This window comes from Leucoraja erinacea, chromosome 21 (assembly GCF_028641065.1).
Source record: "Leucoraja erinacea ecotype New England chromosome 21, Leri_hhj_1, whole genome shotgun sequence".
Taxonomy (NCBI): domain Eukaryota; kingdom Metazoa; phylum Chordata; class Chondrichthyes; order Rajiformes; family Rajidae; genus Leucoraja; species Leucoraja erinaceus.
The window spans coordinates 38,298,654-38,370,742 of NC_073397.1; the positions used below are offsets into that span (position 1 = coordinate 38,298,654).

Sequence of the window (72,089 nt, forward strand, 5' to 3'; positions counted from 1 at the left end):
AAGCTGACACCACATCTGTGTTTGGTAGGCCTGAGCTTTTGAAGAGAAGATTTCCTCTGTTGAAAAAGCAGTGTTTATATTCGAGGACAAACTAACTAATAAAAGAGAACAAAAGAAACTCCAAGGTTTCAATGGAAATGAGGTCACTCCTTCCCCCCTCCCCCTCCCCCGCACAGATCTGTTCTCCTGGACTCTTTGTAAATAAAGCTTATTGATCAGATGTTGCGTCAGAAGATTTGTTATTTTCCATTTTGATTGATCAAACACTCTCAGGCCAGGTATAGCATTTTTTGAATGGACAAAGAACTTCTTCCCACTCCAACACTTCCATCAACTACGTTCTGACAACATGCATGTTCCTGGGGCTATAGTTAAACATTGATTAGTACAGTTGTCAGAGATTATGGGGAGAAGGCAGGAGAATGGGGGTAGGAGAGAGAGATAGATCAGCCTTGATTGAATAGTGGAATAGACTTGATGGGCCGAATGGCCTAATTCTTCTTCTAACACTTATAATCTCAGTCCTGCGAGAGTAGTTGCTCATAAACTGGCTCACAGCCAAATGAGAGAGACAGGAACTCAGAATCAAACAGGATAGTTGAAAGGTTGGTTTAAGAAGTGTCTGAAAGTGAGGAAGTTGAAATATAAGTTTAAGGAAGAAATTCCAACTCGGGTTCAGGAAGGCTTCCTGCTCTTCTCTCAATGGGATGAATTGACCTTTCATTTCTCGCTTCCTTTGCCTGTACTTTTCAAATGTGATTACCCTGAAGCCACTAAATCAGCGATCTTTGCCTCATAACACACGAGGACACAAGTGAAGATTTCCCCAGCTTGTTCCACACAAGTTCTGCGACCAACTCACTGAACGAGCTTCATTCCATGTTAGCACTGAAACCAATCTTGAAAAATATGACCCATCAAACCAATTATTCCAACTTTAATCATACTTAATAATCATCTTTGATGTGGAAAACCTAGATTCTGCTTTTATATTCATACTCATCTGATTCAAACTCATTCTAATGACCAGGTATTAACATTCATTTAAAAATAACTCCCTTGCCCTTCGGCAGAAGTTCGCTTACACCTCCTCCATCCTCATCTACTGTATCCATTGTTCAAGATGTGGACTCTTATACATCCAAGAGACCAAACACAGACTGGTAATTGTTTCACTGAACGCCTTCGCTCAGTCTGCCTGGACCTATCTAATCTCCCGATTGCTAAACTCTTTAATTCTCCATCCCATTCCCACACTGACCTTTCTGTTCGAGGTCTCCTCCATTGTCAGGGGGTATGGAGAGAAGGCAGGTACAGGATACTGAGCTGGATGATCAGCCATGATCATATTGAATGGCGGTGCAGGCTCGAAGGGCCGAATGGCCTACTCCTGCACCTATTTTCTATGTCAGTGAGGCTAAACACAAATTGGAAGAACAGCATCTCATATTTTGCTTGGGCAACTTATAACCCAGGGTTATGAATATTAATTTCTCTAATTTGAAGTAACCCCGGCATTCCCTCTCTCTCCACTCCTCCCCCACCCATCACACCAGCTTTTGTTCTTACTTAGCTCCAGCTGTTCCTTTATCATTGTTTAATTTTTTGCATATCTTTCATTATATATCTCATGTTTCTTCTATATCTCGTTTCCCTTTCCTGTGACTTTTTCAGTCTGAAGAAGGGTCTCGACCCGAAACATCACCCATTCCTTCTCTCCAGAGATGCTGCCTGTCCCACTGAGTTACTCCAGCTTTTTGTGTCTGTCCCCCTTGCTCAACTGTTTGGCTGCAATTTACTAGGAAAGAGAATGCTTCTTCTTCTTGTGTATGGTGTGCTCAGCCTAAAGTTATAGGACGACTTGTTCTATTTGATCTTATTTGATTGTGCACGCCCGGTTGATTGCATTCGTCGAAACAGGGCGGACCACGTGAAGGTTGCAATCTCCCACCCCAAAGAGAATGCTAATAAGGTCTATGTCATGGACGGAAACAGGCCCTTCAGCCCGACTTGCCCATACCCATCAAGACGTCACTTCTACACTAGTCTGCATTTGGCCCTCTAAACCGTTTCTATCCATGTACCTGTTCAAATGTCTTTGAAATGTTTGATAGTCCCTGCCTCAACTACCTCCTCTGGCAGCTCGTGCATATAGCTTTGAAAAAGCTGCACCTCAGAATCCTTTTAAATTTTTCCCATCTCGCCTTAAACTTATGTCCTAGTTTTTGATTCCCCTACTCTGGGTATGACACTGCATTCACCCTATTCCTTCACAATTTTACACACCTCTAAAAACATCACCCCTCAGCTCCAACAAAATAAGTCCTAGCCTGCCCATCCTCTACCTATAGCTCAGCTTCTCAAGTCCTGCCAACATTCTTGTAAATCTTCTGTGTACTCTTTCCTGCTTAAAATGATCCTTCCCACATCAGGGTGACTAAAACTGAACACAATACCATGTGGCCTCACCAAAGTATTGTACAACTGCAACATAACCTCCCAACTTCTATATTCAATACCCTGACTGATGCAGTGTGCTGAATGCCTGCTTGACCACCCTATCTACCTGTTACACCACTTTGGGGGAATTATGTTCCTGCACTCCTAGATCCCTCTGCTCTACAACACTACCCAGAGCCCTGCCATTCATTGTGAAGGTCCTATCCTGGTTTGACATCCCAAAATGCTACACCTCACACTTATCAACATTAAACTCTATTCCTTTGCCCACTTGCCCGACTGATTAGGATCCTGGTGTAATTTTTCTCGAGTGCTGGAACATTACTAAATGTGATGTTTGGATGAGGGTGAAAGACTGTATTTCTGTAACCTTTGTCAGTTTGGCACCTGAAACTTAAAATCTTTGTGTTTGCAACAAAAAATGCTGGATTGTCATTGGTCTAGAAAGGAAACACTTAAACATTCAAAAGGGAATTCGGGAAATGCTTGAGGGGAACAAAATTCCATGGCTGAGAGAAATGGGTTCTGGGGTTAATTACAGTGCTCTCCATAATGTTTGGGACAAAGACAATTAATTTATTTATTTACCTCTGTACTCCACAATTTGAGATTTGTAATAGAAAAAAATCACATGTGGTTAAAGTGCACATTGTCAGATTTTAATAAAGGCCATTTTTATACGTTTTGGTTGACCACATAGAAATTACAGCTGTGTTTATACATAGTCCCCCCCCATTTCAGGGCACCATAATGTTTGGGGCACAGCAATGTCATGTAAATGAAAGTAGTCATGTTTAGTATTTTGTTGCATATCCTTTGCATGCAATGACTGCTTGAAGTCTGCGATTCATGGACATCACCTGTTGCTGGGTGTCTTCTCTGGTGATGCTCTGCCAGGCCTGTATTGCAGCCATCTTTAGCTTATGCTTGTTTTGGGGGTTAGTCCCCTTCAGTTTTCTCTTCAGCATTTAAAAGACATGCACAATTGGGTTCAGATCGGGTGATTGACTTGCCCAGTCAAGAATTGACCATTTTCTAGCTTTGAAAAACTTCTTTGTTGCTTTAGTATGCTTTGGACCATTGTCTTGTTGTAGAATGAACCGCCGGCCAATGAGTTTTGAGGCATTTGTTTGAACTTGAACAGATAGGATGTGTCTATACACTTCAGAATTCATTATGCTACTACCATCAGCAGTTGTATCATCAATGAAAATAAGTGAGCCAGTACCTTCAGCAGCCATACATGCTCAGGCCATAACACCCCCACCACTGTGTTTCGCAGTTGAGGTGGTATGTTTTGGATCTTGGGCAGTTCCTTCTCTCCTCCATACTTTGCTCTTGCCATCACTCTGATACAAGTCGAACTTCGTCTCATCTGTCCACAAGACCTTTATCCAGAACTGTGGTTGCTCTTTTTAGTACTTTTTGGCAAACTGTAAACTGGCCATCTTATTTTTGCGGCTAACCAGTGGTTTGCATCTTGCACTGTAGCCTCTGTATTTCTGTTCATGGAGTCTTCTGCGGACAGTGGTCATTGACAAATCCACGCCTGACTCCTGAAGAGTGTTTCTGATCTGTCGGAAAGGTGTTTGTGGATATTTCTTTGTTATAGATAGAATTCTTCTGTCATCAGTTGTGGAGGTCTTCCTTGGCCTGCCAGTCCCTTTGTGATTAGTGAGCTCACCAGTGCTCTCTTTCTTAATGATGTTCCAAACAGTTGATTTTGGTAAGCCTAAGGTTTGGCTGATGTATCTAAGTTTTATTCTTGTTTCTCAGTCTCATAATGACTTCTTTGACATTCATTGCCACAACTTTGGTCCTCATGTTGATAAACACCAATAAAAGATTTCAAAGGTGGAAAGACTGGAGAAAAGACGAGGTGCTGAGAGCTCTCTTACACCTGCATTGAGGCAGCATTTAAACACACCCGAGCAATTACAAACACCTGTGAAGCCATGTGTCCCAAACATTATGGTGCCCTGAAATGGAGGGGGAGGGAGGGGGAGGGGGAGGGGACACACTATGTATAAACATTGCTGTAATTTCTACATGGTGAAACCAAAATGTATAAAAATAACCTTTAATAAAATCTGACAATGTGCACTTTAACTACATGTAATTTTTTTCCTATTACAAATCTCAAATTGTGGAGTACAGAGGCAAATAAATAAATGATGGGTCTTTGTCCCAAACATTATGGAGGGCACTGTCAATGGCTTCACTGAACAGCCAGCATCAGGGTTGGGTCACTTTGTTATTCTGTTATCCTTATCTCAGCCCAATAACCAGCTCCCACTCCTCCTCTCCAAGATAAGAGTAGTACTAGCTCGTCAATAACTGATTTGCCTCATTTGGAAATGAAGTTTGGTGGACACCACAGAGTCTTCACAGGCCAAAACCTAGAGCTCTGGAACTTCCTCCATAAATACTTTGCTCCATCCATCTTGGTCCATGAGTCAGGTGTTGTCTTGTTATTGCTGCTGTGAAGTGGCTCGGACGTATCGTTTTACTAATGGTGCTCTTTAAATACAAGTTTTGTTGTTCTGGGTAGCATAATACTTGCCAATTAATTGGTTTATGGTCATCTACACAGGGAAATTCCTTGTTCACATAGTAAATAGTAATCATACAGTAATGATAAGTATAATAAATCACTGCAAAACTGTGAAACTATTTCACCATAAAATACCCCAACATTTTACATTTGTGTGGACTCCCATTACAATTACAGCCACATGTCTGGTCTAATTCTGAAAGAATCGGTGTATTTAGAAAGAAAACAGTGCTATAATTCCAAATAATATTTCCAAGGAGAAATATACAGGAACAAAACACAGTGCTTCTAGATCAAGAAGTATGACAATTCACTGACTTTGTGAGCTAAAGTCACACAAACTACTGGTCAAACCTTGCTAAAATTATAGTAATATCTACAATTGCAGTTCATTTTTATTTCTGATATAAATATAAATAACTAAAGTAATAAATTATTTAGAATTAAATGTTTTAAATAACTAAGTGCAACCTGCGTGAAAGCAGCTTACACATTTAATGGACGAGAATCAACCTCAGTTTCAGTAGAAACGGTCTGAAGAAGGGTCTCGACCCGAAACGTCACCCATGAGATGCTACCTGTCCTGCTGAGTTACCTCTGTATTTTGTATCTATCATGGGTTTAAACCAACATCTGCAGTTCCTTCTACACATCAGCTTCAGCAAGAATGTTCCATAGAGTATTTACTATACACAGCCCCCAATGATCAGAAACTCAGAACAGAAATCATCAGTGCCTGCGAAGCGAGGGCCTGTTCTGCTCACCATACTTTGCCTTTCAGAGGCAGGTATTGAACGTACATTTAATATTATCTATTATCTGTTGCGTAGTATATTGATCAAGTGCATGCCAACAGAAGTGGGAACAGCAAGTGCAGGGGTAATGTTATTAGCTGTTATCAGGCAACCGAATCATCCTACCACAACCAGAAAGCAATGCTGAACTACTATCTACTTCTTTGATGTTTCTTTGGACTATCCTTTACCGACCGGACTTTGCTGGCTTTACCTTGCACTAAACGTTATTTCCTTATCATGTATTGTTAATTGATTGTTTGTAATCATGTATTGTCGTTCTGCTGACTGGTTAGCACTCAACAAAAAGCTTTTCACTGTACCTTGGTACAAGTGATAATAAACTAAACTGAATGCTTGCATGAATTTTGGAAACTGCAGGATAAACAGGATGTAGCTTCATGTCTGACGCCTCCTTTCCAGCAGCCTAGTCTTTGTCTAAACAATCTGCCACAGGGGCAGATGCACAGCAGAGTGCATGGCAACACACACACTTCAGGAGCACCGACCCATCTGGACAGCACAGGCTTCCTAGACATTCTGCAATCCTGTTCCATTTTATAACTGAGGTTCTTTGAAAAGTGGCTCTGAGTAAGAAGGGTGTAATGTTGCTCAATGATCAGTGAAACAATGTGATGTGTTTGCATGCTGTACAATATAACTAATGTCCACATATGACACTAATTTGCCTGATGTTAAAAACCACAGGTGCTTAAGTCCACAGGCACCTTTGCTGAATAAACACACGACATTATGAACATGAGTCAAGTTTGCAGGGGGGAGCAGGAGCCACCTGTCCAGTCAAACCCCTTTGGCACATCGTGTCCCCTCTGCCACTCAATCATGGCTGATCTATCTTTCCCGCTCAATCTCTTTCTCCTGCCTTATCCCCATAACCCTGACAACCGTACTAATCAAGAATCTGTCAACCTCGTACACCGGAAATTGGAGGAAATGCACCTCGTATTCCGCCTGGGTTGCTTGCGTCCGGATGGCATGAACGTTGAATTTTCCCAGTTTTGCTAGCCCTTGCTGTCTCCTCCCCTTCCTTAACCCTCGAGCTGTCTCCTCCCATCCCCCCGCCCTCGGGCTCCTCCTCCTCCCTTTTTCCTTCCTTCTCCCCCCCCACCCCCCATCAGTCTGAAGAAGGGTTTTGGCCCGAAACGTTGCATATTTCCTTTGCTCCATAGATGCTGCTGCATCCGCTGAGTTTCTCCAGCATTTTTGTGTACCTTCGATCTTCCAGCATCTGCAGTTCCTTCTTGAACATCTGTCAACCTCCGCTTTACGTATTCTGTTGTGCTGCTGCAAGTAATTATTCTGTCTGGGACAAATGACAATAAAATACTCTTGACTCTTGAAAAATATTCAATGACTTGGCCTCCACGTCTGTAGCGATGAATTCCACAGATTCACCACCCTCTGACTAATGAAATGACGTCATCCCCTTTCTAAAGCAACTTATTTTATTCTAAGGTTGTGCCCTCTGGTCTGAGACTCTCCCACTAGTGGAAACAACCTCTCCACATCCACTCTATCCAGGCCTTTCAGTATTCGATATGTTTAATGAGGTTCCCCCCTCATCCTTCAAATCTCCAGCGAGTACAGGCCCAGTACTGTCAAACATTCATAATATGTTAACCCACTCATCTCCGGGATCATATTCTCTTAAACCTCCTCTGGACCCTCTCCAATTCCAGCACATCCTTCCTCAGATATGGGGCCCAAAGCTGTTCACCTTACGGTAAGCCCTCGCTATAGACCACTGAGGGAGTAGGTGGTCCTGGTGTATGTTATTACAAGTTGTCCACTATAACTGAGTAGGGCGGGGGAGAAATGCAGCAGTACGGAGAAATGCAGCAGTGGGAGAAATGCAGCAGTGGGGAGCGGGGGAGAAATGCAGCAGTGGGGAGAAATGCAGCAGTGGGGGGTGGGGAGAAATGCAGGAGTGGGGGAGAAATGAAATGCAGCAGTGGAGGGTGGGGAGAAATGCAGCAGTGGGGGTCGGGGGAGAAATGCAGCAGTGGAGGCGAAATGCAGCTATGGGGGGTGGGGAGAAATGCAGCAGTGGGTAGAAATGGGGAGAAATGCAGCGATGGGGGGGGGGGTGGGGGAAATGCAGCAGTGGGGGGCGGGGGAGAAATGCAGCAGTGGAGGAGAAATGCAGCTATGGGGGGTGGGGAGAAATGCAGCAGTGGGTAGAAATGGGGAGAAATGCAGCGATGGGGGGTGGGGAGAAATGCAGCAGTGGGGGGGGGGGAGAAATGCAGCAGTGGAGGAGAAATGCAGCGATAGGGGGAATGCAGCAGGGGAGAAATGCAGCGATGGGGGGTGGGGGAGAAATGCAGCGATAGGGGGAATGCAGCAGCGGGGAGAAATGCAGCGATGGGGGTGGGGGAGAAATGCAGCGATGGGGGGGGTGGGGAGAACTGCAGCAGTGGGGGGTGGGGAGAAATGCAGCACTGGGGGGGAATGCAGCAGCGGGGAGAAATGCAGCAGTGGGAAGAATGGGAGAAATGCAGCAGTGGAGGGTGGAGGAGAAATGCAGCAGCGGGGAGAAATGCAGCAGTGGGAAGAATGGGAGAAATGCAGCAGTGGAGGAGAAATGCAGCAGTGGGGGGTGGGGAGAAATGCAGCAGTGGGGGGCAGGGGGGGAGAAACATAGAAATTAGGTGCAGGAGTAGGCCATTCGGCCCTTCGAGCCTGCACCGCCATTCAATATGATCATGGCTGATCATCCAACTCAGTATCCCGTACCTGCCTTCTCTCCATACCCTCTGATCCCCTTAGCCACAAGGGCCACATCTAACTCCCTCTTAAATATAGCCAATGAACTGGCCTCAACTACCCTCTGTGGCAGAGAGTTCCAGAGATTCACCACTCTCTGTGTGAAAAAAGTTCTTCTCATCTCGGTTTTAAAGGATTTCCCCCTTATCCTTAAGCTGTGACCCCTTGTCCTGGACTTCCCCAACATCGGGAACAATCTTCCTGCATCTAGCCTGTCCACCCCTTAAGAATTGTGCAAGATTCTATAAGATCCCCTCTCAATCTTCTAAATTCTAGAGAGTATAAACCAAGTCTATCCAGTCTTTCTTCATAAGACAGTCCTGACATCCCAGGAATCAGTCTGGTGAACCGTCTCTGCACTCCCTCTATGGCAATAATGTCCTTCCTCAGATTTGGTGACCAAAACTGTACGCAATACTCCAGGTGTGGTCTCACCAAGACCCTGTACAACTGCAGTAGAACCTCCCTGCTCCTATACTCAAATCCTTTTGCTATGAAAGCTAACATACCATTCGCTTTCTTCACTGCCTGCTGCACCTGCATGCCTACTTTCAATGACTGGTGTACCATGACACCCAGGTCTCGCTGCATCTCCTCTTTTCCTAATCGGCCACCATTTAGATAATAGTCTGCTTTCCTGTTTTTGCCACCAAAATGGATGCAATGCAGCAATGGAGTGGATAGGGTGTGGGCAGGGGGGAATCGTCAGCATGGTATAGTGTTGCAGCAGCATAGGTACAATGGACAGGAAGTTTCTTTCAGAAAATAAAACCGAACAATACACTTCCAATTTAACATTTTCTGTCTGGGCAACTGTGAAACTGATTTACTTGGAGGAATGTGCCAAAGAGGAACCCTGCATTTATATAGTGCCTTTCACTGCACCAGTCGGACAAACTCCTGCAAGAGGCAATGAAATAAGAGAAGGGCTCCGATGTTGTCTGAATAATAATGAACTCCTTCAACAAAAACAGCCCTGCAGTTCAGGTTCATATCCATGCAGATGGAGCCAGTACAGAATAAAATGGTGCCCTCTGTGACTGTGGCAAACACGACATTCCCATCCTATGACACACGGACCACACCATCCTGTTTCAAAACCCATCCACGGATATTCAGAACCTTTGCTCGATTCCACCCATCTCAGCAAGGGCAGATGGCAGCAACATTCCCTCCAAACCCATCAAGCATCAGCCCTTTGTCCTCTCCCACTAAGCTCCAGCTCTTTCACCCCCATCATCCCCTCCCTCACATTAGGGATGTTTTTGTACACAAATGGGTATTATACAAATGAAATAAATGTATTTTTGTATCTGAGAGAGGGCAGATTTGACTGTGTAACCCTCACTCCACTCAAAACAACAGCCTTATCAAGCCACATCATTATGTCTTGGTAAATCTGTTGGCACTTATGTCACGAATGTTTCTGTATTTCCACATGACACAGAGGCTATTTCACGCCATCCAATCTATATCACAGAACAGTTCGATTGCCCAAGTAATCAACTCCACTCGTTATACCACAGGTGATTTTAGTTAAATAATTACTGTCATATAAAGCATCAGCTGTTGCCTTACCTCAGGCTGATGGTCTGTGTAATCTCCCCTTTGTTTTAAGGCAGTCTTCAAGCGAAGGTCTAAGAAGTAGACACGCTCTCCAGACCTCGTAACTCCCGAACTTTGGACTACTGAGAAACGGCTTCGGTAACAAGGTCAGAAAATGGCTACTATGTTGTTCTTTCTTTCCCTATCTAATTACGATGCTTGAAGTAGCTTAGGACTAAAGTAATTTCCCCATACGTACTATAAATGTTTGCGTGCGTAAGTCACATAAAGAAACGAGTAGACCATCATATCCCTTATGCCTGCTCCAAGATTCAGTAACATTGTGGCTCATTTCTTCTGCCACCTCCCAGATATCTAATGATTAATCTCACTTCAAGAAAAAAATATTTGCATTATTTAGAGATTCAGATGTAATTTCAGTGTAAGACTATGAACAATAAAGCTCTGACACCGCTTACAACTGCACCATCACCAGTGGTAATGTCACCAGAGGCTAACAGACACATTCGCTTAAAGGTCAATCATTTGTTGCTTTGCAACTCTATAAAAGTCAGCAATATACAATTTTAAATCAAATATGTACCTGACATTTACTGTGTGTGTAAAGGAATTATATTTACAGACTTTGGAGAGGTATCCTATGGAAAGTTAGGTTTTCTGTAAATGAATCTCTTTGTAAGCAGGACATGTGGTGAATGTAAGCTAAGCTGAAAGAAGGCTTAGCTCTTTATTAATGACAAGGAAATACTAGCCATGCTAACCCAACATCTGCTGCTCACAACTCATGTTTGTGGAGTCAACCATTCGATTACAGCATGGAAGAATGTATTGGTGATAGTTCCTGGAAGCTGCATGCACTAGAATTACATGCAAGTTGGGAATTACATGCAAGTTGTTTTAATTGCATCCGCTGGAATAGACTGTGTGTAAAGAGACGAACAAGATAGATGCATGCTGCTCCATAAACTCCAACACAAAGGAATATATTTCTGCTAAATTCACCCTTAAATCCCAATACTACAATTTAATGAAACACTTGAGCAATCCCTCACCCAGGAATTCACAAATTAAATTATCAGGCAACAAAATATTACATTATAAAATGATGTTTGAAGGCACCTTTTTTTTAATCTATATCATGAAATTCAATTACTTGTCCATATAACTCAGGCTTGGAGTAAGCAATAATTAATAAGAACTTTTCTTCTGAACTCCAACAAGGCAGACTATTTGTGTAGGAAGGAACTGCAGGTGCTGGTTTAAACTGAAGATATTCACAAAATGCTGGAGTAATTTTGCAGGCAACAACATTAACAGGAAATGACTTTCCCAACGATATTCCTGACTAACTGAGTGACTATTACACAAAGACTATTTGTGTCTATCTTCGGTTTAAACCAGCATCTACAGTTCCTTCCTACACATTACACAATGACTGTCAGAGACAACGAGTGTGAGATTCTTCATTTTATTTCAAACTTGTAGGTTAATTAATTATAAACTAGCTTCCAAAATCAGTTTAAAGATCTATTTTGCTTCCTTTATTTGCAATAAAACACCAATTTAGCCGTAATCACAACTCTCAATAAATTTAAAAGGACACGGAAGAAAAGAAAGCTTAGATTGATGACAAGAAATCACAAAGGCTATGACCATGTGGGGACAGGCTGGTTTCACTTTTACTAACAGTTTCACAAAGCAACTGAACATCCTCTTAGGCACAATATGGATGATGGAATCACAAGAATCCAACTTCGCAGCATAACTGTCGAAAGCCATACTCCCTCACAGCACACACGTGAACACAAAACAAAAGGCAATGCTCGCTCATCCTGCGTTTAAAACTAGACAAACAATAGAAACTTCCCCATTCCTTAAGGCAATCCAACGGGCTCTAACTTGCTTCAGAAATATTTAACTGCCCCTTCCCCCAACTAATATCCCTGGCAATCTGGCAAGTGAAGACCAAGTTACCCAAGTCGATGCATTTTGCTTTAGTTTACACATTTGTCCAGTTTAATGTTCACCACTTTTGTGAAGGAGTGATTTATTTTACTTCGTTGTGTTACCCGTGAATCAATTATTTGCTGCGGAGATTAAAAAACAAATGTAACTTTGCACAACTCGATATTGCTGCTCATCCCAACAGACTGTTGTGTATTTTATCCTTTCATTACATTATGTTACACAACGGCCTTGGCACACACGTGCCCCGTGTCGCCCCGACCACCCACTCCCCAAGTGTGGCCGGACTCCTTCCTACCTGTAATACGCTGAGGTCGGCCTGTCCGGATAAGCTCAGCTTCTCCTGCTCCGATGGGTAGGCGTTCAGGCGATGCTCGTACAACCAGTCCCGCAGAACCTTCACCGACTCCTTGGAGAAGATGACATGGCGCTTCCTCTTGCCGGCCATGCCCTCGTCCACAGAGTCACTGTCCGAGCCCCGGCCGCCCACGGCTGCTGGCAGTAGCAGTGGCAGAGAGGTGTTAGTTATGGGATCAGAAACACAAGTAGCCCGGCCCGGACACATCACTGGAAACAACCGGGCAGCAGCTGCGGACCTCACTCTTTACATTTAAAATGCAATAACGCGCTCAAAGTCAAAACCTCCATCATCCGCAAACACTCGCCGCTTTCCCGCTGCAAACTCGGATCAATAAATAAAGTTAATTGCAAAAATGAACCAGAATAAACTTGGGCATAAAGTTTGCCGCCATTGAGGTGCAGCTTTTGTTTCAGTGAAGCAGGAACTGGCGCTAATCCCGGCTCCATCTGTCAGCGACCCTCCACCGACACACAAACTCTCTCTTAGCGGGGAGGGGGCAACAACTTTGCAAAGTTACACCACCTAAAGCCTGCAGCTAGGAAGCCCCAGGACCAGGCGAGAGGGGAAGAGCTGGGCTCCGGCTGCAACAAAGGGGCGAACACGCCGAGCCCGAGAGACAACAAGGCCACTCGAACCGTCCCTGTAACGGGACCTCAAACACCCCCACAGAAACCCCTGGAACTAAAAATAATCCCTTTCCAAAATCACAGCGCGGGGGAGGAGAGATGAGAAAGAGAGAAAAATAAATAATGCCAAAGCGAGCAACCCGACCTGCCATTGTTTCAGGCAACACTGACTGACTGACTGACTGACAGCGTGTCTACACCAAGGTCACACCTACCTTTCCTCGCAGCTTTCATCTTGATCCACTTTTACTGTTCCTGTCGGCGACAGAGTTTGGATTTTGCAGCTTCATATAAAAGTGCAAAGTCGGAGATGGTGTGAGCACGTTGTGTGTGTTTGTGCAGCTCGCCTCTCTCGCTCCCTCTCCCTCCCTCCCGCCGCTGTGCAGCGAGGACAGCGTGGCGCAGTTAAACAAAGCTGTTCGCTACCTGCTGCCAGACTGCGGTGGTGATGATGGTGATGGTCGCCTCTCGCCAGCGCTCACTGACAGCTCACCCCGGAAACCAGCGCCACCCACCCACCCACCCACTCACCCACCCACTCACTCACTCACTCACTCACTCACTCACTCACTCACTCACTCACTCACTCACCCACTCTCTCTCACTCACTCATCACTCACTCACTCACTCACTCACTCACTCACTCACTCACTCACCCACTCACTCACTCACTCACTCACTCACTCACTCACTCATTCACTCACTCACTCACTCATTCATTCATCACTCACTCACTCACTCACTCACTCACTCACTCACTCACTCACTCACACTCACTCACTCACTCACTCACTCACTCACTCACTCACTCACTCACTCACTCACTCACTCACTCACTCACTCACTCACTCACTCACTCACTCACTCACTCACCCACTCACTCACTCACTCACTCACTCACTCACTCACTCACTCACTCACCCACCCACCCACTCACTCACTCACTCACTCACTCACTCACTCACACTCACCCACCCACACTCACTCACTCACTCACTCACTCACCCACCCACCCACTCACTCACTCACTCACTCACTCACTCACTCACTCACTCACTCACCCACCCACTCACTCACCCACTCACTAACTCACCCACCCACTCACTCACTCACTCACTCACCCACCACCCACTCACCCCACTCACTCACTCACTCACTCACTAACCCACTCACTCACTCAGCTCACACTCACTCACCCCCACCACTCACTCACTCACCCACCCACCCACACACTCACACTCACTCACTCACTAACTCACCCACTCACTCACTCACTCACTCACTCACTCACTCACTCACTCACCCACTCACTCACTCACTCACTCACTCACTCACTCACTCACTCACTCACTCACTCACTCACTCACTCACTAACTCACCCACTCACTCACTCACTCACTCACTCACTCACTCACCCACCCACCCACTCACTCACTCACTCACTCACTCACACTCACTCACTCACTCACTCACTAACTCACCCACTCACCCACTCACTCACTCACTCACCCACTCACTCACCTCACTCACTCACCCACCCACCCACTCACTCACTCACTCACCACTCACTCACTCACTCACTCACTCACTCACTCACTCACTCACTCACTCACTCTCCACCACTCACTCACTCACTCACTCACTCACTCACTCACTCACTCACTCACTCACTCACCACCACTCACTCACTCACTCACTCACTCACTCACTCACTCACTCACTCACTCACTCACCCACTCACTCACTCACTCACTCACACACTCACTCACTCACTCACTCACCCACACTCACTCACTCACCCACTCACACTCACCCACTCACTCACTCACTCACTCACTCACTCACTCACTCACTCACTCACCACTCACTCACTCACTCACTCACTCACTCACTCACTCACCCACTCACTCACTCACTCACTCACTCACTCACTCACTCACTCACCCACTCACCCACTCACTCACTCACTCACTCACTCACTCACTCACTCACTCACTCACTCACTCACTGCTGCTGCTGAAGATTGAGGGGGGATCTTATAATAATAATAAACTTCATTACGGACTCGAGGTCCAGACAAGGGGCAACATTACATTAAAAAAAAATGCATTGCATATTTAAAAGAAATATCATAAAGTACATATAAAATCTTAGTATATCACATAATAGCATCATAAATTATATTTAAAAAAACACAATACATGAGTTAAAAACCCAGATTAAAAGAATGATCTATGTCCTACAATGAAACGTACAAAATTCTTAAAGGGTTGGACAGGCTAGATGCAGGAAGATTGTTCCCGATGTTGGGGAAGTCCAGAACAAAGGGTCACAGTTTAAGGATAAAGGGGAAATCTTTTAGGACTAAGATGAGAAAAACATTTTTCACACAGAAAGTGGTGAAAAGTCACAGAATGTAGTTGAGGCCAGTTCATTGGCTATATTTAAGAGGGAGTTAGATGTGGCCCTTGTAGCTAAAGGGATCAGGGGATATGGAGAGAAGGCAGGTACAGGATACTGAGTTGGATGATCAGCCATGAACATATTGAATGATGGAGCAGGCTCGACGGGCCAAATGGCCTACTCCTGCACCTACATTCTATGTTTCTATGCTGCAATCACAACTTGGGGACCGCAGCAATCCACGCAATCACTCCACCAGCGCAACTATTAGTAAACAACATGACAGGGCTTCTTTATAATTATTATTTTGCTGTACAAAAGCTTTCATTCTCTCATTCAGAGCTGGAGATAATGATGAGGCATTCTGAAATAGTAATTTATCTAACAAATATATCCGTTTTAATGGATTTTTTTTTTAAATGTTTGCCATAAAATGCCATAAAGTACATTTCGAAATCACAGTGTTGGTGATAAACGTTTCATACATTTATGCGATATCTCTAAACCACCAGGTGGCATCACATTTAAATGGCTGGTTAGGGCGATGTTTCTGCCATCGAGCACATTACGGTTCAGTATGTTGTGGATAGATTTGTAATGTAGTCCTTGCACGGGATATCACTGAATAAATGATAGGTGGCCTTGTCCTCACTCGGCATTCATGTTGTTTTCCCCATATTTTTATTTCAACTGTACAGTGAACATAATTGAAGTATATTGTTAGAAATCACATCTTTCTAGTTACCATAAATTATGCACCAAATATCAAGGTCTTCTTCAGTTTAGTTTATTGTCACGTGTACCGAGGTACAGTGAAAAGCTTTTTGTTGCGTGCTAACCAGTCAGCAGAGTAACAATATATGATTACAATGGATCCCTTTACAGCTCACGGAACTGGGTCTCTGCGCATCCCTCTGCAATTGGATCCTCGACTTCCTCATCCACAGACCAGTCTGTTCGAATTGGCAGAAAAATTTGCGGATGACACAAAGCTGGGTGGCAGTGTGAACTGTGAAGAGGATGTTAGGAGGTTGCAGGGTGACCTGGACAGATTGAGTGTGTGGGCAGATGCGTGGCAGATGCAGTATAATATAGATAAATGTGAGGTTTTCCACTTTGGTGGCAAAAACAAGGCGGTTGATTATTATCTCAATGGGGTTAGGTTAGGTAAGGGGGATGTACAGCGAGACCTGGGTGTCCTTGTACACCGGTCACTGAAAGTTGGCTTACAGGTACAGCAGGCAGTGAAGAAACCTAATGGAATGTTGGCCTTCATAACAAGATGATTTCAGTATAGAAGTAGAGAGGTTCTTCTGCAGTTGTATAGGGCTCTGGTAAGACCACATCTGGAGAATTGTGTACAGTTTTGGTCTCCTAATTTGGCGAAGGACATCCTTGTGATTGAGGCAGTGCAGCGTAGGTTCACGAGATTGATCCCTGGGATAGCGGGACTGTCATATGAGGAAAGATTGAAAAGACTAGGCTTGTAATCACTGAAGTTTAGAAGGATGAGGGGACACCTTATAGAAACATATCAAATTATATAAAGACTGGACAAGCTAGATGCAGGAGAAATGTTCCCAATGTTGGGCAAGTCCAGAACCAGGGGCCACAGTCTTAGAATAAAGGGGAGGCCATTTAAGACTGAGGTGAGGGTAATTGATTGGGGACGATCAACCATGATCACAATGAATGGCGGTGCTGGCTCGAAGGGCCGAATGGCCTCCTCCTGCACCTATTTTCTATGTTTCTATGAAATAATTCTTCCTCATTAATAATCAGAGTGGGAGCACTTCAAAGCTGCGTGCTCAGCTCCCTGCTCTATTCACTCTATACTCATGACTGTGTAGCCAGACATAGTGCGAACTCCATCATCAAGTTCGCCGACGACACCACCATTGTTGGACGAATTACAGATGGTGATGAGTCAGAGTATAGAAGTGAGATTGACCGACTGACCAAATGGTGCCAGCACAACAACCTGGCTCTTAATATCAGTAAAATCAGTAAAATTTTGGACTTTGGAAGAGGAAGGATGAGGACCCACAATCCTGTTTATATCAATGGGATGATGGCGGAGAGAGTCAAAAAGTTCAAATTCCTGGGCATGCATATTTCTGAAGATCTTTACTGGACCCAGCCCACTGATGCAATTATAAATAAAACACGCCAGCGCCTCTACTTCCTGCGAAGATTACAGAGATTTGGTATGTCAAAGAGGATTCTCTTGAACTTCTACAGGTATACAGTAGAAAGCATATTAATTGGTTGTATCATGGCCTGGTTCGGCAACTTGAATGCCCAGGAGCGGAAAAGACTGCAACAAGTTGTGAACACTGCCCAGTCCATCACTGGCACTGACCTCCCTACCATCGAAGGGATTTATCAGAGTTGCTGCCTCAAAAAGGCAGCCAGCATCATCAGAGACCCACACCACACTGGCCACACACTCATTTCACCACCGTCATCGGGGAGAAGGTACAGGAGCCTGAAAACTGTAATATCCAAGTTCAGGAACAGTTTCTTCCCTACAGCCATCAGGCTATTAAACACTACAACCTCAAATAAGCTCTGAGCTACAATAGACTATTATTTTAATAATTATTATTGCACTTTTATTGTTTGTTATGTGTGTGTACGTATGTGTGTGTGTACGTGTATATATATGTGCGTGTGTGTGTGTGTGTGTGTACGTATATGTGTGTATATATATATATATATATATATATATATATGTGTGTGTGTGTGTGTGTGTGTGTGTGTGTGTGTGTGTTTACTTGTGAGTATGTGTACACATATACACATTGAACTTTTCTCGCTCGTTTATTATATTGTTTACAGTGTACTATGTTTACATATTGTGTTGTGCTGCAGCAAGTAAGAATGTCATTATTCTATCTGGAACACAAGACAATAAAACACTCTTGACTCTTGAATAGATACCTGACCACAGTCACCAAACCTCATTCCCAGAAAGTATGTGACATGATGACCTGATCAATTTTATATTCCCTTAGTTTTCTCCAGCTTCAAATCTCACCTTTACTACTGCAGAGATGAGAATTTGGCGATCAACATAGAACAGCACAACACAGGAACAGGTCCTAGAGCCCATAATGTTTGTGCTGAACACGATGTTGTTAAACTGATCTCATCTGCCTAAACATGATTCATATCCCTCCATTCCCTGCACTTCCATGTGTCTATTCAAAAGCTTCTTATACGGCACAATCGTATCTGCCTCCACCACCACCCCTGGCAGTGCATTCCAGGTCACCACCACTCACAGTCTGAAAACTTGCCTCGCACATCTTTATCTATCTATATCTTATAACTTGTATATTACTAAAACTCTTATCTTGTTTGTTAGTGAATCTGTCTGCGTGTGCTTCATGCCCTGAATTACGCCAAAACGGTACAGTTTTTGGACCACCTTACTCACCATTGTCCTGCGGTATAGTGTATCAAAGTTTCGTTCAGATTGATGTTATATTTAACAAGTTATTCCCATTTTTAACTTTACAAAATCTCACTTTGAGAAAAATTTCTTCCATCTGCACACCGGCAGTTACAGTTATGACGTCACAATAGGATCCAAATGGTTGCAATCACATGACACTGAGTCCTTCCAGCAAGTTTTTAAAGTTTGAAATCAGGGAGGCTGAAGAGGAGGGGGAGGGAGCGCTGGGGGATAAGCGGAAGTGAGCCGCCCCTGCACAGTTAGCGCCTATGGGTGAGTGGTGGAATATTGCGTTGGGGGAATGGGTTGCGTTGAGGGACCAGACCTCCCATGTGACGGTCAGTTCATTGGCTATATTTAAGAGGGAGTTAGATGTGGCCCATGTGGCTAAAGAGATCAGGGGGTATGGAGAGAAGGCAGGTACAGGATACCGAGTTGGATGATCAGCCATGGTCATATTGAATGGCGGTGCAGGCTCAAAGGGCCGAATGGCCTACTCCTGCACCTATTTTCTATGTTTCTATGTGACAGGGACCCAACGGGTCCCACTTGGTCTAGTATATAACTAAAACTCTTATTTTGTATGTATATATATTTGTTTGTATCTATATATATTTATATTTTCCCGAAATACAGCAAAATCGGTACACGATACTGCAACAATTTTAGGCCCACCTTACTCACCATTCACCTGGGGTGTGTAGTAGCAAGTTTTGTTTGATTTAACAAAGTAATTCCCTTTGACAACTTTCATTTTTCTTTCTACCCCCCGGGCCCGCTGTGCTCTCACTTGCCAACCCTGTCAGCCACGCCTTCTCAGTTGGTGTAGGGTTGCCGTGCCCAGTATCTGTGTATGCATAGTTGGGGGAGTGTTGCCGGGCCCGCCACCATTTTCAGATCTCCATTTTGGTGTCACGACAGGGATCTCTGGCGTCACAACGGGGACCTGTCAGCCGCGCCTGCGCAGTTGATGGAGGGTTGCCGGGCCCGCTATCTGCACATGCACAGTTGGGGGAGGGTTGCCGGTATCCACACTGCGCAGTGTCTACTTGACCGGTGTCAGAACAGGCACCAAACTGGTCCACGGGTCATCACAACGGGACCGCAAATGCGCAGTTCGGGGAGGGATGCTGGGCCTGCCGCCATTTTCAGATCGCCATTTTGACTGGCGTCACAATGCCATGGGCGGAAATCCCGGGGGGGTCATATCCTTTGAGAAGTGGGGGACAACCCCCCCCATGTTTTGTAATCCAGATTTTGAAATTCGGTGTAAGAAAATCTATTAAAATCTCCACTTTCCACGTGACAGTGGGAGTGTCACTGTTAAGCGCTTGTTAAATGTCACTATTAACATTGTATTAACACGATGTGTCACTAATTGTGTTTTGACATTCAAGTATTACTGAAGGTATTCACAGAGAATTTCTTAAAGCTGTCTGATGCGGGTACAATTACCATTTGAACTAATTGGATGTATTGGTGGATGGGAAAGATTTAAACGGGTATTGGATTTAAATGGGTCAGGCCATTAAGGGACCAGGTCAAACGGGTTTCCTGGCTGGCTTGCAGGTAAGCCATAGAAACATAGAAAATAGGTGCAGGAGGAGGCCATTCGGCCCTTCGAGCCAGCACTGATCGTCTCCAATCACTAACTCATGCCTGCCTTCTCCCCATATCCCTTGATTCCACCAGCCCCTATAGCTCTATCTAACTCTCTCTTAAATCCATCCAGTGATTTGGCCTCCACTGCCCTCTGTGGCAGGGAATTCCACAATTTCACAAATCTCTGGCTGAAATTTTTTTCTCTCACCTCAGTCCTTTATGGCCTCCCCTTTATTCTAAAACTGTGGCCCCTGGTTCTGGACTCACCCAGCATTTGGAACATTTTTCCTACATTTAGCCTGTCCAGTCCTTTTATAATTGTATATGTTTCTATAAGATGCCCCCTCATCCTTCTAAACTCCAGTGAATACAAGCCTAGTCTATTCAATCTTTCCTCATCTGACAGTCCCGCCATCCCAGGGATCAATCTCGTGAACCTACGCTGCACAGCCTCAATCACAAGGATGTCCTTCCTCAAATTAGGAGACCAAAACGTACACAATACTCCAGATGTGGTTTTACCAGACTGCCAGGGCATTCCTGTTAGTGTACTTTGGGAAGGAGATAGAAGTGAGCAGTGGCGAGCTGGGGAATGATAAAGTTGGAGACTGGAGGGAAGGTAGACAGAAGTGATGAAATGAATAACGGTCTGGGAGACGATGTTCGATTGTGGGATCATGGTCACTCCATTATTTCTGAATGCATCATCAGAATTGGTCATCCCCTTTGATGCAAGCTGGAACATTGTTAAGACATTTTGCTTTCTCTTCAATCTTTTCCACTTCTTCCTTAAAGCATGGGCAGCAATCTGTCATGTTCTCCTTTTTCCCCTTGCTGCTCCTTCCCCTGCCAGCCCACAAACCCAGTGCAATAATCATTGTGATACCATGGGCAATGCCACTCCATTATTGACATGGGAGAAATTGCAACAAAATGTCAACACCTTGCTCATCATTTGAACATCAAGGTGGGGTCTCTGGTACACTACTGCAGTGTAACCTAACTCTAACCCTAACCCTGACACTACTGCACTGTAACCCAACCTTAATCCTGCTGCACTGTAACTCAGCACAGATTTTCACATGCATTTTGGCAAGTTCAAAAGTAAGATGTTGAAAATCTGAAATAAAAGCAGAAGATGCTGGGAGTACTTGACAGATCAGGGAGCACATTTGTAGCGAGTCAGTCAGTGTTAACACTTGAGGCCATGGGTCTTTCACCAAAACTGGAAGTTCGCAATCAAATATATTTTAAGTTGCAGGTAAGTGTGTGGAGTGTTGACGAGTCTGAGATTGAGTGGAAGCTAAGAGAGATGTCGTAGATGTTGGTGTCACCTGTCAAAGATCAGTGGATTGATATTCACAACTAATTTGTCTAGAGGAGATATAAATGGAATATATCTGTTCCAGTGACAACACCGACCACATAATTGATTCTAAGATGTCTTCCTTTTCCTTAACTGTAGCTTGGCTCCACCATGAAGCAGTCTGCATGTTCAATAGATCATCCTGCATGATCTCAGAATGAGAGGAGAAGAGAGTCTCTACACAGGGGAGAGAAGGAGGAAAGCATCCACCTAACAGGAAAATGTTTGTGGAGTCATTTGGAAATGTGATGTTTTCAATTCTGACTGCCAGCAAGAAAATATATTTGTTAAATCCTGGAGAGTTAGCAGTCAATACATAAAACACAGTGACACGACTGGAAAATAAATGTTGTTTGCAAATTGCACTCGAGCATCACATCAATCCTGTCATGAATTTACAACATATGTTGACCAGATCAGGAAAATTATGCTGAAAATTAGATTTAATCAACACTGAAAACAGTAATCTCATTAGATTTACTTACTGGAAGTATATTAGCACCAAGTGTACTGTTCTCAATTGTAGTCAAAGTGAAGGGAAAGTTTTGATGACTTTACAGCTAGGTCATGCTGCATAGATCATATTATATTTTTTACAAACTGAATTTACTCTGAATTAAAAAAATGAATTACCAATGTAGTATTTCTAAGGTAGAATATGGATCCAACTTACTATTTTCTATGAGGTTCATGAATCTTACTTTAAAATACTTAAAGTCTATTTATGAGAAGACATATTATTCAGTAATTTGATCTTGCTGGAAAAAATAACTTAAATATTTAAGGTCGACAAAAATGCTGGCGAATACAGCGGGTGAGGTAGCATCTATGGAGCGAAGGAATAGGCGGCGTTTTGGGTCGAGACCCTTCTTCAGACTGAGGATATTGATATTTAATATAATTTAATTGATATTTAGTATAATAATATTGTTGATATATAATATAATTCTGCTGCACAAAATAAGCTGTGTAAACATTAAATCAAATAGATTCAAACATTTTATTGAGTTCATTCATGATCAACCATGGTGAAATTTATCATTTGAAAATAGGTAGCCATCTTATGTTTAATGAGGCTTTATTTAGACAAAATATTAAAGAAAAAGTACAAAGTTCCATGTAAAACCTGGGTACCAAATCATAATTATAGATACTGTTATTCATATTCCTGCATTCATTGTTAAGGTTTATTTTTGCCCTTTGTTATTTCATTGATTTTCAGAAGCTTCCATTATTATAGTCATAGTCATATAGCTTGGAAACTTGCCCATGCTGACCAACATACCACATCTACACTAGTCCCACCTGCCTGCGTTTGGCCCATATCCCTCTAAACCTGTCTAAATGTTAAACGTGATAGTACCTGCAGCAACTAACATCTCTTGCAGCTTGTTTCATACACCCACCACCCTTTGTGTAATAAAATTGGCCCACAGGTTCCTATTAAATCTTTCCCTCTTCACCTTAAACCCATGTTCTCTGGTCCTCGATTTTCCTACTCAGGGCAAAATTATGTTTAATGACAGAGTAATTGACCAAGTTCCAATCCAATTTACGGATAAGATGAACAGAATAACAACACCTTTTTGACTATTTTTGTCCTATTTCTATCGCCACATTGTCCAATATTCATAGCCTATTTTGCACAAATGTCTGGGAAACAAATTTGCTCTTTAGAGTAAGTGGATTGCATCTGAGGTGAGCAGTGTGTGCTTAGAAAGAAAATAATTCTGAAATAATAAGCTGAGAAATAACAAGGTGAGATAACAAGCAATAACTAGAGTCCCTAGATATTTAATCATCCTTATCCTTGGCGCCATGTTTAAGAATACGAGTGAATTCCACATAGTTGAAATTGCTTTTCTTGTCAATAGGTGCTTCACGGAAAAGTTCATCAACTTCTTCATCTGTGAACCTGTCACCCATAGTGGTCAGAAGATCCCGCAGGTGGTCTTCATGAATGAAGCCTACAGGAAATTTAGGTATTGTTTACATTCAGTTGTTCAATAATCAGATGTTGTCGTTTCCATCATTGTATTGATTAATGCATTTCTTGTCCCAGTTCTACAACTCCAAGTTCAAAGAATTGTAACAAAGCGCAAACTAGTATTTAATGCAACAACATTTTATATACTTAATTTTTGGACCACAAGCTCAAGTAAACATTGATTTTAAATGATTGCAGGTTCAGAATCCCCATTATCAAATTTTGCTCACATGAACTACATAGAGTCAGAGTGATATAGCATGGAAAAAGGCCCTTCGCCCAACTTGCCCACACTGGCCAACGTCCCAGCTAACTAGTCCCACCTGCCCGCATTTGGTCCAGATCCCTTCAAACCTGTTCTATCCATGTACCTGTCTAACTGTTTCTTAAACATTGGGATAGTCCCCGTCTCAACTACCTCTTCTGGCAGCTCGTTCCATAAACTCACCACCCTTTGTGTGAAAAAGATACCCCTCAGATTCCTCTTTTCCCCTTGACTGTAAACCTATGTCCTCTGGTCCTCGATTCATCTACTCTGGGCAAGAGACTCTGTGCATCTACCCAATCTATTCCTCTCGTGATTTTGTACAACTCTATAAGATCTCCCCTCATCTCTGAATGAGATATGAATCTCCAATTTTAGGCTGTGGGCCGAGGAGCTTTATTCTGCAGTTTCGTGACCCAAGTCACCAAACTACATGAAATTTTCACATATTGTGTAAAAAAATGTATATAAATCACCCCTGAAACTCGATATGAAGAAGACTTGCACTTTTTTTAAATTAAATTAGAGAAAAACCGGGAAAATGTGGGGAATTTTTTAGTCCAATCAAAGCACGTTTGACATTGAGTTGTCTGCCAGTTGGCCAATCACGCGCTTTGTTTCAGGCTAGCACACAAAATGGCTGAGGGGGCTTCACAGATGCCTGTTTTACTGGAGATTCCCATGTGTTGTTCTGTGGAATAAATGTGGTGGAAACTTGCAGCAGGTAATTGTATTTAGTGGGAAAAGCATTAAAAAGGCTGAAGAAAGTGCTGCGAAGTGGATTAAAGTGCAAGAAAGCCTTCAAAGTCCCTGCTGATGTGCTGGAACACAAAGAAGGCCCCCTGAATCAACTCTAACTAAAAGGTAAGACTAAAGTCTGAATTTATGAAAATCTATCTGTATGAACTTTAATTAATTTAATATAATGTGAATAAATTCATTCATTCATTCGTGAATAAATTCATTCATTCATTCATTCATTCATTCATGAAATTGAGGGCCTAAACTATAACACAGTCAATTAAACATTGTCACTAATGCCATCCTGTTGTAGAGTAATAAGTCTTTAACAAATAATCTCGGAGCTGTCTGCGAAGACTTACCGGGAAAAAGTGCTCCGATCGCGAGACCCAGGTACTCGCGGTAAATAGCGATCAATATCCCTACGTTTTTCTCTCGTTATCGGGGTCTGAAAACGACCGCTACAGACATCACTATGTACAGCCTCCTCCCCCGCGGAGATGATCCGCGGCTCCGCGATCGCGAATCGGCCGCTTACTAATTGAGAACGCGGCTTCACTTTACCGCGAGTACCTGGGTCCCGCGGTCGGAGCACTTTTTCCCAGTAAGTTTTCGCAGACAGCGCTGAGATTAGCTGTTAAAGACTTATTGTAAGTAATGCCAGCTTGTTGTAGAGTAATGTTTAATTGACTGTGTTATAGTTTAGGCCCTCAATTTCATGAAATAATGAATGAGTGAGTGAGTGAGTGAATAAGGAATGAATGAATTTATTCACATTATAAATGGGTGCAATTAAATTAATTAAAGTCCATACAGATAGATTTTCATAAATTCAGACTTTAGTCTTACCTTTTAGTTAGAGTTGATTCAGGGGGCCTTCTTTGTGTTCCAGCACATCAGCAGGCACTTTGAAGGCTTTCTTGCACTTTAATCCACTTCACAGCACTTTCTTCAGCCTTTTTAATGCTTTTCCCACTAAATACAATTACCTGCTGCAAGTTTCCACGACATTTATTCCACAGAACAACACATGGGAATCTCCAGTAAAACAGGCATCTGTGAAGCCCCCTCAGCCATTTTGTGTGCTAGCCTGAAACAAAGAGCGTGATTGGCCAACTGGCAGACAACTCAATGTTAAATGTGCTTTGATTGGACTCAAACATTCCCCACATTTTTCCAGTTTTTCTCTAATTTAATAAAAAATGTGCAAGTCTTCTTCATATCGAGTTTCAGGGGTGATTTATATACATTTTTTTACACAATATGTGAAAATTTCATGTAGTTTGGTCACAAAATCCTATTTCTAGACACATTTTTGATGCCCGGCCCACAGCCTATTTGTTGCTTACATATATAAGCACCTCTCCTCAAGTGTGAACCTCCCCCATGGTCACAATATAAGATTACGCTCCATTTTTTCCACCCCTTCCCAACTTCTAACCATAGCATAGATCCTACTGTATTCCCCATCAATCACAGTACAATCCAGGAAAACCTGGTAAGGCTCATAATAATAGTACCGACTTAAAATTTACCCTCAATATGAATCGAATTCTGACCAATCTCCAATCAGCTCATGATCCTTACAAATCCAAATATAGTCAGAGTCACGCAGCATTGAGATCATGCCCTTCAGCCCGCTGATTCTGGCTATCAAACACCCTTGTACATTAACCAAAACGAATCCCATATTTTGGCCTTCCTACATTGTCCCCGAATCTCCTGTTTCTAGTACTCACCCACACACTAGGGTTAATCTATAATGGCCAATTAACTTACTAAATGCATGATGTGGGAGGAAACTGGAATACCCAGAATGAACGTATGTCAGGGAGAAACTCCACACACGGTACTAGAGGTCAGGATTTAACCCAGGTCACAGAAGTTGTAAGACAGCAGCTCTATTCACTGTACCATGGTGCAATTAGAACTGTCGGCTGCACAGGATTTCTTTATGCTTTTACAATAAATTCTCAAGATTACTAACTTTTATTAAAGCCAAGTTACCTGTTCCTTCTTCATCAAAACAAGCAAAAGCATTTCGAATGACATCCTCTGGATCGGTCCCATTTAGTTTCTCACCGAACATAGTCAGGAACATGGTAAAGTTAATGGGCCCTGGAGCCTCACTCATCATCCCTTCGAGATATTCATCTGACGGGTTCTTTCCTGTACACAGAGTTGAAAGTAAGCTGTGTGTGGTATATTAACGAAGACAAAGCAGCAAATGAGGAACTTGTAGCGCAATGTAGCAAACCTACTGGCTTTGTATAAATCGCTATTGGCAAAGGAGAATAAGTTTGTGTAATGTTTTTGATATATTTCAATAAGGATGCTGTGAGTTACAATGGAATAAACACAATTGTCCATCTAATTTAACATCCATCTTAACAGAATAGAATGGATCTTCTATAAAAAAACACCAAACTGTTAGAGGAAAGTACAAAAAGTGCTGCTGGAGTAACTCAGCAGGCCAGACAGAATTTCTACGGAACATGGATAGGTGACATTTCGGGTCGGGCCATCTTTTGTGTGCCTTTGTGTAAACCTGCAGCTGAAATTCCTTGTTTTTACATTTAAACTGCTGGAGGAACTCGCCGAGTCAGGCAGCATCAGTGGAGGGAAATGGACAGATGATATTTTGGGCCAGGACTTCAGAGGATGGATGTTCTTTTGCCTGGAGATCACGTCATCTGATTCATTTTGTGTGTATCCGGGCTGGCTCACAGCTCCTTGGTAGGCAGCTCAGGGCCTCCCCAGGGCAAGTGACAAGTTACATTGACCAGTTTGAGAGATTCTGTGCTCAGACTCGCCAGCTGTTAAAACTCAATCAGATGTTTCTGACTTTCACAAACATTCAAAGTCACTCAAAACTTGTCGGAACCACAAAAATCTTTAATGTTAAAATACTTAAAAAACATCCCAACAGGCAGTCTTATATTCCCACTTGCAGAAACATATTCACACTCATAAATTACTTCAAGTAATGTGACTTAACTCACCATTTAGTCACAAGGAACTGCAGGTGCTGGTCTACACAAAAAAAGCAAAGTAACCTAAAATTGGAAAATTCAATGTTCATATGGTGGGTTATGAGCTAGCCATGCGGAACATGAGGTTTTGTTCATCCAATTTGGCCCCACTCTGGCAATGTAGTAGGCCCATTGGTCAGTGTGGGAATGGGAAGGGGAATTAAAATGGTTAGCAATCGGGAGCTCCAGCGGGCTTGGCAGACCGAGCACAAGTGTGGCCGAGGCTATGCTTAGTCTCGCTGATATACAAGAGGCCACATCGGGAGTAAATGAAGTAGATGAGGTTACAGGAGGTACCGAAGGAGGTGGAATGAGATACAAGGACATGCGGTAGGGCAATTACCTGGGGAGGAGGTGACGTGAGCAGTTCACTAGTCCACTGTGGCTTTGACTCTGCTCAGTCAAGATTCTCATCCCTCTCCTATAGCTGGGTTATGGGCCAATCTGTCAGCAGATCCATGCAAATGTTGGTGGAAGGTTTTTCACCAATGTATTGTATAAATAATCTCAAGCAAAATGTTTTAAATAGTCAAGCAAGAAATAAAGTGCTGGAATAATTAGGCAGGCCCGGCAGCATCTGTGGAGGGAATGGACAGGCAACATTTCGAGCAAGATCCCTTCTCCATAAATAGTTATTGGTGATTGGTTATACTTTATGTAAACTGTTCAAAGAGTGAGTCTAAAGGCCAAATATTAAATGATTGACTAATAAGTGCGAGCCTCAGTTCCTCTGAAAGCGATATTCATTTTAGATGATATTGAACATTTACCAAGAGAAGCCAACATATCATGCAAATCTTCTTTGTCAATGAAGCCATCACGGTTTTGGTCTATCATGTTGAATGCCTCTTTGAACTCCTGGATCTGAGACTGATCAAACATTGCAAACACATTGGAAGTCGCACGCTGAGGGCGCTTCTTGGCAGTCTTTGCCTTTGCTCTTTTGCTGGACATGTTGCTGTCTTAATGATCTGCAGATAAAGAACACACGATAAAAGCTTTATTTTGAACAAAATGACAGACGGGCTGCAAATCACTTTGGATTTATATTTTAGCAAGGAAGGTAATGTTAAGAAGACATGATTTTTTTTGGAGAAAACTATCACATTATTGAACCCATAAAGGAGTTTAACTTGCCCATTTTTTGCAGCGGCATCTCTGGGAAATAAAAACAAGGATCAATCTCTTAATTTGGGAAATGATCCAAAACCCACCACATAGTTGGATAAAGCTTACCATGTTAAATACCATAAATAGCCTTTTATTTCCCACAGAAACTCATTGTATCTGACGATAGTGCAGCTGTTTCATTTTAAGTTAACTGTAAAGCTCTTTAATTACCAGAGGTATGTTCAATTTTAAAAATCAACCTTTTCACGCTAATTGGGGCAATAAACAATTTTGTAATGCTGCATATTTGAAGCTGGACTATATTACTTCATAAAAGGAATATTTTAACTGCTTTCTTCTTACAGAATATACTTTTGTTAGAGTATAGCTAAACTAATTCAATGTAACTTTTATTTTCTGCCATTTTATCACCACCGTTGAAAAGGTTTAAGTTAATGATGTCCGCATGTTAACTATTTTGAGCACTTGGATTGAAATCATTTTGGGTTTTATTTTAAAAGTTTGATTACAATTATAATGAAATGAGTCGAATGATAGGCTGTCCATTTTGTTAAGCATTATATTATATGGCATTCTGTGAAAATACATGTCAGTCCTTCCCGTATTATCAGATTTATCATTTTATCATTCAAAGAGTCACATTTCATTCTGTACTTTTGCTTCTTAGATGACCTTCAACTAAAGCATGTGAACCATTTCCCTGCTTAGGTTCCAAACTTGAATTCTAGATTTGACAATGTCAGCTACCGTCAGCATGGGCAGAGGAGTACAGGCTGTAGTACTGGGGCGGGAGCTCCATGTGAGGGATGGGAAGATTCTCTTGTGTTTTCTGATTGTTACGTTTTGCACTAGGTGAGAACAGGAACATGCTTGACTGTTTTCATGTCCAGTTGCATGACCTGAGCCAGTTTGGTCCCAATTATATTGCCTGGTTGTATAATCTAACAAATTTACAAGTTGGGTTTGGGGTAAGACTCTGTATTTGATCTAGGTGAGGATGATGTGCTTAAATGCCAGTGCATGTGACCTCTGTTCTTAATCAATATTCGGTGTTTCATCTCCAAAACGATTAAGAAGTTATTTGAGATTGTTGTATTTACAGAATTGGAACTAAATTATGAGTCTTAAGCTCAAGTTGGGTTTAGGTGGGTCATGGCTGAATTAGGTTTTCAGTTTGAACTTGAGTAAACCTCTCGACTTGACAGTACCTTCATGCACCATTAATGAGAACAGACACATAACGAGCCATTAAAAAATTACCTCTGCCTATGAAGAAACAATGCATTAGTAAGGTAAAAAGGTCTTTATCGTAAGGATGGAGAGTTTGAAGAGTGACTTCAGACGTTTAATTACTAGATAATTGTTGTCCATTTGGGAAAACTTTGTCTGTTTAATAAATTTCAGTTACTTTTCCATTGGGAGATTTTAAAACGCAGCCTACAGTAATGGAACAGTTCCACACTCTTCATCTCTGTTTCTAATTAGCACTGGAAAAGAGTGGAGTTGAAGTTGTACTAAGTTTCCTTAATTGCCGTTATTATTTAAATGTAGTGTTGGTGTTTTTTAATACTGGTTTTAAATGTGTATATGTGGGGGGCGGATGGGGGAAACTGTTTAAAATCTCTTCCCTGTCCGGGAGACCCGACCTTTTCCCTGTCGGGTCTCCGTTGTCGTTGGGGCCTAGCACCATGGAGCGGCCTCCAACCTGAACGACCCGGGGGCTCGGGAGACTGCGGGGCTGTGGACTACTCACCATCATAGGGCTGGCTGGCCTTGGAGCGTGGGGAGCGGCGGTGACTCGCTGCTGCGACTCGACTCCTGGGGCTCGGAGGCTCCAGCAACGCAGCCACAGGTCCGGTGGACCGGGACATCGGGAGCTCGCGGGTCCGGGTGGAGAGACCGCTTCCCGGAGCTCCCGCAACGCGACTTCTCCAGCCCGTGTCGCAGGGTTGCAACGACCCGGAGCGGGGCCGTACATCGCCCGGCGCGGCTTCATGGCCGTGGGACATTACTGCGCCCGCCGGGGGCTCCAACATTGTGACTTTTAGACCGGGAGCGGGGCCGTAAATCGCCCGGCACGGCCTAAAATGGCCGTGGGACTTATCATCGCCCGCCTGGGGCTTGGACATCGGGAAAGAAATGGAGAACAGGGGAGAGAAAAGACTTTGCCTTCCATCACAGTGGGTTCACTGTGATGGATGTTTGTGTGAATTAAATTGTGTGTATGTCTGTAGGAAATTGTCTTTGTTTGTATGGCTGTGGAAACAGAATTTCGTTTGAACCTCACTGAGGCTCAAATGACAATAAATATTGTATTGTATTGTATTTGTTTCTTTGAACTCCCCTTAGAAACAATTTCAAATTGTTTATGAACGCTGCCATTACATTGTGTAGTGCTATACAATTTAATTGCAATCATTTACATCCTACTACTGAAGAACAATTAATCGTGATATTTCCCCCTTTTGCTTTTCTCCCTGTTTTTTCCCTAAAAATAATGACACATTATATTGAGATAAAATCTGAAATTGCCAGAAATACATAGCAAGCAAGCATCATTTGTGGAGAGAGATAAAGAATTAACATTCAGACCTCAGGAAAATGTTTATCTGAAATGTTAACTCTGCTTCTCCCTTCAGACATGCTGCCTGACGTGCTGAATATTGACTCCATAGATGCTGCCTCACCCGCTGAATATTGACTCCATAGATGCTGCCTCACCTGCTGAATATTGACTCCATAGATGCTTACGTGCTGAATATTGACTCCATAGATGCTGCCTCACCTGCTGAATATTGACTCCATAGACTCCATAGATGCTTACGTGCTGAATATTGACTCCATAGATGCTGCCTCACCTGCTGAATATTGACTCCATAGATGCCGAGTATTTACTCCATAGATGCTGCCTCACCTGCTGAGTATTTACTCCATTGATGCTGCCTCACCTGCTGAGTTTCTCCAGCATTGTCTACATGCTGAATATTTACAACATTTTCTGTTTTCATTTCAGATTTTTGGCAACTGCAGGTTTTTGCTTTTTGACTTGTACTAAGATATAGTTCATTGCTCACTGCAGCTCCATTCTATTGGATTGGTTCTGGTCTGACAACTATCGAGATGTGTCAAAGTAGCCTTTATTGTCAAAGTAACACCTTGTGTGTTGTATACGATGGCTGATAAGCTGAAAGGTAAGGTCTGGAGGGCTTGGTCCCTGTCATGACTAGGGGGAGGGGAAGCTTGAGAATGGGTCAAGTGGGCTTGTATATGTTGGAATTTAATAGGATGAGGGGAGATCTTAAAGAAACATATAAAATTCTTAGAGGTTTAGACAGGGTAGATGCAGGAAAAATTTCCCGATGTTGGGGGAGTCCAGAACCAGGGATCACGGTTTAAGAATAAGGGGTTGGCCATTTAGGACTGAGATGAGGAAAAGAATTTCACCCCGAGAGTTGTGAATCTGTGGAATTCTCTGCCACAGAAGGCAGTGGCGGCCAATTCACTGAATGTTTTCAAGAGAGAATTAGATTTAGCTATTAGGGCTAATGGAATCAAGGGATTTGAGGAAAAAGCAGGAACAAGGTACTGATTTTGGATGATCAGCCATGATCATATTGAATGGCAGTGCTGTCTCGAAGGGCAGAATGCCCTACTCCTCCACCTATTTTCTATGTTTCTCTGTTACTAGCTGATGGAGATAATGCAAATCTGGTCACATCCATATAAGGCAATCATTCTAGATAATCAAGTAGTGTATAACTCTTTATTTGCATCTAATTCAGCATCCAAAGGGGTCCTTTATTGAACATAAATGCCCACACGTTACCATAGTCAACCCTGCTGATAATATCTTGTTACTGATCATCATATTTATCTCGTAATTACTTACATTCCTACTACTAATAGCACTTAATAACTTTTACACTTAATAAATGAGATAACTGTGTATTCTTAAATGCATTATCCAATTGCTTTACTTCTGAAAAATGATAATATTGAATAAATTACAAGCATTCCATATATCAAGATTACGGTGCATAAATAAATATTAAAAAACATACAATTTCATTTATCTTTAATACTATCATTTGTAGACACAGACCTACAGATTCTGAAGTTTGGAGCAAAACATCTAATGCTGGAGGAACCCAGTAGGTCAAGTAGCATTTGTGGAGGTGGGCTGGTGGACATTTTGGGTAGAAACCGTACATCAGATTGTAACATTTTTATTTTGCATCATGCTTAACCTCAGTCCATCGTACAATGATCTAACAAAATGCCTCAGTTCAGGCCTGATTAAAATCCATTGTTAAGGAATTGCTCATTTTTTTCCAATTCGCATTAAATTTCCCCGAAACATTTCTAAGATTCTGGAAGACAGCTCCACCTCTGCTCTTCAAACATGAACCTGGACAGTGTGAATAACACATTTGACCAACATTGCTGATTCTGTCTTCACTGCCAGTATTACTCAGTGAATGGTGATCAGATAATGTGCCCATCTCTCTAAATCAACAATTGCACTTCTCACACCACCAAGCTTCAGATGAAATAACTGGTGACTTTCATAGTTTGTGTTGCCATTGAGACAAAAATAAACTGTATTACTCATTTAAACTTATGGAGCTAGAGAGCACAATTCTATTCTTAAGATTATTTAAGTTCTTAAATTTATTGCATTTGAAATAAATCATCAGTCCTCTATTTTACAAACATCTAACACTTTAGCTGTGTTATTTCCCAAATAATTCATTCCTGCAGAATGTACACATCACCCCTGCACCTACCCATTGACTGAGATTACTTAACACTGCATTCCTAAAGGCTAGAATATTGGTTTCTAATTGCCCCCTTTTAACGTCCACAGCTTGGATTAAAAGTGATTATTTATTGATTGAAACTGATTCAGTATGTATTGTCTTCAAAACAATCAGCCCTGACATGCTTCAATGGGGACCATTTGTATGGTGTTTCTACAAGCATCAATTGTCACGGATAATTATAGAGCTTATCAAAAGCAAGTATTATTATCACGGCTATTTTATTTGAAGTGTCATATGAACAACAATATATTTTATTTTTAACTGTAATTGCTGGAGAGATAGGAATGAATGAGACAATGAATGGAGTGAACACAAAAAATATTTTATTTTGGAGTACTTGGTCTCACTATAGTTCAGGGAACATTGAGAGGTGTGTGAATGGACAGAGAGGGAGGTTGTAACAGACATAACTTAAGTTACCCAATCTTTAGCTAGAAGAAACTCTGGCAAGTTAACAGTGCAGAGGGAGTGCAAGTGAAGCGCTAGAAAATTGTGTCAGTGATAAATGTGTGGAACCTAATATATTGTCTAGCAATTGTGGTATTGATAATTGGCATATGCATGGTGTGCAGTAGTTGATACTTTGGAGACTAAAATGGTATATGGATTTTAAGAGATCAGTAAAGCATGTATAGCAATTACTACTTTTAAAACAAAACTTTGATGGTTTCAAGGCATTTTAGGATGTGCTGAAAGAGATGTGAAAGGAACCATGTAAATATCTCCAGTCTGAAGAAGGATCCCAGACCAAAATGGCTTGTGTCCACCACAGACATTGTTTGCCTCAGAGTTCTCCAACAGATTTTTGCTCCAGATTCCAGCATCTGCAGTCTTTTGTTTCACCTCGTTTTCTGTTTCCCACTTTGATGAAGGGCCTTCAACCTGAAACATTACTTCTGTTTCCACCGATGTTGCCTGATCTGCTGAGCAGTTCAGGAATTTTTATTCCTTTTTTAAATTTCAAATTCCAGCATCTGCTATTGTTATAATTTTTAACTGATTCTCACCCTCGACATCAATGCATTGCTCCCCTATTCTTGTCCAGTGCTAATAAATTATTTGCTATTGCAATCCTGTCCACATGTGCAACCAAGATGAATATCCAGGAAGGCACTGTACCAGGACCACATGGAGTTGAGTACAAACAACTTCACAAATAACCCATTGCACCATCAATTGTGCCCCACTTGTGACAGTGGATCCCACTGAAGACTCATTGATTATCTCAGAAGTAAGTTATATTCAACCAAAAGACTGCTTAAGAAGCAATTATTCCTCCTTGTGCCCTGGGAACTCGTTGTGATTAGGGTTTCTACATCCCATCTACTTTTCAACACTACCTAGTACTGCAAGGTAAAATCCAAATCTTCACCAAACTTTTGGTCATTGCTCCTAAAATATATTTTATTTAGCATTGGCCCACAAATATGCATACTACTTAGATTAACTTCCATATTAGAAATACCATACAAAATATAATTGTTGTAATTTTGTCCAGTCAAGTCAAGTCACATTTATTTATATAGCACATTTAAAAAACAACTCCCGTTGGCCAAAGTGCTTTACATTTGTTATAAGAATAGCACAACAAAACAGACTACATCCATATATACATGTAGCCCTCACTCAGAGGACGTCAGGAAAGGCTTGGGAGAATAGATAAGTCTTTAGTCTTGACTTAAAAGAGTCGATGGAGGGGGCAGTTCTGATGGGAAAGGGGATGCTGTTCCACAGTCTAGGGGCTGCAACCGCAAAGGCGCGGTTGCCCCTGAGCTGATGCCTAGACCGTGGGATATTCAGCAACCCCAAGTCGGCCGATCTGAGGGGCCTGGAGGTGGAGTGGTGGGTGAGAAAACTTTTTTTGTAGGTGGGGGCAAGCCCATTGAGAGCTTAGTAGACATGGAGGAGTATCTTGAAGTTTATACGGAACCGCACAGGGAGCCAGTGGAGAGAGGCCAGGATCGGGTGATGTGGTCCCTTTTTCGGGTGCCCGTCAGGAGTCTCGCTGCGGCGTTTTGAACCAGTTGCAGGCAGGACAGGGAAGATTGGCTGATGCCAGTGTAAAGGGAGTTGCAGTAATCTAGGCGGGAGGAGATGAATGTGTGCATGATCTTTTCCAGATCATCAAACTGGAGGAATTGTTTTATTTTAGCTATCATCCGAAGCTGAAAGAAGCTAGCTTTTACCACGGCATTGACTTGTTTGTCAAATTTCAGTGCCGAGTCAAATATCACGCCAAGGTTTTTTACGTGAGGTTTGAGTAGTGGGGTAAGGCTTCCAAGGCTGCCTGCTATCATTTTGATTGAGTCCGAGGGGCCGAGAAGGACGACCTCAGACTTACTCTTGTTTAATTGGAGGACGTTTTGGGCCATCCAACACGTTATATCCTCGAGGCAGTGGGTAAGGTTAAACAGATTAGATTGGTTTTTGGGCTTCAGGGGGAGATAGAGTTGGGTATCGTCTGCATAGCAATGGAAGGAAATGCCATGACTTGGACTAAGGGGAGCATATACAGGGAGAAGAGAATGGGGCCAAGGATGGAACCTTGTGGAACCTCACAGCAGAGATTATCTGGGGAGGAGAATGAGTTGCCCATGTTAGATGTCCAGGCCTATGTCCAGGCATTCAAAGTCAAATCCCTCCTGCTCCAGCAAAACAAACTGTGGCAGGAACTCGGTGTATCAGGCAGCAGCGACGGAGGTCAAAGGGGCAGATCGACATTTTGGATCAGACCCCTTCTTAGGACTAGAAGGATCCTGACCTGAAATGTTGTCTGCCCATTTCTCTTCATAGATGCTGCCTGCCCTGTTAAATTTCTTCAGAAGTTATGTTTTTTGTGCAAAATTCCAGGTTCTGCAATCTCTTCAGTTTCCCTCCTGCTCTATTTTTTCAATCATTACTATAATCTGAACCTTTATTGCAATACTTCTCTAAGAATAAGTATTTTTTCCACTCTGATCAAGGGAAGGTTTACACATTTTAGGCACCTTGCGTTCTTCATCCTCCCATGTTGCAGTCAGACAGCATGGAAATAAGCCCTCTTGCCCAACTAGACACACCAACCAGCATGCCACATCTACACCTGCCCATATGCCTCTAAACCTGTTCTATCCATGTACCTGTCCAAATGTTTCTTAAACGTTGTGACTGTACCTGCCTCAATTACCATATGCGGTAACTCCTTCCAATTTACCTTAAACCTATGTCCACTGGTTCTCGATTTCCCCCAGTCTGGGTAAAATACTCTGCATTTACCTAATCTATTCCTGCGCTATAAGGAATAAAGTTCCAGCCCTGCCCAACCTCTCCCTATAGCTCAGGCCCTTGAGTCCTGGCAACATCCTCGTTCTGGGGAAGATTTAGCCAAAACATTTTCAGGAACAAGAAATAAACAACTGCATTTTTATGCTGCTGGGAAGCTCAGGAATGCAAACAACAATCCTTGGTTTAAACTGAATACCAGACCAGTGCTAGATAACTCGACTGTTAATCTCTGTTAGATGTACTGACTTCTCTACCGAGAAGAATGCAGTGATTATTGATTCACAGAGCATGCTCATAGGATCATACACAAAAGTTTTCTATTTAAACAATAACAGTTGACATTAAGTTAAAAGCAACTTGTTGTAAGTTGTTCCTCATTATTGAAAAAAAACATCTGCAGCCTTCAACTCGGCAAAAGAGGGCGGAATAATGGTGTCCTCTGGCAATAAATTCCAGCGATTATAAATTGTGCTCATGGAATATGTTAACAGGTTCCTGCTGTGTTTAAGATGTCAGCATATATAAGGAGGGGGAAATTTTCAATATCAACTCTTTACATGCTGGAAAGTAGATGTTAATAATTAAATGCTCTGAACGAAAATACAATTTACAACAGCAAATCATGAAGTTCCTCAACTTTCTCCATCTTTTGTGTTTAGATTTAGGGAAAAAACTACAATAGGCTGTAAAGTTTGCTGGTGTATCTTTTCATAAGTTCTGTAAAAGTTAACTTTGATAAAGCTCCGACTAAAGATGCTACTTTGCTAAATTAACACAGGAAGGGTGTACATTCTCTCCAATTCACACTAAAGTACTAATTGTTGAACAATATATTTGTTCAAACACTTCTTACCTGTGGTCAAAAACGATGAGAATTTTCTTCCAGGCTGCAGTGAGCAGAGCTGTGCCAGTCAGTAATTGCTCTGCCGAGGCTGATGCACCAGTCATGTGCGCTCACTGTCCAATTGCTAGTGACATCTGATTACGTTCCCTCCCCTCCCATTCCAGACATTTGTCCATACAAGGCAATAAAATGCTGACTGGATTGCTGCCAAATAGCTTTTTGTACCACGGATTTTGGCATATTAGTCCAAGGAAATCCACATAAACAGATAAGACGCCTTATATAGTTGAAAACCCTAGTGAAGCCAAACAAACACTTGTAATGCAGAAATACACAAGAGGGGCACTTATATCCACTGACTTTTAGAATACCAGTCTGTTTAATTTGCTTTAAAAGGATATGGTATATGTACATATGCTTTATTAATTCTTGCTTGTATTGTTATGAATGCTATGGTCAAAATTCCTGAAACTATCATACCAATTTGTTAGGTTACACAGAAAAGCTGGAGAAACTCAGCGGGTGCAGCAGCATCTATGGAGCGAAGGAAATAGGCAACGTTTCGGGCCGAAACCCTTCTTCTGAAGAAGGGTTTCGGCCCGAAACGTTGCCTATTTCCTTCGCTCCATAGATGCTGCTGCACCCGCTGAGTTTCTCCAGCTTTTCTGTGTAACCTTCGATTCTCCAACATCTGCAGTTCCCTCTTAAATACCAATTTGTTAACTGTTTTATCAGCAGTTGTTTAGAGTTTTATTTTATCAACAATATTTTGCACATGAAGTATCCAAACAGTTAAAACATTATCAAAGGACATAAATACAAGCAAGAATTAATAAAACATGTACTTATATCATATCAAGGACTTTGGGGTTAACCTAGCCGAATATGCCACTGCTGTCACAGACTTCATCAGCAAGTGTGTAGAAGACTGTGTACCAAAGCAGACAACACGTGTGTTCTCAAACTGGAAACCATGGATAAACTGTGAGGTCCACTTCCAGGAGTAGTCCAAATCATACAGTCAAATAGCATGGAAACCGCCCTTCAGCCTAACTTGCCCATGCCGACCAAGATGCCCCACCTACGTCACCATTCCTTCTCTCACAAGATGCTGCCTATCCCTCTGAGTTACTCCAGCATTTTGTGTCTATCCCCATCTACGTTTGTTCCATTTGCCCATGTTTGGGCCATATCCCTCTAAACCTTTCCTATCCATGTACCTGTCCATTTCTTCCTTACCATACCACCCCAGCATGAGAGTATTGGATTCTTTTCAGGCCGGTCCCACTCAACATGTGTTCAAAACTGAATCTGGTACCAAATTTAAACAAAATCTTGTCAGAGTTTTCAATTTGCATGTCTTTGTTATCTATATTTAATTGGAATGTTACTGGGAATGTTTCATCAGGTGAAAAGTCCTCTTCCTCAAAATATTCTCCCGCCATGTTTTGAGTTGAGTCTTAGAATTTCAAATTAGTTATTGTGATATGGGTATTCCACTGGTCAGTATTGTATTCGGGATAAAGGTTTTTTTTTTTGCTTTTCAGGTCTGCCATTTCTTTTTATTCTTTAACTAGGTTATTCGTGCAAGCTTTAATGCCATAGAGAACAAAGATTCTTTGGATGTAAGTTGTTCCATTTCTTCCAAGCCATCTACATGTTACAATCCTTTAAATGTTTATCTTTGTGAACACTGAAATCTTTCACTATGATTTCCATCATCCAATACAACATAAAACAGTACAGCACATGAACAGGCCCTTCAACTCTCAATGTATGTACCATACATAGAAACATAGACATAGAAACATAGAAAATAGATGCAGGAGTAGGCCATTCGGCCCTTCGAGCCTGCACCGCCATTCAATATGATCATGGCTGATCATCCAACTCAGTATCCTGTACCTGCCTTCTCTCCATACCCCCTGATCCCTTTAGCCACAAGGGTCACATCTAACTCCCTCTTGAATATAGCCAATGAACTGGCCTCAACTACATTATGTGGTAGAGAATTCCAGAGATTCACCACTCTCTGTGTGAAAAATGTTTTCCTCATCTTGGTCCTAAAAGATTTCCCCCTTATCCTTAAACTGTAACCCCTAGTTCTGGACTTCCCCAACATCGGGAACAATCTTCCTGCATCTAGCCTGTCCAACCCCTTAAGAATTTTGTAAGTTTCTATAAGATCCCCCCTCAATCTTCAAATTCTAGCGAGTACAAGCCGAGTCTATCCAGTCTTTCTTCATATGAAAGTCCTGACATCCCAGGAATCGTCTGGTGAACCTTCTCTGTACTCCCTCTATGGCAAGAATGTCTTTCCTCAGATTATGAGACCAAAACTGTACGCAATACTCCAGGTGTGGTCTCACCAAGACCCTGTGTAACTGCAGTAGAACCTCCCTGCTCCTATACTCAAATCCTTTTGCTATGAATGCTAACATACCATTCGCTTTCTTCACTGCCTGCTGTACCTACATGCCTACTTTTAATGACTGGTGTACCATGACACCCAGGTCTCGTTGCATCTCCCCGTTTCCTAATCGGCCACCATGCCAATACATCTCTAATCTACCTGCCATTATCCGTATCCCTCCATTCTGCAGCATTCAAGTGGAATGAACAAAAAAATCTATCTATAACCCATGCAGAGCGATTAAGGACATCAACAGAGAATTCCGGATCGAGCTGGAATCTCGTGACAATGACATAGGTCTCATAGATTGCTGCGAGGCTTTGACACTATAATGGGCGACAAAGTGAAGGTGACAAGTATTGCTGGCAGCCATGGGTCCCTCCCCAATTAACTCAATGCATTCTATGTTCACTTTGAACAGAGGGTCGATGGTGGAATGCCACGGGCCGGGCCAGTTGGATGCACCTGCACCAACGATTACTGTGGCAGATGTAAGATTGGCTTTCCGGAGAATTAATGCACAGAAAAGAACTGGACCCTTTCCCATCCTCAGGACTTGTGGGGATCAGCAGGTAGAGGTATTCACAGACATCTTAAACCTCTCACTACTCCATTCTGACGTCCCCATCATCTTCAAAAAGATCACTATCATCCCGGTGCCAAAGAAAGGTAAGAAAGTAGCCAAGAACTCCCATTTATTATCTATGGCTCTGCTTTCAACAACATATTCCCGTCTAAGCCCATCTGCAAACTCCAGGACCTAGGAATCAACTTCTCTCTCTGCCACTGGATCCTCCAACTTCCTGACCCACGAACCACAATCAGTGACAACACATTCTCCACAATAATTCTCTATGGTGTCCAACAGGGATGCAATTAGTACCCTCATACACTTCCTTTACACTCACGACTGTACGATAAATTCAGCTGTTTCGCCATCTACAAGTTTGCAGATGACACCACTGTGGTGGCTGAATTATGAACAATGAAGAGACAGAGCACAGGAATTTAGTGACATGGTGTCAGGACAATGACATCTCCCTCAATGTCATCAAGATTAAGAAGTTAATTATCAACTTCAGGAGACATGGTGGAGCGCTTCTCCCAATCGGCATCAATGAAGTGGAAATGGTTGAGAACTTGAAGTTTCTTGGTGTTAATATTACCTATGATCTGTCATGGACCAACCATGTTGTTGCACTATCCAAGAAGGCAGACCAACTCTTCTACTTCCTGAGGAGACTGAGGAAATTCAGCATGTCTCCAGTTTTATAAAAGTCTATATAGAAAGCATACTGTTGGGTTGCTTCACAGCTTGGCTTGGGAATGGCTCTGCCCAAAACCTGTAGAAATTGCAGAGTTGTTGATGTAGCCCAGTACACACAGAGCAGACTCCCCACCATCAACTCCATCTACACTTCAAGTTGCCTCAGAAAAGTAGCGAACATAATTGAAGACTTGTACCACGCCAATCATTCCTTCTCTCTGCTCCCTTCGGCAGAAGGTGCAGAAGCTTGAAAGCGCGCACCACCAGACTCAGGAAAGGCTTTCTCCTGTCTGTCATTAGACTTCTGAATGGTCCTCCATAGGCTAGGGTCACCTCCATTCCATTGTAGACTTTGGACTTTGTGTACGGAGATAGTATGCAAAACAAAGATTTTCACTGCACCTTGGTCCACATGACAATAACAAACCCAAGCCTAAATTAGAGTCATAGAGTGATACAGTGTGGAAACAGGCCCTTCAGCCCAACTTGCCCACACCAGCCAACATGTCCCAGCTACACTAGTCCCACCTGCCTGCGTTTGGTTCATATCCCTCCAAATCTGTCCTATCCATGTACCTGTCCAACTGTTTCTTAGCTGTTGTGATAGTCCCAGCCTCAACTACCTCCTCTGGCAGCTCGTTCCATACACCTACCACCCTTTGTGTGAAAAAGATACCCCTCAGATTCCTATTAAATATTTTCCCCTTCGCCATAAACCTATGTCATCTGGTCCTTGATTCACCTCTTCTGGGCAAGAGAGTCTGTGCATCTACCCAATCTATTCCTCTCAAGATTCTATACACCTCTATAAGATCACCCCTCATCCTCCTGCATCAGATTTGTCAGATTTGATTTGTCAACAAAATCTAAATGTCAGTAAGATATTTAAGCTATAGTAAATGATGGCGGATAACTCTGCTGACACTAATATCTAAATAAACTTGAGATGCGCAATTTTTTTCCTATAATCAAATCCATTATTTTTGAAGATGTGACCATAAAAGTTGATAAGGGCATGCGAAAATCTAAGCACCTTGCCATCGCGGCATGCTCTCGATGCTGTAACTATCGAGAAGAATTTGTGCAATATTTTGTTGTTTCGTAACAGATGTCTAAATCAATCTTAATATTTTTTTCTGAGTTAGATTAGCTAAAAGAAAAAAAACATTAAAGCCTTTTTTTTTAACCGATCATAGACCAATCTTGATCAAGTAGCGCTGCCTTCATGCCTGTGGATTGATTATTTCCTACTTGCCAATTGCAGTGCTTGTTAGTAGTTGCTCCGTCCAATATGCGTTTTATATTAACAAGAGTTTGCCTACGCCATTCAGTATAAGTAGCTGCTAGGAACTATTATGTCCGGCAGACTGATTCTGTAAGTAGATTTAATAAACATGTGTTGTATCCTGATATGTGTTTGACTCGACTCATTACATGGTGTCAGAGAGTGTCTTACCTACTCCATTCATGTTTAACGGGTTTTTGTTTTTTTTAATTAGTTTATGTGCCGGTTATCTCTACCATTCGCAAACTCATCTCACCGTCCTAGTCCTCTGATCTTTGACTCTGACATTGCTGAACGCTGGCGTCTTTTCGAGTGTGACTACACTCACTATTTTACCTAGTTCATTGCAACGACCTTCCTGATGTGCGTGCTTCTGTATTGCTCAACTTAGCGGGCCCAGAGGCAATGAATCATGCCGACAATTTCACATTTGGGCCTGCCGTTTTGGATGCTAATGGACAGGTCCTAGTGCCTGCAGAGATGATTGATGACCCTGCCGTCTTACTTGCAAAGTTCAGACAGTCGTGTGACCTGCCCTCGAACTACATTATTGAACATACCAAGTTTTATGCTCGTATGCAACATATTGATGAACCGATTGAAAGTTTTATCCGCGGCTTAAAACACATGGCTGCACGCTGCCAGTTTCATGATCTTTGCAATGAACTCATCCGTGACAGAATTGTTGGAGGTATGCTTGATAGCAAGTTAAGGGATGAACTGCTCCGTAACACTGTCCTGACCCTTAATCAAGCGGAGCACGCCTGTTGGATTGCTGAGAAAACATCTTCTCATACTTAGTCTGTGACCTCCGGTTGACATTCGCAGTATAGTGTCAATCTTACAGACACCTCCTCTCGTAACAGCCGCTCCCAACGCTCCCTGACCTGACAGCAGAGGTCGTTTGCTGCTCGATGTCCTAATTGCAACTATTTTTATGCTATGGGTCGACAGTTCTGTATTGCTTCTGGTAAAACCTGTAATTTCTGCAAGAAATTAAACCACTTTGCGAGATATTGCCGTTCCCGTATGACTCAACCAGCCCCAAGGACAAGCCTGCACCTGGTACAACATGAGCTTGCTGATAACGAATACCAAGAGCCTGACTCGCCATCCCCCGCTCAGCTCTCTGAAAGTACAGATACCAGCTCTGCCATCCACTCTCTCCTCCCTTCGTCTAACGAGCAACTTGACCCTGAGGTAACCATGTTTGTGAATAACAGACCTGTGATTGCCAAGGTTGATACGGGCATGAAATGCAACATCATCTCGTTATCAGAGTTTTAAATAATTCGTAATGCTGAACGTATTGAAAAGGCCTCGGCCACACTTCGGCCTTAAGGGGGAGATGTTCTACACCCCCTTGGCCAGACTAATTTAAAGTGCACCATAGACACACAGCCTCATACCCTAAAGTTTTATAAAGTTTTTTAGGGAGGATTCAGAGACTGGGTATCAATGCATGCCATGGTATACTTTGGCCACACTGTCCATCAACTCTTTCTCGCTGAGGGACCCACTCAGCAAGTACTCTCTCAATACAAAGAACTGTTTAATAACGAGCTTGGCAAGTTGCCCCTCAAATACCACATTGTCGTTGATCTCAACGTCACTCCTGTGGTCCGAGCACCACACAGTACTCCGCATGCCGTGCGTGACAGAGTACACAATGAACTTAAGCGGATGGTCTCCATGGGTGTCATTGCTGAAGTTACCGACCCATCTGACTGGGTTTCCACCATGGTGGAGATCCATATCTGCATAATCCCCATAGATCTCAACACTGCTATCACAAGCCCGCACTACCCTATTTGACCAGTAGAGGAAGTTGCTGCTCAAATCGACAACTCATCAGTATTCTGGATGCCAAAAGCTCGTTTTGGCAGATTCCACTGGACCCAGACTCGTCCAAACTTACTACGTTCGGCACCCCCTTCGGCTGCTACAAATTCCTGAGAATGCCCTTTGGCATCAACTCTGCCAGCGGTTTTCCAGCGCACGATGGAACAATTGTTTGCTGAGTTTATTTATTTAGCGAATGCAAAGTCCTTTAGCCAAGCAGTTGCCTCTTGATTTGCTGTATGAAGGGTGACAAGTCCTCCTTTGAGTCTTTGTTGAGGGCATGCTTCAATTATGTGATGCTGAGTATCCATGCGCCATCATTGTTGATGTCATTCTCGTCTACCGATGCAACAGTCAACATATCCTTCCAGTGAAGGAACAGCCTCCTGCGACTCCATATCCAGATCTCGCGTTTTGTATTCCCTCCCACTGCCGGGCCTGCTGCTCCACTATCGGAGACGGTTTCCACCATGGCCACCCAGCGGCATTCATTGCCAGGCTCGCCTATCTCACCACCTCCCCGCCCCGTCGTGTCCCCGGTCACATCTCCCGTTCCCTCCCCGGTATCTTCTCTGGTGAAAGGAGGTGAAGCAGATCCGTACCGCACACGTGCCGGACAGGTTAGCAGGCCACCCATTAGATTCGGTGATTTTGTGTAAGTATATAAACTTCCCCATATGACTTATTAGCGTCCCGCTACCTATATTGGCCAGCCGCCATGTTGCTATTTACCAATGCTTTCTTTTGTTTCTACAAGGAAAGATGTAGATTGATTATTTCCTACTAGCCAATTGTAGTGCTTGTTAGTAGTTGCTCTGCCCAATATGCGATTCATATTACCAAGAGTTTGCCTACCCCATTCAGTATGAGTAGCTGCTAGGAACTGTTGTCCTGCAGACTGATTCTGTAAGTACATCTAATAAACATGTGTTGTATCCTCAAGATTCAAGAGATTCAAGAGAATTTTTTGTCATGTATCCCAGATAGGACAATGAAATTCTTGCTTTGCTTCAACACAACAGAATAAGGCAGGTATAAATAAATACAGAACAGATCAGTGTGACCATATACCATTGAATATATATATACACACATAAATAAACAGATAAAGTGCAATGGGCTATTAATGTTCAGAGATTTGTTTGAGTTGAGTTTAATAGCCTGATGGCTGTGGGGAAGTAGCTATTCCTGAACCTGGATGTTGCAGATTTCAGGTTCCTGTACCTTCTACCTGAAGGCAGTGGGGAGATGAGTGTGTGGCCAGGATGGTGTGGATCCTTGATGATGCAGTCAGCCTTTTTGAGGCAGCGACTGCAATAGATCCCCTCGATGGTAGGGAGGTCAGAGCCGATGATGGACTGGGCAGTGTTTACAACTTTTTGCAGCCTTTGGTGAAAAACTTGAGCTCCTGTTCACTCAAGTTGCCGAACCAAGCCACGATGCAACCGGTCAGCATTCTCTCTACTGTGCACTTGTAGAAGTTCGAGAGAGTCCTCCTTGACATACCGACTCTCCATAATCTTCTCAGGAAGTAGAGGCACTGATGTACTTTCTTTATAATTGCATCAGTGTTCTCGGACCAGGAGAGGTCTTCAGAGATATGCACGCCCAGGAATTTGAAGCTCTTGACCCTCTCTACCATTGACCTGTTGATATAAACCGGACTGTGGGTCCCCATCCTACCCCTTCCAAAGTCCACAATCTGTACATTGGTTTTGTTGTTGTTAAGAGCCAGATTATAGTGCTGGCACCATTTGGTCAAATGGTCGATCTCACTGCTATACTCTGACTCATCTCCATCTGTGATACATCCCTCAACAGTAGTGTCGTCAGCGAACTTGATGATGGAGTTCGCACTATGACCGGCTACGCAGTCATCAGTATAGAGTGAGTACAGCAGGGGGCTGAGCACGCAGCCTTGAGGTGCTCCCATGTTGATTGTTATCGAGGCTGGCACATTTCCACCAATACGAACAGACTGTGGTCTGTGAATGAGGAAGTCAAGGATCCAATTGCAGAGGGATGCGCAGAGACCCAGTTCTTGGAGGGGATGATTGTATTAAATGCCGAGCTGTAGTCAATGAATAACAGCCTGACATATGAGTTTTGGTTGTCCAAGTGGTCCAGAGTGGAGTGGAGATCCAGCGAGATCAAATCCACCGTTGATCTGTTGTGGCGGTAAGCGAACTGCAGTGGGTCCAGGTTTTTGTCGAGGTAGGAGTTGATTTGTGCCATGATCAACCACTCAAAGCATTTCATCACCACCGACGTTAGTGCCACTGGTCGATAGTCATTGAGGCCATTCACCTTGCTCTTGTATTTAACTCGACTCATTACAATGCCGGTCTTCATATTGTGGTCAGTCGGCTATTTTTGTCACAGGTTCCTTAGGTAACACATGGCAGATGCAAACCTACTATATTTGGCAAAGTTATATTGTAAAAAGAATTGATGGACAAAATTAATTAAAATAATAACTGTTTATATTAGTTATGCAAGGATAACTTCACAATTATAAAACTGTTATCTGTGAGGTTATTTTTTCAATATATTAATCTGCTTCAACACATGAACTGAAAGTTCAAAAAGAAAAGTTAAAGGAAGATTAATTTCCCTGAAGCAATCATAAGTCAGTGGCTCTTTAAAAAAAAAAGCTTGTGGCACTGTCAAAGTATGATTCCATTTATGGCCTGGAAATAATTTGAAAATACGACCCAAACATTGGTAGCAGATTCAGTGTATCTTGTGATTTGCTGCTAAAAACATTCCAGCGCCCATTCTTTGAATAAACTTAGCCTTATATCAAGATCATCTAAATCCTCTTGCAATCTTGTTATCTTCACAAAAGACGTTTCAATTAAAATACATTCCTCTTCATTATATGTATCGCAAATTAAGAAAAATATTGCTTCTGATTTTAAATTCTTATACCCTTAAAATTGTCCCTGATTTAAAAAGAGCCCAAAAAAGATCTGTACACATGCAGTTTGTAAAGAAACACTTTATAATATTGAGATCCTGTTTACTGGACCAATTTAGGATATTTAGGTTGGTGGTGATTGGAAATGTGGTAAGCTCCTAGTCAAAGACTTTACCCTCAAAGAATGATCAATCATTAGCTACAGCAAAATATAGATCATATGGAAAGTTGTGTTGAACCTAGGGAGATGGAAATTAAACTCGATAAGAATGATGTGATGTATTTTTGGAAGTCTAATAGGAGTAAAACAAATGTAGTAAGTAGCAGGGCACTAAGAAATGTTGATGAACAAATAACCTTGTAATATAAGTCCATAGTTCTCTGAAACAGGTGGATAGGTTGAAGAAGAAGATATGTGGCATGCTTACCTTGTGAGAAGAAGGGTCTCGACCCAAAACATCACCCATTCCTCCTCTCCAGAGATGCTGTCTGTCCCGCTGAGGTATTCCAGCATTTTGTGTCTACCTTTGGCATACTTACCTTCACAGGTTAGGAACAAAATAGAGGCTATGTTGCAATTTTTCAAACCGCCAGTTAGCTGCACCTATCACTATCACCCTAAGTCGTTGACACTCTGCGCCGTCACTCCTAGAGTCTTGTTTAGTTTTAGGTACCATGCTAAACGAAAGCTGTTGTCAAGTTGGGCAGGCTAGGACATTATTCCTTGGAGCACAGGAGTATGAGGGGTGATCTTATAGAGGTGTATAAAGTCATGATGGGAAAAGCTAGGGTGAATGCACTGAGTCTTTCACCAGGGGTAGGGGAATCAAGAACCAGAAGACTTAGGTTTAAGGTGATAGAGAAAATATTTAATAGGAATCTGAGGGGCAACTTTTCCACACAGGGTTGTGGATATGTGGAACGAACTGCTGGAGGAGGTACTATAACAGCATTTAAAAGACACTTGGACAGGTACCTGGATAGGAAAGGTTTAGAGTGTTATAGTCCAAACGTGGACAGGTGGGACCAGTGTAGATGGGGCATGTTGGTCGGCATGGGCAAGTTGGGCCGAAGGGCCTGTTTCCACACTCTGTGAATCTATGACACTGGGAGTCTGAGCATTTTTTTGGCGCTAATTTGTTTAAAAAATGTTATTAATTATTTTTGTTACGATCCAAATTGGTCAATTACGTAGGAAATACAAAAAAAAAGCAATAATTAGCGGAGCGGCCCTGTTAGGAGAGGGGCTTTTGTGGTAAACTGTGAGGTTAAGGTGAGGAGAGTGAGGAGATGAGGTGAGGGGAGGAGGACAAGGTGAGGCGGATGCGAGGCGGCTGAGGCGAGGACGGTGAGGCTGAGAGGGAGAGGAGAGGGGGGGGGGGGAGGGTGAGGGGGGGGGGGGGGGGGGAGGGGGGGGGGGGGGGGGGGAGGGGGTGAGGGGGAGGGGTGGAGTGTGAGGGGGAGGGGGGAGGGTGAGAGGAGGAGGTTGGGGGTTGTGTTGGAGGAGGGTGAGACAGGCAGGGAGACAGAGGCAGATCAGAGGATAAATTCAATCTGCACTTTTGTGCGAGTCTCATTATTTTATTATAGTCACACAGCGCGGAAACAGGCCCTTTGGCCCACGCTGACCAACATGTCCTATCTACACTAGTCCCACCTGCCTATGTTTGGCCAATATCACTCTAAACCTTTCCTATCCATGTGCCTGTCTAAATATTTCTTAAATGTTGTGTTAGTCCCAGCCTCAACTACCTCCTCTGGCAGCTTGTTCCATACACCCACCACCCTCTGTGTGAAAAAGTTATGCTTGGTTTAGTTGCAGTGGTGATGGCAGGTAGGTTGGTACAATGCTCCTCCTGCCAGATGTGGGAAGTCAGGGAATTGCTGGTAACCCTGATGACCACACCTGTGGGAAGTGTGTCCAGGTGCAGCTCCTTATAGACCGCATTAGGGAACTGGAGCAGCAGCTGATTGACCTCAAGACCATCCAGGAGACTGAGAGCTTCCTGGACATGATGTCCAGTAAGGTTGTCCCGCCGAAGGTCCAGGAAGAGAGAAGGTGTGTGACCACGAGGAAGGGAATTAAATATGTACTGGTGAGCCCAGTGGATGACACATCTAGGTTGAGCAGCAGTGGCAGGCGGGCAGGGCTGTGACTCCAACCCTGGCACTGAGGCTCAGCAGGGAAAGGGCGACTTCGGGGAGAGCCATAGAGGTAGGTGACTATAGTTGGGGTTGCGGACAGGAGATTCTGCAGCAGCAGTCGAGACTCCAGGGTGGTGCACTGTCTCCCTGGTGCCAGAGCCCAGGACAATAGACCATAGGTGCAGGAGTAGGCCATTCGGCCCTTCGAGCCAGCACCGCCATTCAATGTGATCATGGCTGACCATCCCCAATTAGTACCCCATTCCTGCCTTCTCCCCATATCCCCTGACTCCGCCATCTTTAAGAGCCATATATAGCTCTCCCTTGAAAGTATCCAGAGAACCGGTCTCCACCGCCCTTTGAGGCAGAGAATTCCACACTCACAACTCTGTGTGAAAAAATGTTTCCTCATCTCCTTTGGACTGGTTCTGGACTCCCCCAACATTGAGAACATGTTTCCTGCCTCTAGCATGTCCAAACCCTTAATAGTCTTATATGTTTCAATAAGATTCCCTCTCATCCTAAACTCCAGAGTATACAAGCCCAACTCGACATCTCGGTGCAGCTGCATGACATCCTCAAGGGGAAGGGGGAGCTGTCAGAAGTTGTGCATGTTGGCACAAATGATATATGTCAAAAAAGGCAAAGGTTCTGCAATATGAGTTTAGGGTGCAGGACCTCCATGGTCGTGACCTCGAGATTACTTCCAGTGCCACATGCTAGTGAGGGTAGGAACAGGAAGATTGGGGAGACATATGTGTGGCTGAGGAGTTGGTGCAGGAGGCAAGGGTTCAGTTTTTTTTAGACCATTAGGGTCTTCTGGGACAGGGGTGACCTGTACAAGAGGGATATAGGTGGCACCTGAACTGGAGGCGGACCAATACCCTGTCAGGCAGGTTCGCTAATGCTACACAGGTGGTTTTAAACTAGATCGCCTGAAGGGGGGTGGGATCTTATACAGGACAGAGGCAGGTGAGAGGTTAGAAGTTGGAATGGAGGGTGATGAGGACCGAATAGGCAGGAGAAAGGCAGGGAGCGAGGAAGAAATGTGTAAGGCAGAACTGCAGGTGCTTGTTAAACCGTAGACAAACACAAACAGCTGGGGTAACTCAGTGGGTCAGGCAGCATTTCTGGAGTAACTCAGTGGGTCAGGCAGCATTTCTGGAGAAAAGGAATAGGTGACGTTTTAGGTCAAGACCTAAGAAAGGAAGGTACACAAAAAGCTGGAGAAACTCAGCGGGTGCAGCAGCATCTATGGAGCGAAGGAAATAGGCAACGTTTCGGGCCAAAACCCTTCTTCAGGCTGATCGGGGGGGGGGGGGGGGGGGGGCGGGGACAAGAAAGGAAAAAGGAGGAGGAGCCCGAAGGCTGGGGGATGGGAGGAGACAGCAGGGGGACTGAGGAAGGGGAGGAGACACCAAGGGCTAACAAAATTGGGAGAATTCGATGTTCATGCCCCCAGGATGCAGACTCCCCAAGCGGAATATGAGGTGCTGTTCCTCCAATTTCCGGTGTTGCTCGCTGTGGCCATGGAGGGGACCCAGGACAGAGAGGTCGGAGACGGTGTGAGAGGGGGAGTTGAAGTGCTGAGCCACCGGGAGGTCAGCTTGGTTATTGCGGACCGAGCGGAGGTGTTCGGCGAAACGATCGCCCAACCTCCGCTTGGTCTCACCGATATAGATCTGCTGACATCTAGAGCAGCGGATACAATGATGAGGTTGGAGGGGATGCAGGTGAACCTCTGTCGCACCTGGAACTACTGCTTGGGTCCTTGAACGGAGTCGAGGGGGGAGGTAAAGGGACAAGTGTTGCATCTCTTGCGGTTGTAAGGGAAAGTGCCCGGGGAGGGGGTGGTACGAGAGGGAAGGGAAGAATTGACAAGGGAGTTATGGAGGGAGCGGTCTTTGCAGAAGGCAGATATGGGGGTAGATGGGAAGATGTGGCGAGTGGTGGGGTCACGTTGGAGGTGGCGAAACTGACGGAGGATTACTTGTTGATTACTTCCTCCCATCCCCCAGCCTTCAGGCTCCTCCTCCTTTTTCCTTTCTTGTCCCCGCCCCCCCCACCCCCGATCAGTCTGAAGAAGGGTTTCGGCCCGAAACGTTGCCTATTTCCTTCGCTCCATAGATGCTGCTGCACCCACTGAGTTTCTCCGGCTTTTTGTGTACCTTCGATTTTCCAGCATCTGCAGTTCCTTCTTAAACCCTAAGAAAGGAATGTTGATTTAAATTGCACTTATTTGAATGCAAGAAGCCTGACGAAGAAGGCAGATGAACTTAGGGCATGGATAGGTACAGGAGCCTGCGACGTTGTAGCCATTCCAGAAACCTGGCTAAGAGAGGGGCAGGACTGGCAGCTCAATGTTTCAGGGTTCAGCTGCTTCAGGCGAGACAGGGATGAGGGTAAAAGAAGAGGGGAGTTGTTAAGGTTATTGGTTAAGGAGGATATCAGGGCAGTGGTCAGAGGTGACATTACGAACAGTTCGTCTAGTGAGGCTATATGGGTGGAGCTGAGGAACAAAGAAAGGATGATGTCAGACGTAAAGAACAAATGAAATTAAGGAAACAGGCTATTGTTAGCTGTTTGTTGGGTGTGACTCGGGTGAGGAAGAGATGGTGAGAGAGGGAATGCCGGGGTTACTTTATGTTTGAGAAATCAAGATTCATACCAACTGCTCAAGCGAAATACGAGATGCTGTTCCTCCAATTTGTGCTGGGCCTCACTCTGACAGTAGAGGAAACTGAGGACAGAAAGGTTTGTGTGGGAATGGGAAGGAGAATTAAAGTGTCCAGTAACTGGGAGATCAGGCAGGTTCAGGTGGGCTGAGCGAAGGTGTTCCGTGAAACGATCGGCCTGTCTACGTTTGGTCTCGCCGATGTATAAGAGTCCACATTTTGTTGCTTCATCTTTCGAGGATTTAGACGGCCATAGAATGGAGAGGATGTTTTTGTTGGAGCTTTGGTAGGCTGACTGGTGTTTTATATTTATATACATATATATTAGAAGCTTTAAGCATGGTCAGAGTCACATGCTGCAGGCAGATGTTTTAATGAACAAATATACTTTTGTGTCTCTTTATTGAACGACTCTAAAGGCACTGTTAAAGTTTATGGAGCCAACCAAAGCAAGTACATGATGAATGGTGTGTGAATAATTGGCCTACTCCTGCACCTATTTTTCTATGTTTCACAACAGCAAATGTAAACTTTCTTTATTACAATAAGTGATGCATAGAAAGGGGAGTGTTACTCTTGGAAGTTCAGAATGGTTGTGACCCAGCATGGAAACAGGCCCTTCAGTCCAACTTGCCCCATGCCCACCAACATGTCCCATCTACACTGGTCACAGAGTCACGGAAACAGGTCCTTCAGCCCAACTTGCAAACACCGGCCAACATGCCCCATCTACACTAGTCGTAGAGTTACGGAAACAGGCCCTTCAGCCCAACTTTCCCACACCGGCCAACATGTCCCATTTATAGAAGTCCCACCTGCCCATGTTTGGCCCATATTGCTCCAAATCTGTCCTATCCATGTATCTGTCCAAGTGTTGTGATAGTCCCAGCCTCAACTACCTCCTCTGGCAGCTCGTTCTATACACCCACAGTCCTCTGTGTGGAAATGTTTCCCCTTAGGTTGACATTCTCAATGTGAACAATTTGTGAACCAGCGAGCTGGTGTGGAATAAAAAATGGAATCATTGATAGAAAAATAACAAAAAATGAGTTGGCACAGTGATGCAGCGGTAGAGTTGCTGCCTCACAGCGCCAGAGACCCGGGTTCCATCCTGACTACGGGTGTTGTCTGTACAGAGTTTGCATGTTCTCTCTATGACCTGCGTGGGTTTTCTCCGGGTGCTCCAGTTTCATCCCACACTCCAAAGACGTGCAGGTTTGTAGGTTAATTGCTTTTGGTAATTCGGTAATTGTAAAACTGTCCCTAGTGTACGGGGCAATCGCTGGTCTGTACGGACTATGGCCGAAGGGCCTGTTTCCATGCTGTATCTCTAAACTAAACTAAAAAGATGTTTCCACTAGTGGGAGAGTCTAGGACCAGAGGGCACAGCCTCAGAATTAAAGGGCATTCCTTTTGGGAGGAGATGAGGAGGAATTTGTTTAGCCAGAGGGTGGTGAATCTGTGGGATTCATTCCCACAGACGACGGTGGAGGCCAAGTCAGTGGATATATTTAAGGCAGAGATAGATAGATTGTTGATTAGTATGGGTGTCATGGGTTATGGGCAGGAGAATGGGGTTGGGAGGGAGAGATAGATCAGCTGTGATTGAATGGTGGAATAGACTCGATGGGCCGAATGGCCTAATTCTGATTCCGTGTGCTATGATCTTCTCTGACTTAAGGAAATGCAAGTAACCACTTTATGTAAAGACCATTGAGTCAACAGAGGGCAATTATTGTCCAGCAGGCAACTACTGCCCCAGGTGGATATCATGATGTGTTGCAACAAACATTGATTGGCCACTGGTGGATGTGATTATTGGCTTGATTGAAGCTGATTAGAAAATTGTCAGTTGTATAAAAGGTGGAGTCCTGGGCTGTGGACGGGAGCAGTGGTCCTGGGCTGTGGACGGGAGCAGTGGTCCTGGGCTGTGGACGGGAGCAGTGGTCCTGGGCTGTCGTGAGGAGCAGTGCTCAGCATAGAGACAGGGAGTCTGTCTTTGTGTTCTGGGTAGAGACAGGGCGTCTCCCCTTGTGTCTGATGTGGATCTATATCTCTAGGGCATGAGGTAGGTGAGAACACTATTGCTCTCTAAAGTGATGATACCCTAACCTTATCACAATTAAATCTGGCTGATTTAAATGTAGAAACAAAGACCTGTAGATGCTGGTTTATACTAAATATAGACACATTGCTGGAGTAACTGAGTGGGTCAGGCAACATCTCTGGAGAAACAAGAGCTTTTGGGATGGAATAGAAGAAAGGTTCTTACCCAAAATATCACCCATCCTTTTCCTCCAGAGATGGTGCCTGACCTGCTGAGTTTCTCCAGCACTCTTATCATGGTGTCCTCTATCTCCCACAGCTCTGCTCTTATTCCCCATCCCCCTACTTGTAACAAGGACAGAGTCCCCATGTCCTCACCTTCCACCTTACCAGCTGTCACATACAACAGATAATCCCTTAGACATTTTTGCCACCTCCAATGGGATCCCAACATTGGCCTCATCTTCCCATTCTCCAATGTCAGTGTTTTCTCCTTCCTTCCACTTCCCAGCCGACTGTCTCTGCCTCTTCCTTTCTTTATCCTGATCCCAACATCAGTCTGAAGAAGGGTCTTGACCTGAAACGTCGCCTATTCCTTCTCTCCATAGATGATGCCTGGCCTGGTGAGTTACTCGAGCATTTTTGTCCACCTTTGATTTTTCCAGCATCTGCAGTTCTCTCTTAAACCACACGGTGGGAGTGTTGACCTCAAATTGGACGGACCTGCAGTGCGGCGGATCGCCACATGGTGGGAGTGTTGACCACAAATTGGAGCGATCTGTTATGTAAATTCACTGCACATTGGGAGCGCTGTCTACAAATTAGATATTGTGATCTTTGCTGCAAAATGGTTCTTTGTTGCTCTGTGACTCTTTTTCCTTTCCCTGTAATGCACCCATTGCTCATATGCCAAACTTAGTAAAAGCCCTGAAACCAGGGAAGATTTGGGATGAAAATCGAGGGACTGCAGGTGCTGCTTTGAAAAAAAAAGACACAAAGTGCTGGACTAACTCAGTGGGTCATGCAGCATCTGTGGAGAACATGGTGACGCTTCACATAATTAAATATTAATGATTAAGTAATAACAATGAAATAGTAATAACAACTAACTAGTCCTTTCTTGTACGCTCATCTCCCAAACAGTTTCATATTCCCTTCTATCCCTTCCACCCATCTCATATTTCTCCAGGCATTGTCCACATGTCCAAGTGTTTTTACCTTGAGGACTAGAATCTTCTCACCCTCGACTGCCGACCCACTGAGTTACTCCCGCACTTTATCTAATTGTACAGACGGACGTTGGAACATTTCAAACATTAAGATGTTGTGTTAATTTGATTTTCAGCATCAAGTCTTCCTGGATTTGGTCTTTATGGATGTCATTGGAGATAAGGTACGTATTTCTAACCCTCTTCAGTTTAATGGGATAAATATGTTCAATTATTGATGGCTTTTCCAAATGTGTTTCTTCAACATCGAGGAGCTCGCAGTCTCTGGTACAGGCCGATGTCGGGAAGCTCCAAAGAACGCAAAAGGTTCGACTAGACCCCGAGTGAGCTGGGATTCAACCCCCCGATGCAGGACCCCCGACACGGACGGCCCGACCGCCGGCTACAGGAGTCAAGATTGTGCCGTCAACGGGAGGCCCCAGACCGCAGGAGGCCAAAGAAGGGAAGAGTTTGAACTTTGTGTGCTGTTGCTTTTTATTGGTATGAATGTCTGGTAAATGAAATTCCTCGTGTTGCAAACATACATTTTTTTTGCAACACGAGCCACCCCATGCTTGAATCGTGAGTGTATATATACAGTGCTGGAGGAACTTGGTGGGTTTGACAACCCCCTGAAGGATTGGACAGATGACTAATCGGGTCAGGAGCTCTCAGTCTGAAATACGGGGGAGAGCTGGAAATGAGGTGGGGGTTGGGCACTGCCTGACAAGTGATGGGTGGATTACAGGTGAGTGGGTGATGGGCAAATGGATGGAGTAAGTGCCAAAGGCTGAAGGTGGAAGTGATCAAACATGTTGGATAAGGACAAGAACTGAAATGTAAAACTAGGGTGAGGTGGGGTTGGAAGGTAAAAGGGAAATATGGGACGGTTGAGAGATGAGCATACTTCCCTTCATTAACCAAATAACCATAACCAAATAACCATAACCAAATAACCATAACCAAATAACCATAACCAAACCAAATAACCATAACCAAATAACCATAACCAAATAACCATAACCAAATAACCATAACCAAATAACCATAACCAAATAACCATAACCAAATAACCATAACCAAATAACCATAACCAAATAACCATAACCAAATAACCATAACCAAATAACCATAACCAAATAACCGTAACCATATACCACCAAATAGGAATAACTAAGTAATAACAACTAACTAGTCCTTTCTTGTACGCTCATTTCTCAAACAGTTCCATATTCCCTCTATCCCTTCCACCATCTCTCCTAGTTTCATATTTCCGTTCTCTCCTTATTTGGCATGTTGTCCCTTTCACCTTGAGCCTTTGGCACTCACTCCATCCATATGCTCATCACACCTCACATGTACCACCTATTTCCTTGCTGGCTTTGTCCTGCATGCCTCTGCCTCTTTTCACTCTCTTTCATCAGTCTGAGGAAGGTTGCTGACCTGAGGTGTCATCTGTCCATTCCACTTGCAGTCAGGCAGATTGTACCTGAACTGCTGAATGCCTCCAGCACTTTGTCTTTGAACAGAGCCATGTTCACCGGTTGTAGTTGGCTTCTGTTACAGGGAAAGTAGAGTTTAATATTTTTGACTGAAGCTCTGGGTGGTTGGGTTTTTCCAGGTATTTTTAACCAACTGAATGTTTGTTTATATCTAACGTTTAAATGTCCACGTGAAGAGTGAGGCATTGGGCAACAATGTTGGGAGAACACTTGTGAAATATAATGGGTATTTGATGTAACTGGGGTGTTGCTGTGCTTGTAAATTGTGTCAGTGCTGGAGCAACTCGATGGGTGCAGCAACATCGCTGGAGAACATGGATTGGTAATTCCGGGTTGGGACTCTTCAGACCTTAATCTCTTAAAGTAGTCTAAATATATTGGACTACCTTAATATTGGTCCAACCTGCAGGAGTCCTGACTGCAGAGACACAATGGTCCTGGTTGGAGATACATCTCCAGGCATTGTCCACATGTCCAAGTGTTTTTACCTTGAGGACTAGAATCTTCTCACCCAGGACTGTCCGACCCACTGAGTTACTCCAGCACTTTGTCTAATTGTAGAGAAGGACGTTGGAACATTTCAAACATTAAAATGTTAATTTGATTTTTCAGCATCAAGTCTTCATGGATTTGGTCTTTATGGATGTCATAGGAGATAAGGTACGTATTTCTAACCATCTTCAGTTTAATGGGATAAATGTGTTCAATTATTGATGGCTTTTCCAAATTTGTTTCTTCAACATCGAGAAGCTCGCAGTCTCTGGTAGAGACCGATGTCGGGAAGCTCCAAAGAACGCAAAAGGTTCGACTAGACCCCGAGTGAGCTGGGATTCAACCCCCCCGATGCAGGACCCCCGACACGGATGGCCCGACCGCCTGCTACAGGAGTCAAGATCATCCCACCAACGGAAGGCCCGAGGCCCCAGACCGCAAGAGGCCAAAGAAGGGAAGAGTTTGAACTTTGTGTTCTGTTGCTTTTTATTGGTATGAGTGTCTGGTAAATGAAATTCCTCGTGTTGCAAAGCATACTTTTTTTACACGAGCCACCCCATGTTTGAATCGTGAGTGTATATATACAGTGCTGGAGGAACTTGGTGGGTTTGACAACCCCCTGAAGGATTGGACAGATGACTAATCGGGTCAGGAGCTCTCGGTCTGAAATACGGGGGAGAGCTGGAAATGAGGTGGGGGTTGGGCACTGCCTGACAAGTGATGGGTGGATTACAGGTGAGTGGGTGATGGGCAAATGGATGGAGTAAGTGCCAAAGGCTGAAGGTGAAAGTGATAAAACGTGTTGGATAAGGACAAGAACTGAAATGTAAAACTAGGGTGAGGTGGGGTTGGAAGGTAAAAGGGAAATATGGGACAAGGGTTGAGAGATGAGCATACTCCCCCTTCATTAATAACTAAATAACCATAACTAAATCACCGTAACTAAATAACCGTAACTAAATAACCGTAACTAAATAACCGTAACTAAATAACCGTAACTAAATAACCGTAACTAAATAACCGTAACTAAATAACCGTAACCATATACCACCACCAAATAGGAATAACTAAGTAATAACAACTAACTAGTCCTTGTACGCTCATTTCTCAAACAGGAGTTCCATATTCCCTCTATCCCTTCCACCCATCTCTCCTAGTTTCATATTTCCGTTCTCTCCTTATTTGGCATTTTGTCCCTTTCACCTTGAGCCTTTGGCACTCACTCCATCCATATGCTCATCACGCCTCACATGTACCACCTATTTCCTTGCTGGCTTTGTCCTGCATGCCTCTGCCTCTTTTCACTCTCTTTCATCAGTCTGAGGAAGGTTGCTGACCTGAGGTGTCATCTGTCCATTCCACTTGCAGTCAGGCAGATTGTACCTGAACTGCTGAATGCCTCCAGCACTTTGTCTTTGAACAGAGCCATGTTCCCCGGTTGTAGTTGGCTTCTGTTACAGGGAAAGTAGAGTTTAATATTTTTGACTGAAGCTCTGGGGGGGTTGGGTTATTCCAGGTATTTTTTAAACCATCTGGACACCACTGAATGTTTGTTTATATCTAACGTTTAAATGTCCACGTGGAGAGTAAGACATCGGGCAACAATGTTGGGAGAACACTTGTGAAATATAATGGGTATTTGATGTAACTGGGGTGTTGCTGTGCTTGTAAATTGTGTCAGTGCTGGAACAACTCGATGGGTGCAGCAACATCGCTGGAGAACATGGATTGGTAATTCCGGGTTGGGACTCTTCAGACCTTAAACTCTTAAAGTAGTCTAAATATATAGGACTACCTTAATATTGGTCCAACCTGCAGGAGTCCTGACTGCAGAGACACAATGGTCCTGGTTGGAGATACATCTCCAGGCATTGTCCACATGTCCAAGTGTTTTTACCTTGAGGACTAGAATCTTCTCACCCGGGACTGTCCGACCCACTGAGTTACTCCAGCACTTTGTCTAATTGTAGAGAAGGACGTTGGAACATTTCAAACATTAAAATGTTAATTTGATTTTTCAGCATCAAGTCTTCATGGATTTGGTCTTTATGGATGTCATAGGAGATAAGGTACGTATTTCTAACCCTCTTCAGTTTAATGGGATAAATGTGTTCAATTATTGATGGGCTTTCCAAATTTGTTTCTTCAACATCGAGGAGCTCGCAGTCTCTGGTAGAGACCGATGTCGGGAAGCTCCAAAGAACGCAAAAGGTTCGACTAGACCCCGAGTGAGCTGGGATTCAACCCCCCGATGCAGGACCCCCGACACGGACGGCCCGACCGCCTGCTACGGGAGTCAAGATCATCCCATCAACGGAAGGCCCGAGGCCCCAGACCGCAGGAGGCCAAAGAAGGGAAGAGTTTGAACTTTGTGTTCTGTTGCTTTTTATTGGTATGAGTGTCTGGTAAATGAAATTCCTCGTGTTGCAAACATTTTTTTTGCAACACGAGCCACCCCATGTTTGAATCGTGAGTGTATATATACAGTGCTGGAGGAACTTGGTGGGTTTGACAACCCCCTGAAGGATTGGACAGATGACTAATCGGGTCAGGAGCTCTCAGTCTGAAATACGGGGGAGAGCTGGAAATGAGGTGGGGGTTGGGCACTGCCTGACAAGTGATGGGTGGATTACAGGTGAGTGGGTGATGGGCAAATGGATGGAGTAAGTGCCAAAGGCTGAAGGTGAAAGTGATCAAACATGTTGGATAAGGACAAGAACTGAAATGTAAAACTAGGGTGAGGTGGGGTTGGAAGGTAAAAGGGAAATATGGACAAGGAGTTGAGAGTTGAGCATACTTCCCCTCCTTAACTAAATAACCATAACTAAATAATAACTAAATAACAATAATTAAATAACTAAATAACTAACTAAATAGTAACTAAATACCACCAAATAGGAATAACTAAATAATAATAATAACTAAACAATAATTAACTAAACAGTTATAACTAAATAGTAATAACTAAATACCACGAAATAGGGATAACTAAAATATAGGAATAACTAAATGCCACCAAATAGGAATAACTAACTGCCACCAAATAATAACTAAATACCACCAAATAGGAATAACTAAATAATAATAACTAACTAGTCCTTGTACGCTCATTTCTCAAACAGGAGTTCCATATTCCCTCTATCCCTTCCACCCATCTCTCCTAGTTTCATATTTCCGTTCTCTCCTTATTTGGCATTTTGTCCCTTTCACCTTGAGCCTTTGGCACTCACTCCATCCATATGCTCATCACGCCTCACATGTACCACCTATTTCCTTGCTGGCTTTGTCCTGCATGCCTCTGCCTCTTTTCACTCTCTTTCATCAGTCTGAGGAAGGTTGCTGACCTGAGGTGTCATCTGTCCATTCCACTTGCAGTCAGGCAGATTGTACCTGAACTGCTGAATGCCTCCAGCACTTTGTCTTTGAACAGAGCCATGTTCCCCGGTTGTAGTTGGCTCCTGTTACAGGGAAAGTAGAGTTTAATATTTTTGACTGAAGCTCTGGGGGGTTGGGTTTTTCCAGGTTTTTTTTAACCATCTGGACACCACTGAATGTTTGTTTATATCTAACGTTTAAATGTCCACGTGAAGAGTAAGACATCGGGCAACAAGGTTGGGAGAACACTTGTGAAATATAATGGGTATTTGATGTAACTGGGGTGTTGCTGTGCTTGTAAATTGTGTCAGTGCTGGAGCAACTCGATGGGTGCAGCAACATCGCTGGAGAACATGGATTGGTAATTCTGGGTTGGGACTCTTCAGACCTTAATCTCTTAAAGTAGTCTAAATATATAGGACTACCTTAATATTGGTCCAACCTGCAGGAGTCCTGACTGCAGAGACACAATGGTCCTGGTTGGAGATACATCTCCAGGCATTGTCCACATGTCCAAGTGTTTTTACCTTGAGGACTAGAATCTTCTCACCCAGGACTGTCCGACCCACTGAGTTACTCCAGCACTTTGTCTAATTGTAGAGAAGGACGTTGGAACATTTCAAACATTAAAATGTTAATTTGATTTTTCAGCATCAAGTCTTCATGGATTTGGTCTTTATGGATGTCATAGGAGATAAGGTACGTATTTCTAACCCTCTTCAGTTTAATGGGATAAATGTGTTCAATTATTGATGGCTTTTCCAAATTTGTTTCTTCAACATCGAGGAGCTCGCAGTCTCTGGTAGAGACCGATGTCGGGAAGCTCCAAAGAACGCAAAAGGTTCGACTAGACCCCGAGTGAGCTGGGATTCAACCCCCCGATGCAGGACCCCCGACACGGACGGCCCGACCGCCTGCTACAGGAGTCAAGATCATCCCATCAACGGAAGGCCCGAGGCCCCAGACCGCAGGAGGCCAAAGAAGGGAAGAGTTTGAACTTTGTGTTCTGTTGCTTTTTATTGGTATGAGTGTCTGGTAAATGAAATTCCTCGTGTTGCAAACATACTTTTTTTACACGAGCCACCCCATGTTTGAATCGTGAGTGTATATACACAGTGCTGGAGGAACTTGGTGGGTTTGACAACCCCCTGAAGGATTGGACAGATGACTAATCGGGTCAGGAGCTCTCAGTCTGAAATACGGGGGAGAGCTGGAAATGAGGTGGGGGTTGGGCACTGCCTGACAAGTGATGGGTGGATTACAGGTGAGTGGGTGATGGGCAAATGGATGGAGTAAGTGCCAAAGGCTGAAGGTGAAAGTGATAAAAACATGTTGGATAAGGACAAGAACTGAAATGTAAAACTAGGGTGAGGTGGGGTTGGAAGGTAAAAGGGAAATATGGACAAGGAGTTGAGAGATGAGCATACTTCCCCTCATTAACTAAATAACCATAACTAAATAACCATAACTAAATAACCATAACTAAATAATAACTAAATAACTAAATAACCATAACTAAATACCACCAAATAGGAATAACTAAATAATAACTAAATACCACCAAATAGGAATAAATAAATAATAACTAAATACCACCAAATATAACTAACTAAGTAGTAACTAAATACCACCAAATAGGGATAACTAAATAATAAATAAATACCACCAAATAGGAATAACTAAGTAATAACAACTAACTAGTCCTTGTACGCTCATCTCTCAAACAGGAGTTCCATATTCCCTCTATCCCTTCCACCCATCTCTCTCCTAGTTTCATATTTCCGTTCTCTCCTTATTTGGCATTTTGTCCCTTTCACCTTGAGCCTTTGGCACTCACTCCATCCATATGCTCATCACGCCTCACATGTACCACCTATTTCCTTGCTGGCTTTGTCCTGCATGCCTCTGCCTCTTTTCACTCTCTTTCATCAGTCTGAGGAAGGTTGCTGACCTGAGGTGTCATCTGTCCATTCCACTTGCAGTCAGGCAGATTGTACCTGAACTGCTGAATGCCTCCAGCACTTTGTCTTTGAACAGAGCCATGTTCTCCGGTTGTAGTTGGCTCCTGTTACAGGGAAAGTAGAGTTTAATATTTTTGACTGAAGCTCTGGGGGGTTGGGTTTTTCCAGGTTTTTTTAAACCATCTGGACACCACTGAATGTTTGTTTATATCTAACGTTTAAATGTCCACGTGAAGAGTAAGACATCGGGCAACAAGGTTGGGAGAACACTTGTGAAATATAATGGGTATTTGATGTAACTGGGGTGTTGCTGTGCTTGTAAATTGTGTCAGTGCTGGAGCAACTCGATGGGTGCAGCAACATCGCTGGAGAACATGGATTGGTAATTCTGGGTTGGGACTCTTCAGACCTTAATCTCTTAAAGTAGTCTAAATATATAGGACTACCTTAATATTGGTCCAACCTGCAGGAGTCCTGACTGCAGAGACACAATGGTCCTGGTTGGAGATACATCTCCAGGCATTGTCCACATGTCCAAGTGTTTTTACCTTGAGGACTAGAATCTTCTCACCCGGGACTGTCCGACCCACTGAGTTACTCCAGCACTTTGTCTAATTGTAGAGAAGGACGTTGGAACATTTCAAACATTAAAATGTTAATTTGATTTTTCAGCATCAAGTCTTCATGGATTTGGTCTTTATGGATGTCATAGGAGATAAGGTACGTATTTCTAACCCTCTTCAGTTGAATGGGATAAATGTGTTCAATTATTGATGGCTTTTCCAAATTTGTTTCTTCAACATCGAGGAGCTCGCAGTCTCTGGTAGAGACCGATGTCGGGAAGCTCCAAAGAACGCAAAAGGTTCGACTAGACCCCGAGTGAGCTGGGATTCAACCCCCCGATGCAGGACCCCCGACACGGACGGCCCGACCGCCTGCTACAGGAGTCAAGATCATCCCATCAACGGAAGGCCCGAGGCCCCAGACCGCAGGAGGCCAAAGAAGGGAAGAGTTTGAACTTTGTGTTCTGTTGCTTTTTATTGGTATGAGTGTCTGGTAAATGAAATTCCTCGTGTTGCAAACATACTTTTTTTACACGAGCCACCCCATGTTTGAATCGTGAGTGTATATACACAGTGCTGGAGGAACTTGGTGGGTTTGACAACCCCCTGAAGGATTGGACAGATGACTAATCGGGTCAGGAGCTCTCAGTCTGAAATACGGGGGAGAGCTGGAAATGAGGTGGGGGTTGGGCACTGCCTGACAAGTGATGGGTGGATTACAGGTGAGTGGGTGATGGGCAAATGGATGGAGTAAGTGCCAAAGGCTGAAGGTGAAAGTGATCAAACATGTTGGATAAGGACAAGAACTGAAATGTAAAACTAGGGTGAGGTGGGGTTGGAAGGTAAAAGGGAAATATGGACAAGGAGTTGAGAGATGAGCATACTTCCCCTCATTAACTAAATAACATAATAAATAAAAATAACTAAATAACCACCAAATAGGAATAACTAAAAACCATAACTAAATAATAAAATAAAACTAAATAAAATAATAAATAAAATAAATAACCACCAAATAGGAATAACTAAATAATAAAACCAAATAGGAAAACTAAAAATAAAAAACCAAATAGGAATAAATAACTAATAATAACCAAATAGGAATAATAATAAATACCACCAAATAGGAATAACTAACTAAATAACACCAAATAATAACTAAGTAATAACAACTAACTAGTCCTTGTACGCTCATCTCTCAAACAGGAGTTCCATATTCCCTCTATCCCTTCCACCCATCTCTCCTAGTTTCATATTTCCGTTCTCTCCTTATTTGGCATTTTGTCCCTTTCACCTTGAGCCCTTGGCACTCACTCCATCCATATGCTCATCACGCCTCACATGTACCACCTATTTCCTTGCTGGCTTTGTCCTGCATGCCTCTGCCTCTTTTCACTCTCTTTCATCAGTCTGAGGAAGGTTGCTGACCTGAGGTGTCATCTGTCCATTCCACTTGCAGTCAGGCAGATTGTACCTGAACTGCTGAATGCCTCCAGCACTTTGTCTTTGAACAGAGCCATGTTCCCCGGTTGTAGTTGGCTCCTGTTACAGGGAAAGTAGAGTTTAATATTTTTGACTGAAGCTCTGGGGGGGTTGGGTTATTCCAGGTTTTTTTAAACCATCTGGACACCACTGAATGTTTGTTTATATCTAACGTTTAAATGTCCACGTGGAGAGTAAGACATCGGGCAACAAGGTTGGGAGAACACTTGTGAAATATAATGGGTATTTGATGTAACTGGGGTGTTGCTGTGCTTGTAAATTGTGTCAGTGCTGGAGCAACTCGATGGGTGCAGCAACATCGCTGGAGAACATGGATTGGTAATTCTGGGTTGGGACTCTTCAGACCTTAAACTCTTAAAGTAGTCTAAATATATAGGACTACATTAATATTGGTCCAACCTGCAGGAGTCCTGACTGCAGAGACACAATGGTCCTGGTTGGAGATACATCTCCAGGCATTGTCCACATGTCCAAGTGTTTTTACCTTGAGGACTAGAATCTTCTCACCCGGGACTGTCCGACCCACTGAGTTACTCCAGCACTTTGTCTAATTGTAGAGAAGGACGTTGGAACATTTCAAACATTAAAATGTTAATTTGATTTTTCAGCATCAAGTCTTCATGGATTTGGTCTTTATGGATGTCATAGGAGATAAGGTACGTATTTCTAACCCTCTTCAGTTGAATGGGATAAATGTGTTCAATTATTGATGGCTTTTCCAAATTTGTTTCTTCAACATCGAGGAGCTCGCAGTCTCTGGTAGAGACCGATGTCGGGAAGCTCCAAAGAACGCAAAAGGTTCGACTAGACCCCGAGTGAGCTGGGATTCAACCCCCCGATGCAGGACCCCCGACACGGACGGCCCGACCGCCTGCTACAGGAGTCAAGATCATCCCATCAACGGAAGGCTCGAGGCCCCAGACCGCAGGAGGCCAAAGAAGGGAAGAGTTTGAACTTTGTGTTCTGTTGCTTTTTATTGGTATGAGTGTCTGGTAAATGAAATTCCTCGTGTTGCAAACATTTTTTTTTTACACGAGCCACCCCATGTTTGAATCGTGAGTGTATATACACAGTGCTGGAGGAACTTGGTGGGTTTGACAACCCCCTGAAGGATTGGACAGATGACTAATCGGGTCAGGAGCTCTCAGTCTGAAATACGGGGGAGAGCTGGAAATGAGGTGGGGGTTGGGCACTGCCTGACAAGTGATGGGTGGATTACAGGTGAGTGGGTGATGGGCAAATGGATGGAGTAAGTGCCAAAGGCTGAAGGTGAAAGTGATCAAACATGTTGGATAAGGACAAGAACTGAAATGTAAAACTAGGGTGAGGTGGGGTTGGAAGGTAAAAGGGAAATATGGACAAGGAGTTGAGAGATGAGCATACTTCCCCTCATAAATAACTAAACTAAATAACCATAACTACATATAACAAAATAACTAAATAACTAAATAACTATATCTAAATAGGAATAACTAAATAAAAATAATAATAAATAACTAAAAACTAAATAACTAACTAAATAACCAAATAACTAAATAAACCATAAATAAATAAAATAACTAAATAACCACAAATAGGAATAACTAAAATAACTAACTAAATAGGAATAACTAAACTAATAATACCACCAAATAGGAATAACTAAGTAAAAACTAACTAACTAGTCCTTGTACGCTCATTTCTCAAACAGGAGTTCCATATTCCCTCTATCCCTTCCACCCATCTCTCCTAGTTTCATATTTCCGTTCTCTCCTTATTTGGCATGTTGTCCCTTTCACCTTGAGCCTTTGGCACTCACTCCATCCATATGCTCATCACGCCTCACATGTACCACCTATTTCCTTGCTGGCTTTGTCCTGCATGCCTCTGCCTCTTTTCACTCTCTTTCATCAGTCTGAGGAAGGTTGCTGACCTGAGGTGTCATCTGTCCATTCCACTTGCAGTCAGGCAGATTGTACCTGAACTGCTGAATGCCTCCAGCACTTTGTCTTTGAACAGAGCCATGTTCCCCGGTTGTAGTTGGCTCCTGTTACAGGGAAAGTAGAGTTTAATATTTTTGACTGAAGCTCTGGGGGGTTGGGTTTTTCCAGGTTTTTTTAACCATCTGGACACCACTGAATGTTTGTTTATATCTAACGTTTAAATGTCCACGTGAAGAGTAAGACATCGGGCAACAAGGTTGGGAGAACACTTGTGAAATATAATGGGTATTTGATGTAACTGGGGTGTTGCTGTGCTTGTAAATTGTGTCAGTGCTGGAGCAACTCGATGGGTGCAGCAACATCGCTGGAGAACATGGATTGGTAATTCTGGGTTGGGACTCTTCAGACCTTAATCTCTTAAGGTAGTCTAAAATATATAGGACTACCTTAATATTGGTCCAACCTGCGGGAGTCCTGACTGCAGAGACACAATGGTCCTGGTTGGAGATACATCTCCAGGCATTGTCCACATGTCCAAGTGTTTTTACCTTGAGGACTAGAATCTTCTCACCCGGGACTGTCCGACCCACTGAGTTACTCCAGCACTTTGTCTAATTGTAGAGAAGGACGTTGGAACATTTCAAACATTAAAATGTTAAATTGATTTTTCAGCATCAAGTCTTCATGGATTTGGTCTTTATGGATGTCATAGGAGATAAGGTACGTATTTCTAACCCTCTTCAGTTGAATGGGATAAATGTGTTCAATTATTGATGGCTTTTCCAAATTTGTTTCTTCAACATCGAGGAGCTCGCAGTCTCTGGTAGAGACCGATGTCGGGAAGCTCCAAAGAACGCAAAAGGTTCGACTAGACCCCGAGTGAGCTGGGATTCAACCCCCCGATGCAGGACCCCCGACACGGACGGCCCGACCGCCTGCTACAGGAGTCAAGATCATCCCATCAACGGAAGGCCCGAGGCCCCAGACCGCAGGAGGCCAAAGAAGGGAAGAGTTTGAACTTTGTGTTCTGTTGCTTTTTATTGGTATGAGTGTCTGGTAAATGAAATTCCTCGTGTTGCAAACATACTTTTTTTTACACGAGCCACCCCATGTTTGAATCGTGAGTGTGTATATACACAGTGCTGGAGGAACTTGGTGGGTTTGACAACCCCCTGAAGGATTGGACAGATGACTAATCGGGTCAGGAGCTCTCAGTCTGAAATACGGGGGAGAGCTGGAAATGAGGTGGGGGTTGGGCACTGCCTGACAAGTGATGGGTGGATTACAGGTGAGTGGGTGATGGGCAAATGGATGGAGTAAGTGCCAAAGGCTGAAGGTGAAAGTGATCAAACATGTTGGATAAGGACAAGAACTGAAATGTAAAACTAGGGTGAGGTGGGGTTGGAAGGTAAAAGGGAAATATGGACAAGGAGTTGAGAGATGAGCATACTTCCCCTCATTAACTAAATAAATAACTAAATAACCATAACATAACTAACTAAATAACCATAACTAAATAACCATAACTAAATAACCATAACTAAATAACCATAACTAAATAACCATAACTAAATAATAATAACTAAATAATAACTAAATAAATAGGAATAACTAAATAACTATAACTAAATAGTAATAACTAAATAATAACTAAATAGTAACCAAATAGGAATAACTAAGTAATAGTAATAACTAACTAGTCCTTGTACGCTCATCTCTCAACCAGGAGTTCCATATTCCCTCTATCCCTTCCACCCATCTCTCCTAGTTTCATATTTCCGTTCTCTCCTTATTTGGCATGTTGTCCCTTTCACCTTGAGCCTTTGGCACTCACTCCATCCATATGCTCATCACGCCTCACATGTACCACCTATTTCCTTGCTGGCTTTGTCCTGCATGCCTCTGCCTCTTTTCACTCTCTTTCATCAGTCTGAGGAAGGTTGCTGACCTGAGGTGTCATCTGTCCATTCCACTTGCAGTCAGGCAGATTGTACCTGAACTGCTGAATGCCTCCAGCACTTTGTCTTTGAACAGAGCCATGTTCCCCGGTTGTAGTTGGCTCCTGTTACAGGGAAAGTAGAGTTTAATATTTTTGACTGAAGCTCTGGGGGGTTGGGTTTTTCCAGGTTTTTTTTAACCATCTGGACACCACTGAATGTTTGTTTATATCTAACGTTTAAATGTCCACGTGGAGAGTAAGACATCGGGCAACAAGGTTCGGAGAACACTTGTGAAATATAATGGGTATTTGATGTAACTGGGATGTTGCTGTGCTTGTAAATTGTGTCAATGCTGGAGCAACTCGATGGGTGCAGCAACATCGCTGGAGAACATGGATTGGTAATTCTGGGTTGGGACTCTTCAGACCTTAATCTCTTAAGGTAGTCTAAATATATTGGACTACCTTAATATTGGTCCAACCTGCGGGAGTCCTGACTGCAGAGACACAATGGTCCTGGTTGGAGATACATCTCCAGGCATTGTCCACATGTCCATGTGTTTTTACCTTGAGGACTAGAATCTTCTCACCCGGGACTGTCCGACCCACTGAGTTACTCCAGCACTTTGTCTAATTGTAGAGAAGGACGTTGGAACATTTCAAACATTAAAATGTTAATTTGATTTTTCAGCATCAAGTCTTCATGGATTTGGTCTTTATGGATGTCATAGGAGATAAGGTACGTATTTCTAACCCTCTTCAGTTGAATGGGATAAATGTGTTCAATTATTGATGGCTTTTCCAAATTTGTTTCTTCAACATCGAGGAGCTCGCAGTCTCTCGTAGAGACCGATGTCGGGAAGCTCCAAAGAACGCAAAAGGTTCGTCTAGACACCGCGAGTGAGCTGCGATGCAACCCCCTGATGCAGGACCCCCGACACGGACGGCCCGACCGCCTGCTACAGGAGTCAAGATCGTCCCATCAACGGAAGGCCCGAGGCCCCAGACCGCAGGAGGCCAAAGAAGGGAAGAGTTTGAACTTTGTGTTCTGTTGCTTTTTATTGGTATGAGTGTCTGGTAAATGAAATTCCTCGTGTTGCAAACATACTTTTTTTTACACGAGCCACCCCATGTTTGAATCGTGAGTGTATACACAGTGCTGGAGGAACTTGGTGGGTTTGACAACCCCCTGAAGGATTGGACAGATGACTAATCGGGTCAGGAGCTCTCAGTCTGAAATACGGGGGAGAGCTGGAAATGAGGTGGGGGTTGGGCACTGCCTGACAAGTGATGGGTGGATTACAGGTGAGTGGGTGATGAGCAAATGGATGGAGTAAGTGCCAAAGGCTGAAGGCGGAAGTGATCAAACATGTTGGATAAGGACAAGAACTGAAATGTAAAACTAGGGTGAGGTGGGGTTGGAAGGTAAAAGGGAAATATGGACAAGGAGTTGAGAGATGAGCATACTTCCCCTCAATAACTAAATAACCATAATTAAATAATAAATAACTAAATAAAATAAATAATAACTAAATAACTAAATACCACCAAATAAATAACTAAATAATAACTAAATAACCACCAAATAGAATAACTAAATACCACCAAATAGGAATAACTAAATACCACCAAATAGGAATAACTAAGTAATAGCAACTAACTAGTCCTTGTACGCTCATCTCTCAAACAGGAGTTCCATATTCCCTCTATCCCTTCCACCCATCTCTCCTAGTTTCATATTTCCGTTCTCTCCTTATTTGGCATTTTGTCCCTTTCACCTTGAGCCCTTGGCACTCACTCCATCCATATGCTCATCACGCCTCACATGTACCACCTATTTCCTTGCTGGCTTTGTCCTGCATGCCTCTGCCTCTTTTCACTCTCTTTCATCAGTCTGAGGAAGGTTGCTGACCTGAGGTGTCATCTGTCCATTCCACTTGCAGTCAGGCAGATTGTACCTGAACTGCTGAATGCCTCCAGCACTTTGTCTTTGGGCAGAGCCATGTTCCCTGGTTGTGGTTGGCTCCTGATACAGGGAATGTGGAGTTTAATATTGTGGCTAAGTCTCACTTTTATTAATGCTGCCCTTGAAAATTACTGTTGTTTTTGCAGTTGGTTTAAATCTCTGATTTGGATACATCTGCAGTGGCACCATTTCCTAGCCTGTCTTCCTATAAGGAGTGAACAGTTCCTGTTAGTTTCCACCCAGAGTCTCAAAAGACTGGGCTCTATGCTGGTAGAAAGATCTGCTAGGGTTAGTCAGTCTTCTCCCAATCTGCCAATGTTGGCATGTGCTGGGGCAAACTTCTTCCCCCATCACTGTTACTTTGGTTTGTCGCTGATGTAATTCAAAGGATGTTTTCATTGAAAGCAATGTGCGAGGCATGGGTGTGTTTTCACTAGATATTCTGAACGTCCTGTATGCTCCTGTTGGTGTACAGGCATTGATGCCCATGTTATACAGCAGCAGGTGGCAGTCACAGAACAGTGTTTGGTTTAGCTGGGGTGTTGCTGAGCCTGTTGATTAAGTCGATGTATTCTGATAACTTGCAGGATTCACTGCTGTGGTCACTTGAAGTGGGCCTTCCTGGAGATATTTCTCTAGGCACTGTCCAGGTGTCTGAGTGTTCATTTTAGAGAATGTATACTTTTGTCACCCTGTGCTCTATTCATTAACCTGTTGCGTGTTTCTAATTATGGTCGAGGCGCCAAGAACCTGTAGTGCCCATCCAAAATGTCCCCATCCAAAATGTTCCCAATCTCCTTCATTACCTGATAGATGGGTTGTCAACTTGGTGATCCAAGTACGTATTTGTGGTTAAAGGTGTAAAACAGAATGTTGGGTGGATTCAAACTATCAGTGATTGTTGTATCGCCGAACTGTTGTATCGCCGAACTGTTGTATGGCCGAAATTATTGTATCGCCCCAACTGTTGTATCGCCCCAACTGTTGTATCGCCCCGAACTGTTGTATCGCCCCAAACTGTTCCCCGAACTGTT

The 72,089-nt window shown here is 43.4% G+C and overlaps 2 protein-coding genes across 5 annotated transcripts in view; both read right to left on the reverse strand.

The window, feature by feature from the left end:
- The window catches only part of LOC129707560 (homeobox protein TGIF1-like), a 17,400-nt gene extending 3,890 nt beyond the window's left edge, over window positions 1-13,510 (reverse strand). Inside the window, exons 1-2 of one of the 4 annotated variants that reach the window (XM_055652706.1) lie at window positions 13,329-13,510; window positions 12,425-12,618 (exon numbers count right to left, since the gene is read on the reverse strand). In XM_055652706.1, the coding sequence (XP_055508681.1) occupies window positions 12,425-12,618; window positions 13,329-13,347 (213 nt within the window). In that variant the 5' untranslated portion in view covers window positions 13,348-13,510. Of the gene's footprint in view, window positions 1-12,424; window positions 13,238-13,258; window positions 13,281-13,328 lie in introns of those variants that run through there. The other 3 variants (XM_055652705.1, XM_055652707.1, XM_055652704.1) reach the window with 3 other exon arrangements.
- Window positions 13,511-22,925: 9,415 nt separating this feature from the next.
- Window positions 22,926-38,188, reverse strand: LOC129707561 (myosin regulatory light polypeptide 9). The gene is made up of 4 exons (XM_055652709.1): window positions 38,041-38,188; window positions 28,740-28,940; window positions 26,945-27,106; window positions 22,926-23,911 (listed from the first exon to the last, which is right to left on the reverse strand). The coding sequence occupies exons 2-4, from the start codon at window positions 28,921-28,923 to the stop codon at window positions 23,739-23,741; spliced, it is 519 nt and encodes a 172-aa protein (XP_055508684.1). The 5' UTR covers window positions 28,924-28,940; window positions 38,041-38,188; the 3' UTR covers window positions 22,926-23,738.
- Window positions 38,189-72,089: the final 33,901 nt, after the last annotated feature.

Excerpts from the sequence above, each read along its gene's own strand:
- LOC129707561 (XM_055652709.1), bottom strand. The coding sequence starts at position 28,923 with ATGTCCAGCAAAAGAGCAAAGGCAAAGACTGCCAAGAAGCGCCCTCAG. Across the intron at positions 27,107-28,739 it reads TGATATGTTGGCTTCTCTTG|GAAAGAACCCGTCAGATGAA; the intron begins GTAAATGTTCAA and ends CTCTGTGTACAG. Across the intron at positions 23,912-26,944 it reads TTTTGATGAAGAAGGAACAG|GCTTCATTCATGAAGACCAC; the intron begins GTAACTTGGCTT and ends AATTTCCTGTAG.